We start from the raw sequence: 72,089 nt of genomic DNA on the forward strand, positions 1-72,089 counted from the left end.
TGTCGTATCTACTGACCGGGACGGAAGCCTGTTCTGCAAGTATGCAGCAGAAACGCAAGCTTCTCCCCAGTAACGCTTGTCCAAACCAGCATCCAACAGCATCGTTGTAGCCATCTCCTGTAGCGATCTGTTCTTCCTTTCGGCCACTCCGTTTTGCTGAGGCGTATACGCAGTCGTATACTGTGCCTTAATACCTTCTTCAGCAAAGAATCGTCGCAACTCTTCGTTGGCGTATTCACCACCGCCGTCAGATCTGATCACTTGTGGTTTCTGCCCAAACAAGTTCTCCACGTACCTCACATATTGCTTTATCTTACCAGCAGCCTCCGATTTCTTCTCCAGTAGATAAAGGACCGTGTATCGACTGAAATCGTCGATCATCGTCATAAGAAATCGTTTTCCACCAGGTGTCGTCGTTCGCATTGGACCACAGAGATCTGTGTGGACCAACTCCAAAACACGCTTTGATTTTCTTTCCGCTACTTTCGGAATCGGATTCCGTGACAACTTACCCTCCAAACATGGCTCGCAAGTTTGCCTGATGCCGCAATCCGTGACCTTCACGCCTACGCCCAATTTGCCATCGACAATCTTCGACAATACTGCCGGGTCTCTGTGTCCGAAACGCTTATGCCACTGATGTTGACAATTATGATTGTGCATCTTACCTTCCACTTTCCTTGCGACTTCCGCCAGCTTCAGCTTGTACAGGGATCCAGTCTGCTCTCCGGCAACAACCACCTTACCGCTGACGTCGCAAATGGAACAGCCATCCTTTCGGAATTTCACCACAAATCCTTTCGCGGTTAACTTGTCCACAGACACAAGTCCACTGGTGAGGGAGGGAACATACAACACATCGCGCAACTTTACTTCAATTGTATTTCCATCTCCACCTACACACAACACTACACCTTCACCGCATCCAGCTGTGGCAGCAACTTTGCCGTCGGCCAAAATCACATTTGGACCAGCCTTGTCTTCGAACGTCGTGAAAAACTTTTTGTCACTTGTCATGTGGCAGCTCGCTCCACTGTCGATGAACCAACATTCACGCTGTCCATCATCCGCCACCATGAAGCACACACCGGCACTGCAGGTTTCGTTTTTCACTTTCTTCGCAATCGATTTTCCTTCTGGCTTCTTCTCGTCTTCACCGCTTTTCTGCTTCGCCAGATAAAGCCGGCAATTCCGACGCACATGGCCAGGCTTTTTACAGAAATAGCATACTCGTTCTGAAACACCGCCCACACTTTGCATTGCACTTTTCATCGCTTTCATATCAAACGAATCACCGGATCGTTCCTTCCGCCTCTCGAATTCATCCAGTAGCTTCGATTTTACCAGTTGCATGGTGATATCGGCATCGGCACGACTCTCTAGGGCCGTCACCAATGTTCCGTAGGAGTCGGGCAAGCTGCGCAGGATCATCGCGATCCGCAGCGACTCTTCCAGCGGTTGCCCCGCATTCGACAAACGGTCGAATAAATCTTCCAAAACTACCAAATGGCACTCGAGATCACCATCTTCTGCGAGGTTCACACTGCAAAGCTTTTTCAATAAAGACACACGCGACGTAACCGTGTTCTTTTCGTGGTATGCTTTCAACTCATCCCAGAAAGCTTTCGCACTGTCCGCGTTTTTCACTAAACCGAACTGATTGTCCTCGATACATAAACCGATGGTGGCACGAGCTTTCCGGTCGTCTTTCGTCCACTGATCGGTAACCGGCTCCGGCTTCACATCGCCCACCACATACCAGAGCTCCTCCCTGGTCAGAAGCATCTCCATCCGGAACTTCCAGATCTGCCAGTTGTGGTTGCTCAACCTGGCAAACGCGAATTTGTTCTGCTCCGCCATTTTGTTTTCCGAACTGAATCACCACAGCAGGAAACAAAAATTCAATCACACGCGGCGCGAACACCCGAAACAGGAAAACAGTTTCTCACACTTTCTTCCTAAACTATCCGGAAATAATATTTCGGATTTCCTCTGGGACCATTACCTGTTGGGCAGAGGTGGACACGGCACAACGGAAGCGAAACACCGAAGAAATGGAACCGGACAAGGAATGAAACACTTGTGTGAATGAAACGAGATAAGCTTTAATACACTTCTGTTCGGGTTGAATAGTAACGAATGAAAAAATCAACTGTACTTTGCACTGTTGCTTTGCCTTCTCCTTCTCAATGATGCGCTTTTGGCGCGCTCGTTCGACGGTGCAGTGGGTAGCATTCAGGGTTGCCACCTTGGTTACCACTCACCGAATACTGCACGGAGAGGAAACAGCATTGCATATTCCATCAAATAAACCCTAATCGCGCCTGCTCATGAGATGCGAAGTTTTCTGGATGCGAAGCTAATGTCAAAGTCGAAACTATGGGACGGCGGCTGTGATTACTGTGATTACACACTTAAGGTCGGTTTGCTACTGACAAGAAAAGGAATTGCCTATCTCGATGCGTGGAAAATTTCTCCCAAGAAATGGTCAAGAAAATAACATTTTTCTGATCTCATTACGCAGTTGAGAAGAAATGTCACTTCAAAGGGAGCTCTCTGTAGGAAATTTCTTGCCCCTTTCAATCAAAGAATTTATTTACTTTTCTGGAGCGAAACAGCATACTTAGCTTTAGTCATTATTGACGAACTTCAATGAAATGTTCTACAGCTTGTGAAATTGATATTTCTGATGTCAAAATTTGATTGAAAACAGTTTTATTTTCATCAATTCTAATGTGCATTACTCTAATTTGGCAATGAATATTAATAAGCAATGTGAATTCTCATTTATTTTGCTGCTAGTTGAGTAAGAAATTAAGAGAGTTTTTATACTTTGTTCTGTGCAATTTTCTCTAACTGTGTAAATAACCCGCATAAATGCGAACAACACCTAAACCAGAGTCTATGAATGGAGAGTTGCGCGAAGAGTGAAACCAAATCTACCTATCGAACTGTCAAACCGTCTACCTATCGAGCAGACCAGCAAAACAGATAGGGGCTATTTTCGAAGCTGAAGAAGAACAACCATTCAAAGAAGTCTCTTCGCGCAACTCTCTATTCATAGACTCTGACCTAAACCACACCAGAAACGGTATATGTTCCATTCAAAACCATAATAACTATGGTTTGGTCAACCATAATTGAACAGTAGTGGGATAAAGTTTCGACCACAGTGATTATTGTTTTTCGAAATGGTATTGCGATTTTTTTTACCACTTAGACTTTGATGATCTGAATTTCGTCTTTCTCAGATTTCGCCTTCGATTTCGCTGCCCCTTTTCGATCACCGCCGCCCATGCAATTATCCTGATGTTCATGACAGTTCACTCCGGTCGGCTCAGTGTTTACCATTTTCTCTTTGTTCTCGACTCACCAGCTGGTCTAATTTACATAACAAAACCAGCTGGTCTTCCGATGTTTACAGTCATCGTCATTGTTCTAACCTCCAGCTGGTGCGTCGAAACCAGCTGGTAGTGTCAAAAATCAAGGATGAAAGGTAAATGGTGTTTGAGAATGTACCATCAGTACATTATTGGCAGCTTCTCAATTTCGTCATGAAAGTCTAATCATTCGTGAAAATTACAATACCATATCAGTAACGGATTATTAAGAATGTTTACCGTTACAAAATGCGATATTTCTCATACATTTTCGATTGGTCTACATTAGTGAAAACATAATTCCTATGGTTCAAAATTTTCGACTGTAGTATATCACGTATCATTTGAATGTTGTTTAACTGCCACTGAGAACAGTTTGTGGTATGTTCCGAATATATTTGGATGGTACAATTTTTTAACTACATAATAATGATTCCAAATTTTATTTAATTAAATTTTATTTTATTTAGAATACATCATACAGTTTATGTTCACAATTTACTACATTCAGGTATGATAATGAACATTGGCATAGGTTAGGAATACAGGAACTGAAGAACAAACTTTGTAGTGAGTACCTGCTGCTCCCTGCTGGTTCACTGCTCCAAGTCATGCTTCCTTGAAAAAACAAGAAACATTGTTGAAAATGGATCTTCCAGCCAAAGCTGGCACACAAACTTACCTTGATTTACTGCTGCGCGTTGGAAGTTCTGTCCCAGATGCCGATAGATTTTTCCTTGTTGCATTATCCATTTTTTCGCGACATTCTCCGTCATCACAGCCTCGCCCCTGTTCCTGCCGAGAAATAACATAATCATCTATCAAAAAAAGGTCTGAAAAACTTCGAACTACTTACGTTTATGAGAATAATTACGGTAACTGTACCCTGAATGACCAAGATGGTGTTTGAACTGTTTTGATAATGGTAAATTTCTATGCGGGAAGTTCGCAGCTCCAAACTGAGCTGCGATCGCATTCTGGATTTTACCAAAAAATACAATAAGCCTCTGCACTGTTTTGATTTTGTATGGGATTTTGACTTTTACTGGCCTTGTTGTTCACAAATTTCACGGAAGAATGCAAGGGAGAGATACATTCTTGTGCAGAGCCCCATACTGATTTTGCGGTGGGATGTTGAAGCTTGATCACGAATTGGGTTGAACTCAAAAAATAGTTATTTTTTTTATCTGTGTAATATTCCACAAGTCCAACGCAGCCAAATATGCTTTAGTTTTTTTCGACCTTGTTGTCAAACACCCACTTTGGAGTGCGATTGGTTCACCCTAGTTTTTGTCAGAATCTGGGAGAGATTCCTGGACTGTCGAGCTGTCAAAATATTTTTATGAGACTGAAAACGGAACCATTTTCGGTGCAGGAAGGTAATCCGAAAGTACGATAAGTAAAATTGCACAAAATCTAGGATTTACGGACTGGAATAGTGTTAAGTAAAACGCGTAGCAGAGTTATTCAAACAAGGTACATATTCGTGTGCTTTGCGCGATTCACTTAACTTATGGCTAAGGTGCTGATCATCGAACCTTTCTATGGCGGCTCGCACAAACAGTTGCTCGATACATTTCTCCAGCGTAAGTAGAACACGGTGTCCCCCAGAACGTTACTATAAAAAAAAAATGTCAAGCTAAACTGAGCACAAGGCTCGATTCTTTAGGGTATTCTGCATTTCCTAGTTATCTGGATTTTACCCCTAGAAGGAATTTCAATATATCTTGATTTGAAGTTTTTAGTTAGCTAAAAAAATAAAAAATACCCCACATCAGAATTATTGAAAACCATCGAAAAGCCAAAAAAGTTGCCCAGGCTGTTTTAAACTACATTATACCTATATAATTGTTACCGTTGGTATAATTAGAACAATGATTGATAGCAAATTAGCTGTAGCAAGAAAAGAGTACAAGTGCGACCGAGCCAGGTCACCGCAAGAAGATTAATAGTTATTAATGAAGTTATGTTTGATTTACTATCCTAATCTAAAATAACATTATTCCATCTAAATGGAGATAGGTCAAAGTAATAGCTATTCAATAGCCTGGGCAACTTTTTTGTACAATTTTTGTCAGCTCGAGCAAGTTTGGTTAGTTACGGTAAATTACAACGGTGAAACGACGTAAACCCGGTGAAACAATTTTCGGTACTATTGAGTAATTCTAATGCAGGTAGATTGTTTTTAAATGTTTACCTAAAAATTGCAAATTTAGGGTTTCTTAAGGTTTTACTACGGTTTTTTAGCCCAGTGATGCAGAATAATTTCATGATTCGATCACTATGCTTAGTTTTGATAGAGATTTTGTTCATAATAACGATCTGGCGCGAAAATAGTAATATATTCTGCCAAACAGATTCTGATGATGACTTCTCTTCGCAGAGTTCCATCCGGCCGAGTATGATTTGTTCACGCTAACCGCCAAGAAGTGGCACTGGCGTTCTCGAATCGGGGCTCTCTATTTCTCCGAGACCATTCCCAGGGACCACCAGTACAAAACGCTCTTCACCAGCTCGGTACTGAATTTGGCCGAACTGATCGGACTTCGGCCGGATTTGGCCATCTGCCGGAAGATAGTGTATTTCCATGAGAATCAACTTAACTACCCGGTGCGGGAGATTAAGGAACGAGACTGCCAGTACGGCTTGAACCAGATAATGACCTGTCTCAGTGCGGACCAAATTGTGTTCAATTCGCAGTACAATAAGATATCGTTTTTGGACAACATCAAAAGCTTCCTGAACATTGCACCGGATTTGAAGCTGAAGAACCTGCGGGAAAAGCTGGAGCCACGCTGCGAGGTTCTGTACTTTCCGATACCGTTTCATTCGATTCCGAAGAGGATTTTCACTAAGAATGAGTAAGTATGGAGGTGTTGATTTCTTTTAGGGAAAAGGGATATGTATGCAGGGCTGATAGTAGTTTTTTTTTAAGACTTGGAAAGGTCTCTAAAGCTACTTTTCTCACCAATCTCAGGGCTGGTAGCGTCTGATTGGCCTAAAAATATGAACTTTGTATACCTCATGCCTGAAAAAACAAAAACAAACAGAAATCAAAAGGTGGCGAAACAAGGAAACAAACACAAGTTAGGGTGCAGGAATACTTCAGACTACTCGTAAAATTAGGTATTTTTCCACAGCTCGTATTTTTTTTATTATCATTGTTTTTTTCATATTTATTCCAGGAATTTTATCAGAACCTAATTCAGTATTTGATCAAAAATTTCTTCATTTCTCACTACGATAACTTCTGGAGTTCAATTAGTGACTATTTTATAGAATTCCTTCAAGAATATCGTTCAATATACCTTCAAGAAGTCAACCTACTTTTTTCTAAAGATAACCTCAGAAATAACTTCAGAGATTTTACCAGGAACTCCTCCAAAAAGATACATAAACATATTTCTCAAGAGTGTCAAGTCCTTCAAAATCGCCATCCAGGAATTTCTCTGAGGATACTCCAGGTATTACTAAGAATGCTTCAGGAAATCTTCCCGAGGGATATTGATATTGATATTGAGTTGTTCGGTAATCTAATAGGGTCGGTGTTCCCTTAGTGGACAGTCCCCTATAGCCTCACTAGTGGCTTTTTACGGCCGTTTTGCTATAAATCTTTTCAAATTATTTTTTTGACATGAAGGTCAGGAGCTATTTATCTACCATTAGTACCATTGATACACAGCTTGATTTTGTTAAAAAAAATGATCGAAATAATTAGTTTGGCTTCAAATTTGAGCTCCCTTGCGCCTGTAGTAAACCTATTGTTCCTATAGTAGCACTACTGAGATGAACTATTTTTTATTATACGAAATAATTAATGAATTAAAAACTTTTTTTACATCAAACGAAAGCTTTTGATCCACACTTTGAAGGAAAAATATAAAAGCTTTGTAAAAATACGGTTTTGATTAGTATTTTGCCAACGCCGTGATGCTAGTGCTACTATAGGAACCGAAATTAGAAATAGTGCTACTATAGGCACATGTATTCCTATAGTGGCACAAGCGATAATAAATATAAATATATGAGTTTTCGTAGTTTTCATATTTTTTCCACAAAACCAAGATAAAAAGCTTTCAGATGATGTAAAAATAATGACGCTAGCGTTGTTTTTCGATTTTATACGAATATTTGTTCTTAACTATGCGGCTATTGGTACATCGACCCTACGCATGGTTTTTAAAATTATTTACTCATTATGCGTGGTACGTGGCTCGGTGGCTTAGTTGGTAAAGCATTCGTCTAACATACAAGAGTCGTGGGTTCGAATCTCACCTGGGCACGTGAATTTTTTTTTCATAGTTTTACTAATAATGTAGCCATTTTTATCACGCGTATTACGTGTCAATTAATTTAAAAAATCCCAACAAAGTCCTAAAAGCATTTATTTAGGATTTTCCAGATATGTTTCCAAAAAATGGTCAAAGAAATTAGATACATTCCTGAAAACTCCGGTTGGGATTTTTTTAAAAGAAAACATAAAGTAATCTCTGTTGAACCTTCTGTAGAAATTCCTGGCAAACTCCTGCTAGGATCTCTGAAAAAACTTTTTGACTCTTGAAGAATCTTGTCTAGGACAGTTACGGTCAATCCCAGCCGAACTTCTAATTGATTCTTTGTGCATCTCCACTGACTTCGGTCAATCACGGAATAGCAACCATAAATATGTGTAGTCAGTCTAAGCTAAGCTTGAGGAATCTTGTCTGGAAATGATCGGAAGTATCACTGAAACAATTATTGTATTATTTGCTGGTGTAAAACTTGAAAATAAATTTTAAAGAAACCATAGATATTTTTCTTGATAAATTACTTGAAAATGCATGTAAGAACTATAGGAGTAATAACTGAATTAAATTCTGGAGGAATTCCAAGATTTCTAGTGGAATTTATTTAGGAATTCCTGGAAAATTTCCTAATAGATTTCGTGGAGTGATTCTTGGTGGAATATTCGGAGTAAGTCCAGAGAGAAATCGTGGAGTTTTGAAGAAGTGCATATGAAAATGACTACAAGAAAACTGAAAAAGCTGCATAGGAGCTGTTCGAGACAGCGAAGTGGTTACAAACCTTTTCCTAACGTCCCTAAATTTAACACTGTACACATATCCTGTAAAGCGCACGACCAATATCCATTTTATTTCTCTTTCCTCATTCCTTCCTTCCAACGCGAAATCAACACGTACACACCAACACCTGAATTAACCACAAGCGTACAGTCAGACATAATGCGTGTGTACAACGTCAACAGAACGCAACTTGTGATTGGAGGACCAATCGCGTGGGTTTTGTTTTGTATCTTTTTTTTTCTTTGCTACAGAGAATATAAAAGTAAATGTATTGACACGAAGCGGTTCATTCTGTTTCGGATTACCGTTTTGCGCGGACGTTTTTTTTTTTCAATTCGCGTGTTTTTTCGAAGTTTGATTCTTGTTCGTGTGCGAAGTGCACTTTTTCGCGATTTCGCGTTCCCGAGACTGCCTCCCTGCCTACAGCATTTGCGATGGGTCGCAACCGCAAGTAGAAGGCGGATTCCGCCTCGATCCCTGCCCCGCTGGCCGACAACTGGCAAACAAGCGCCCTGAAGCGAGCCCGCAATGCTTACAACAGCAGATTGCTGGCAGACAACCAGTTTGCCTACCTGCCAGTGGACCAAGTCCCCTAGAAGGCGAAGGGCCCCCCCTGTTCGCGGCGACGACGGACATCTCGGCGCTGCGGTCGGAACTAGCGGCCCTCAACATCAAGCCGCTGTTCAAGCTGTGCCACACCGGTACGAAGGTCATGTGCAACTCCCGCAATGACCACGAGAAGGCCGGCAAGCTGCTGAAGGCAAAGGGGTTGTAGTTCTCTACCCACGATGCCTCCGGTAGCAAGCCGTTGAAAGTGTTAATTTAAGGGCTTCCGGAATACACCCCGGAGGCTATCATCCCCCATATGTTCCCCATCCGGCGAGTGCAAAGAGGAAGGCACCGGGACAACCTGTACCTGGCCCATCTGGAAAAAGGTTCCACTACCATTGCGGGCCTGACGAAGATGAGAGCGCTCTTCAACATCGTCGTTGAATGGGAGCGCTACCGCCCGAAGAAACGAAACATGACGCAGTGCGGCAACTGCCTCGCGTTCGGTCAAGGGACGAGGAACTGACACATGCGGTTCCAAGCCCCGCTGTGCAAATGTGCCGGTGCGCACGCAACGACGTCATACCAACCAATGGAAGAGGGCATCGAACCGAAGTGTGCCAACTGCGGTTCCAACCACGAAGGCAGCAGCCGTAATTGACCCAAACGAGCGGAGTTCCTGGCGATCCGCCAAGAAGCAGGGACGACAGCGCCGGCTACCCCCACCGCTGACTGAGGAGCACTTTCCGACTCCCCGCTACCAGGTGCCCAATCTGCCACCGCATCCACCAACCCACCGGCACGCATCGCGCCAGTCGGCCCCTCCGTTCAGCATCGCTTTGCGGCCGCCGCCGCTGCTCCACCAGACCCGGTGCCCCGGCACTCCTCCCTCCGACGACGGCTCCCTGCAAATGTTGGAATATACCAGGAATTTGTTCCAACGGCTGCGAGCCTGCCATTCCAAGTCGGAACAGATCGACGCCGCCAACTCGGTGGTATTTGCTTTCCTCTCCAAATATGGCCCATGAGGCCATCACCAAGATTGCAAACTGGAATGCTTGTTCCCTCCGGAACAAAGCTATCGAGTTTGTCGACTTTCTCGAGGATAAAAGCATCGATAACGCCATCATCACGGAGACGCACCTCAAGCCTGAGTTGAGCGTCTTCATTCCCAACCATCGACTTGTGCAGCTAGATCGGACAGGCTCTGAATTAGGGGGAGTCGCCATCGCTTTGCGCCACAGCATGAACTGCCGCCTGCTGCCGAGCCTGCAGCTCAAACTCATCGAGTTCATAAGAGTAGAAGTGCAAGCTTCTGACGGCCCGATCACCATCATCGCTGCATACTACCCAACGAAAGCGAACCTCAACGACGGGTCGGCAACGGCCCTATGGCAGAACATCACCAAGCTAACTTGGCAGCGCGGGGGGTACATCATCGCTGGTGACCTCAACGCGAAGAACGAAGCCTGGGGGAACCCCCGAAGAAACAGAAACAAAGTCATCCTGCAGCAAGGCTTGGAGGAAGGCAACTACAACATCTTGGGCCCAGATACTCCCACCCGGTTGAGCAGATCCGGGGCCCATGCCATCATCGACCCACAGACAAACAGACGTAACACTTTTTTTTACCGAAATATAAACCGCTGAGCGTTCGGTAATGCTTCCGGTAAAGTTAAGAATAACCGAACAATCCGTAATTTGAGTCAAAACGCAGCTGTCAAAATATTACAAATCGTTCGTGAATGGTTACCGAAGGATTCGTGAAACTAATTACCGAACGCATTGTTCATATCTGCAGGCAGTCAGAATTGGATAGAATGATAAAAACAAAACAAAATAATGATGGAAATTCAGTCTGGTGATAAAATAACCTAATTTATTCCGAGATAGTTTGTTTATTCGGTTTAACATGTTAATTTTTTTATCAATATAATTTCACTGTTAGCCAACTGAAAAGCACTAATTTCACTATTAGTCAACCTTAAATCAAACTGCAAATTCACCGCCATATTCACTTTATGCCCTGCGGGATGTTGCAGTTATTCGCCCCTTCTAGTGAACAACACTGGTGCCGATTTCGTCTTGGAAGGGTTCAGTCTAGAAAAATAGATAGAATTTAGATAATTCTGCGGTAACACTTATTCGATTTATTTACCTCGAACGATGCCCGACAGTGTATTTTTCTTTCTCACAGTTCTTGCTTGCTCAAATAAACATGGCGGTCTGAAAATCTCAAATTACCATTTGTTCTGTAAAGCACTGTAGCACTAGGTACCGAAATACGGTAAACTTTTACTGGCTACGGTGAATCTAAATGATTTACAAGTTATTCGGTAAATGAAATGACGACTTCGGTGAAAACGAACAAATATGCTTTGAATTTTCCTAATTGTTTATGGGTTTTCGGTAAAGCTTGTTTGGAATACCGAAACATCAGTTGAATATTTATTTACAGTACGTTTTCGGTAATAAAATTTACCGAACAACGAAATAATATCTAATTGTGTAGAACAATTCTCGATCAAATTCATAGTCACGAGGACATGTACGCCCAATACTAAAATCGGTGTGTTTGACCGACGCGCCAACAGATGGCGGTAGTGAGCAAACGTCAAACACGAACAAAAACGATGCGAGCGCTGCGGGTGGCGGATTGGCCACCTACCATATTTTCGAATCAACCGTTAAAAAGGTAGTCGATGGACAACGATGGGAGTGTGCCGTCTGTTTGTCTGTGATCGACCTGTTCATCATCAACATGGTAAGCATCTCCCAAAAGGAACTCAGCTCGGATCACTATCCGGTGGTGGCGGAAGTTGGGTTCTTGGTCTCACGACTCGGCGCAACTATCATCGTGTCAACTGGGACCAGTTTTGGCAGTGTGTCGACTACGAGGTGCGACCCGAGTCAACTGATGACGTCGATCGGCAGCTGCAAGCCAACGAAAAGGCGATTTTTCAAGCCAGAGAATGACACGTGCCGACAACCAGTCAGGTGAGCAACAACATACCAATCGATAGGCTTACTAAAGATTTGAACTGGCTTCGTAACACTATCCGTAGGCAGTACCAGCGAACTGGGCTGTCTGCCCTAAAATCCAATGACAATCGGATGAACAAAATTATCAAGGCCAGAATGTTGGACCTCAGAAACCAAAATTTTGCAAATAAGATTCGCGCTCTCCCAGACTGTGCTCAGCAGTTCTAAAAGCTCACGAAAATTTAAAAAAAAACCAAGCCTAGACCCATTCCACCGCTGGTTCCACTAAATAACAATAGCCCCGTAGATCGCTTGATAACGCCTGCTGAGAAGGCAGCCGAAATAGGTCTACATTTCGTCAGCTCACATAATCTTGGACGCAACATCATCAGTCCGCATGAAGCTGCCGTTAATGAGCATGCAAACAATCATCATCAGATTCCCAACGACTTCTCGGAGAAGTTGTAGATCACAGCTGACGAATTCTCGACCTATTTAAAATCCTCCAAAAACATGAAGGCCCCAGGTTTCGATAACATCATGAAGTTATCACTCAAGCACATGAGTGTCTAGTTCTATGATCACCTTGTGGTGATCTTCAACCAGTGTCTCCGGCTTAGCTACTTTCCATCGTCCTGGAAGTCAGCTAAAGTCGTCCCCATCAAGAAACCTGGCAAAGATCCTTCCTCCCTCAAAAGCTATCGCCCCATTAGCAGACTGTCCAACAAGTTGCGCGCCGGTGGCCCATGCGCCGAGTTGTGCGCCAGCCAAAAAGTAAATAAAGAAATGTCAAATTATCTCACCGAGAAAGTGGATCACTTTTAGGGCTCGAGTCCTAAACTGGAGAGCGATCATAATTGTTTTATCAATACAAAACAAGTGGAATAAAATTGTTCGTACCTTCTTGTGTTCAAGTTGCAAGCGACTGAAATCGTTTTGACCGACCTACAATTCGGCGCATAATCGATCGGCGCGCAACTTATTTGGTGGTCTGCGGTTTTGAGAAAAGATTCGCAAGTGCCCAACTAGTACCAGACCATGGCGCGTAACACTCGAAGTAAAGAGGAAGTGATCGAAATGCTAAAAATTCTCGAGAAGCTCAATATGCAGAGCGTTGTAGTCGTAATTTTACGAGCCAGTGAATCAAATTATCATCAAAATAGACGAAAAACAAACAACAAAGCAAGCTCGCTCACAACCGTTTGTCACAACTGTTGCGGATAAGGACACACTTAAAAGCAGAATTGTCATGATAATCACAGAGCGCAATATTGTTGCAACCTTTTCAACTCGCGATTAATAAGTAATTTTAAACACAAAACCAAATTTGTTTTATGGATGCTGTTTGATAATGTGTCAATGTTTACCAACACGGTGAAAGTTCTCGAAAATTGCAATGCGAAGCCCAGAAAATCGCCGCGCACGTGGTGATCGATCTTTGTCATATTCTGTTCAGGTGATGACAAACTCATGTTGCGGAATAAAATTGTTGCAACAAGAATAGGAGGTGACAATGTCTTTGCTGCTGCGTGTTGGTGACAATTTATTCACTGTTACGAGCAGAGAATCGTTTGAGTTGTCCGATGGTTTTGGTCTTGAATGTGGATTGCGATCGGTCGCTGGCTGCTCCGGTGGTTTGTGAGTTTGGCGTTAGCGTGAAGCCAACAGGAGCTTATGGTTTTTTGCAGTGTTTCTTGGGAAAATCCCTGAAAGAATTGCTTCTACAACTCTGGTATAAACCTTTGAGGAAAAACTTCAGTAGGAGTCTTTAGAAGATCTGCTAGAGTAACAACTGGAGTAATTAGTGGGAAAATCTCGGAAGAAATATCGCCATACATTCTTCAAAAGTTCATTTAAGTTCCCACACCAGTCAATACTCCAGCTATTATTCCAGTATTTCATCCGATCATTGCTACACAAATTCGATTGATTGTTTTTTTTACTTTAGAACTTACACGAGTGTCATCAGAGGTTATTTTGAAGTTTTCCAATAGAATTATTAATAGTAGAACGCTAATGGCGTTGTTGTCACAAAACTTATTTTAATTATTATTACCTTAAATTGTGGTTATTCATAGTTTGTTCAATACTAACTCGTTGTTTTGATTTTTAAAATCAATCTGACACATGGTACTTACGCTGTCAATTCGTGCCAAACTAGATGTTGGTAACACTAACAGCAGCGACATTAGCATTCTTAGGTAAATGCTTCTATTAGTTTTCTTATAGATACCCCCCGGAGGAGTCCTTAAAGACATTTTTGGTTGAAATCTTGAACGATAATTTTGTAGGAAATCCCTGAAGGCATCTCTTGAGAAATAACTGGTTAGATTTTTGAAGATTTTCTAAACGAGAACCTTGGAGGCCGTTCTGGGGAAATTGAAAGATTTGGTTAAAACATATCGGAATAAAGAATCTTCGTAGAAATCCCTGATGAGATCTATGATTTAATTTATATGGTTTATTAGAAAAAAATCAGATTGCATTCTTGAAGGTATTCAAACCAAACTTTTGAAGAAAGTTTGGAAATTCTAAGAGAAATGTCTGGTCTATAAGGAGTCAATCCTTTATTTCCCGTTTGATTTCGTTTTGTTTTCATGGTTTCGGTTTGGTCTCTTTTTCAGCCAAGAGGTCTTTAATGTTCCTATAATCAAGACACTCAGATGCTACCAGTTCTGTACATGTTTCCATTAGTAATAATGCTAACATTTATTTTTTTGAAGCAAACCGCTGCATTTGATATGGCCACACCGATGGGAACACGATAAAAATCCCCAATTCCTGACCAACACGCTACTGGAGTTGAACAAACGGCAGGTGGACTTCCGTGTATCGATTCTTGGCGAACGAGCTCAGTCCATACCGGAATGCTTCGAAAACATCGGAGAACTGCTCAAGGAGAAGCTTATCAACTTTGGATTTTTGAGCAAGGACGAGTACTATCGCACCTTACTGGATGGAGATGTCGTGATTTCAACTGCTGGCCATGAGTTTTATGGGGTTGCAATGTAAGTATTCATCCTAAATCGAGTCTCTTCTATTTAATTGTCTCATCTTTTAATTCTTTTAGGCTGGAAGCAGCTTATTGTGGTTGTCTGCCGGTGGCACCTAACAAACTAGTCTATCCGGAAATTTATCCGGACACCAGCTTGTATAACACTTCGAATCAGTTGATCAAAATGTTGTACAACTGGTGCAAAAACAGACACCTCTTCGAGCGCGATCGAGCCATCTTCTATGAGAATTTCGACTTTGACAAGTACTCTGCGGTGAGCATAGTTCCCAAGTTCATATCGATGATCAGAGCGCACCTCGGAACCCCTGGCGTTGTCAACGGGGTCTAGACCAGGTGCGCTCCGTAGCTCAATTCTAATAACGCGTTTGTTCTAGCTCTAGAAGTTTTGAATTCTTCCAATATCTATGTATATTGGTAATAGGCCAAATATATGTCAGCGCGATAGTCGCCAAACGTAAAATCGCTCGTCAACGTGCAATCTCGCGCCAATTACCTATCCACTACTAGTAAAGGTCTACAAAGGCACAAAAATGTTCGTTCTAATCATTAGTGTTACGAAATTGATGTCGGATGGAATTTTGTTTTAAAAACGTTTTAAGTTTCTGATCGTTTTCTAATAGTAATTATACAAACATTATAACTGAGCTTAACCATTTTAAATCGAGGAAAACTGTTTGGCATGATTGTTTTCAGCTTTTATTGATTGATAATTTTCAATCTTGGATAAAAAATTGCATTGTATATTACAATGCAGTAGTCAGAATTCTACAAATAAAATGAAATATCGGGAATCAACATATTCATAGATAATAAAATATTGTAGCCAACGTTGTACATCTATGTGAAACTTTCCTGTCCGAAAAATCTTCCCCAATGTCTTAATGTTTTTTTTTTTATTAAGGTGTCATAAAACGCAGTAGGATTTTTTTCAAGTACCGTCGTGCGGGGTGGTCCATAAGGGTGACTTTGGGCCGAGATTTTTACAGTAATCCAAAGCCTGAATAATGAAAACAATGTGTCAAGTTTCTAGAATACGTTGCAAATAGCCAATAGATGGTCATAGACTGGTTTTCTAGCGTTCCTACTAGCCATGAGATGCACCGAAAGAGGCGGTCAAAGTCACCCCCTAGGCCCAATGTCACCCCGCACGGCGGTAGGTAATACTTTTTGCACTTCAATTTTTATAGTAGATTTGTAGTGTTTCCAAAAAATGTTAAAAATGAAAAGCGTTCCGTATTGCTGGAGTATGACTAGCGTGAAGGTTTTCACAACAGCGCAACGACTGAAGTGTTAAGGCCAGGGATGACAAATCAGTTTATCAAAAATCTGAAGATTTTGAAAATTTGTCTGGAAAAGTCTGGATTTCCTATGTCTTATATGGAGAAACTTACAAATTAATTACATACCCTTACAAATTCATTACAAATTTTATCTGGATCTTCCAGATTTTTGTAAAATGGGGCCTCAAAAATCTGGAATATTCCAGACACATCTGGCAGGTTGGCAACGCTGGTTAAGGCAGTGATCTCAAATTTCCTCAGTGTCTGGCATGAAGGTTTGATCGTAAAATTAAAAAAACTTTAATTTTCCAACATACATTGTTAGAATAATTCAAAGTTATCTGTCAAATCGTACTCTTCAGGGTAATTATCAGAACTCCAGATCTGAAAGACTGGTGTTCCCCAAGGCAGCATTTTGGGACCAATTTTATACAATATTTTCACATCTGACTTACCTGAGTTACCTTAGGGATGTAAAAATCTTTGTTTGCGGATGACACAGGCCTCTCCACCAAACGACGAAGCCTGCGTGTCACCTGTAGTCGATTGCAAAAAAGTTTGGATATTTTTTCTTCATACTTGCAAAAATGGAAGATTTCTCCTAATGCCTCCAAAACTCAACTAATAATATTCCCACATAAACCAAAAACTCTTTATTTGAAACCTTCAAGTAGACATGTTGTCACGATGAGAGGGGTTCCAATAAATTGGTCAGATGAAGTTAAGTATCTAGATCTTATGCTAGATAAGAATTTAACTTTCAAAAATCACATTAAGGGCATTCAAGCCAAATGTAACAAATATGTAAAATGTCTCTATCCCCTTATTAATAGAAAATCAAAACTTTGTCTTAAGAACAAGCTTTTGATATTCAAACAAATTTTCAGGCCAGCAATGTTGTATGCTGTACCAATATGGACTAGCTGTTGTAATACCAGGAAGAAAGCTTTGCAGAGAATTCAAAATAAAATTTTGAAAATGATTCTGAAGCTTCCTCCCTGGTATAGTACCAATGTCCAATGTTGAAACATTAGAACAAATGTCAAATAAAATAATCAATAATTTCAGGCAAAAATCGTTACAATCTTTTTTTTTTATCTTTATCAACGAGATTTTTAGCCCTAGGCTAGTTCATCTCGAGACCAACGGCTTTACTTCCCTTCCGAAGGAAGTCGTCACTACAACTTTTTTGTCAGTGACTATCTCGGGGATGGGATTCGATCCCAGGTCCTCGGCGTGAGAGGCGTGTGTTCTAACCACTACACCAGGTCCGTCCCCTATCTCGTTACAATCTACTATTGCCACGATTAATGCGTTATATGTTTAGGTTAAGTTAGGTTAAGTATATTCAAAACGTTTTTTTTCTCTTATAAGCAGTTGAAATCAACTCACCTGTAAAAAATCTGAACTGCTACGGCAAATGAAATGTAATATGTTATTAACAAAATGTTAATGAAATCTTAAATTTGTTTTACCAAATTAGGATGATAGTGTTGTCTAATAACACAGAACACCTAGATATAAGAAATGAATGTAATGTTTAAATAGATACTAATAAAGAAAAAATAAATCTGGATTGTTACTCAAAATGGTTATATCATAAGAAATTATGTTCGATACCGTTACCCATCTTGCTTTTGCTTCAACAAACGTTAGCCGAAGCGATGGAGAGTGGAAGGAGCAAGTTTCTAACTTTGAACAGCTTTGAACTAATTTTGATGTGTATTCAAGAAACTCGAACACAAAGTGTGGGAGGAAGGGTCTGATATAACTAGTCTGAAATGGTGATAGGAACGGCACAAGAGATAACTTTTGTATTGAAAGACGTTTCTTATTGGCATTTTCGTCTTGTGTATGTTGATCTGTCTTTTCTGTTGAAAGATTCTCTCAATCGGAACGGGTATTCAAATGAGGGTCAGTTCAACATTGCATTGCTGCTCCGGGAAATCCAAACAGGATCAAAGCTAGAGTTAATTTTGCTCCGGTGCTCCTTTTCGTTGGGCATTGGCTATTATTGTTGGTCTCACTTTGCTTCTATGGCAAATCGAACATACTCGGCAAATAAAACAATCTTGTGTATGCCAAAGACGACATCCATTTGAGATAAAATGTGCATCTGCCACCTTAATTTTGTAATGAATTTGCCTAAGAGAAAGTCTGTTTCTTTCTCCTTTCATCAGAATAGTTTCAAAGATTGAAAATATGATTTTGGCGTAGATCTGTCCATGAAGAACGTTGACACAATTTTTGAGTTTACGGTCGTATATTCCCTACCGTATACGAAACTGAAAATCATCAATGGGCTTTCGAGGCAAATGACTCTGTAGTTAAAAACTCTTCAATAAATAATAGTAATAATCGATGGGATTATTTAGTGCATAAATAAAATATTGTTCTGTTGTATTTTTGTGCGGCTGCAATTTGAAGTGCCGGATTCTATGATTGGCACCGTTGATTCACTTTGGTGGAAGGGGGGTTTCTATGGCGTTGAAAGACTGTTAATTCCAGAATACAGTTAATAATAATCTGACAGGTTTAGTGACATAGAAGACACTTTAACTTTCTTTTTCCCATGGTAGCTCCTGAACTGATTTCCAAAAATTTTGCCAGTTTGCAACATTGTTTGTTGGTTAAGCGCTTTGAATAAAAAACGCTTGTTTCGTAAAGAAACAGTCTATTAAAGTCGTGGGAAAGAAAAGATTAAACAAAATAATAGTAAAACTAAGTATTTTCATCAAAAATTTGCTTTATTGTAATATATTTTTAAATCATAGCTTGAACACACTCCGGCGTTGTTTGTCGCAATGTAAATGTTCTTCGTAAAATCAATCAATTTAGTTTGTTAGAATTATTTTATGGGCCGTTTCATCTGATTACAATACATTAGGTCTAAAATCTGCCGTGTTCATTAGACTGATGCAAATTTTGAAGTTTTTGCTCCCCTATGCTTGAACGATGTCAATTATGATGAAAATTATCCTCCCAAAATTTGAAGAGATTTGGATGAAATTTGGTTGTGCACACGCTATTTGAAGTTTATATGGAAATTACTATGGAAAAGCCAAACCTTTTTTGTTCAGTCCTCTATCTGCTCGTCATAATAATATATGAAAAAGCGACACACTCTTCCCATGTAAAATCTTCCCAGCTACAACTTTGCCGAAGACATTTTGATGGGACGGAAGGATAATTTGTTATTCTTGATTCCAAAGTCTCAACCATGCTGAAATGATCATTCAATTACTTTCAGAGCAACACTGCTTTTTTGCTGTAGAACATAGTAGCCTGGATTACTTTGATCTATTCTTCCCGCCAGGAGCACCACTGTTGCCTGCCGAACAGTTGGTGAAGCATGCTACATGCAAACCAACTTTATAATGATGAATAACAATTTATCCTGACGTTCAATTAAAAAGTGGTCATCGGCAAAGTTGTAGTTGGCGTGTGCACAGTCAAATTTCTTCCGAATCACTTCAAACTTTGGGAGGATGCTATTTTTCATAAATAGAATCGTTTAAGCATAGGGGAGCGAAAATTTCAAAATTTTCATCACTCTAGTGTTCATAATTTAAGTTCATAAACCACCATTTTTTGTACAGATTTTCTTAAAAAAAAAAAATTTTCTAATGATTTATGATTTTTTGATAAATTTTGTTCTTTTATGATGACCTTTTTCAATTAATACAATTAATTAACATATTAAAACAAAACTACATACACACTTAAATTATTTTACGGATACCTGTGAAATATCAACAGCTGAACGGTTTGGTAAAATAAATTAACGGAGTACGGTAAATTTTCACAGTATTCGGTAAAAATTCACCGGAATCCGTAAAAATCAACGAAATTACGGTGTTTTATTTCACCGAACTGTTCAGCTGTTGAGATTACGGTAAAATTCACCGATTTTCGGTAACATGAACTTAGTGTGTGTAACACTTTGATTCTTCATAAAAACTATTTTGTAACACTTAATATAAGGTGTGTTTCCGATCGATCTAATAATACATTTGGCATAGATTTTAACATCAAATCCGCTACGAATGCCGCTCTGCTCTTCATAATAATTGAAACTAATCGATATTTAGCTAAAAAATCAATTAAATACAAGTACATATGTTTCAAGTACAACAGATATCGAAGTATAATTGCAAGTATCAAGGACATTTGATTTCATCTCTTCTTCTCTACGGCATTACGATTCAACTGGCATAAAGCCTACATTTATTTCTATTAGCTCTATGAGTACTTCCACAGTTATTAACTTAGGGGCTGTTTATAAACCAAGTGGTCATTGTTTTGGGCTTTATAACTCCTCCATACCCCCAAAATTTAAAAATTGGTGTGGACCGTGATAATTGACTAGGTTGGGTTTATCGGCACTTTCTTCGATCGAATCCGTTTAAGTTTTGATCGGAACATAGTTGTAAAATAGATGTGCTGTGAATAATTTTGGTTGAATAAAATATTAAAAAAATGTCAAATAAAAACAATATTTTTTTTAAAATCGTTGCAATTTTCTAGTTTTGTATTGTTTGGCAATCTTTAAAAGCCTTGTACAATTTGTTTAAGCTAAGGTAAGTTCATTATTTTTTTTATCTAACAAGAAAGTGATTTCGATTCGTTTATAAAACTATCTGAACTTGGGCGGCAAATAAAACGTATTTTTTATGGTCAGTATTGTAATAGCTTCACTAAGTTTTACCGAAATAGGATGATAGTGTTGTCTAACACAGAAGACCTAGGTATAAAAAGTTTTTTAAGTTCTTTCGAACACAAAATTGTGCATTTTATAAAAAGCATGTGTTTTGAATGTCATAACGACCTATTGATTTGCGATGTTCGTCACTAGAAACAAAGTTATTTGCGTAATTCACAGAATTCGGCTTGGTAAGTAAATTTTGAAAAAAATCGATTTTTTGTCAGGTATGTTCTCTTTGTCAAGAATTTCAAAACCAAAGTGCTCAAGATTAAAATTAATGTGCTATACCTAGAAACTCATTTTATTGTGATTTGGCCTACAAAAACCCCTCATAACAAAACAAAACCAAACTATCGAACATAGTACAAATTCAATTATTTTATTCGTTGCTGAGCTCGGTAACCGCTATTCAATAAAAAGTACGACTTTTCCTGTAACACAATTTTGCAGCTAGTTACAAATTTATATATTTACTAAGCTATACATTTTTATGAGCTGAATCCAAATCTGCGGCATAAGGCTTTCAGGAATCAGACTGTTGTTCATGTAGTTCTTCGGGGAATGGCTTTTAAGTTTCAAACACACTGCTAGCGTTTTACTGGCGAATCCGTTATTTTGATGCATTTTTGTCGTAGTAATATCTGGAAATAAGTAATTGAAACAGCACTTTATTAATGATATCGCCAGTTTCAATGGAAGAAATGTGTATTTTTTTCTATGATTCAATTCTAGTAGTATGAAGCGTGGATTTGATCAGTGTAGTGTAAGTGGTGTGAATGTGACTGGTTTAAAATGTTCGATGACAATTCAGTGACTTCAAAATTAAAAGTTTTGAATTTTCCAGCAAACTCTTCCACAACAGCTTTCACAGATAATTCGTTTCAAAAGGAAATTTCATCGTACACTTTACAGGCATTCACAGTATTGCTTCAAGAGAAGTCTCAATTTTGGGAGATTTAATTGGCATGTTATACTCACATTCTGAACGTATGAAACATTTCTTTCAAATAAGCAAACGAATCATTAAATGCCCTGACGGGTAGGACCAGTGAATCCCGGTTTGGCATAAAGAGGCTGAATAAATTGTACCACGTCGACCTATAGAATTGTCAGTGAAAAAAGCAGTCGATTAAGCTGTTGCTGTTGATTTTGAGAGTATAAAGATACTGTGGATATAATGTTTTCATAATACATATGTAGGTTTTCGATAAGTGAAATGAAATTGGTTAGGTCTGATTGTTCCATAACGCCAGAAATTTTGTGACTTAATCTTTTGGGGATAGCTACTGACTTGATTCGATCACCCAAAGCTAGTATTCTGTTAGACATGTTATTAAATGTAAGTGGAGTTGAAATGAATGTGGTGAACGTTTGACATGTTCAATATAGTGCACCTCTATATTTTTTGGCAATGTCGAGTAATGCTGTGCATGCATGTATGATTATGAAAAATATTAGTTAACGTAAAATATACTACATATTACAATAGGGCGGTTCAAAATTTAAAAAACATTCCAATCTCCCATATACTTCTTACCATCCTTACTATGAACATAGTGTTCAAACAATAATAAAGAATTTTGCTGAAGAGGCTTATTTAATCCGACGGATAGGAGAAGAGATATTCACATTGGCGTAAATAGGGAGGGGCCAGGGGGGGCCTGGCCCCCCCGAAACGTGGATTTGGCTCCCCCTATTTTTTTTGGAAAGTAGATGATGAGATAATAGTTAAACTGCATGTTGAATATATATTTTCGAAATTTCTGAATGATCATTGTTTGACACACAACAGCAATACGTAGTTTAAAAACGTCTTATGTCTACTACCAAACCCTTTTTTGTCATTTATTTTCTCGATGATGAAATTGGGGAGCTGTAGTAGGCCTTGACAAGGCAAGAAGCTGTTTTTTCTGCGTCTGACAGTTTTTCCTCGTTTCAGGAGAAAAAAATTCAAGGATTTCAAGAAAAGTCAAATTTGGATCGTTCAATTCTCGATGGAAAGTGGCTGTGCAAGTTTGAGGCGCTTGAGGTTTCCGTGACGTCCGTTGTGTGATTTCCAGAAGATTTATTCAAGATTTCTGAAAGCTACGTTACTGAGACGATTTTCTGCGGAATTCTAATTGGCGGATTTGCTGTCAACGTCGATTACATCTAATCAACCTGCAAACTGGAATAAAGTGGTGAGTTCGTTTCATGCTTGTGAAAACACACATTTATATCGTGGCAATGTTTCATTTATTTGTTAAAAAACTATGGATGGTTCGTCACTTCAAGTGTCGGCATAAGCCTTTGTTCCAGTTTTATAAAACAAAATTGATCTACACGTACATATTCTTTTATTTATTTGTCGCAATTACTAAAAAATAACCTTTGGATAGTTCGACATTAAAATTGTCGACGCACTGATAGATATTTTATTTTAGTTCGAGGCTACATGAATCGCATCACTTACCAAGGTGAATCCTGATCATGTAGCTTTTGATCCCTCCCACTAACAAAACTCCTTCCTGTGAAAACCATGGAGATGCAGAGGTGATCTCGGTCTCTAGTAGCAATGGATCTCACACCAACATTCCTTCCCTTTCCCCCGATGACCGTAAGGACGTGGCCGGCGCCGTTATTGACATTAATGAGCTTGGAGTCCTCGAAATTGTACATTGAAGATGGTATGCTACTCCCAAGCTACATCTGTTGGTTCCCTGTACAATTTTGATTATTCCAGTCAATCACGGAGTAGCAACTACGAATTGTACGGTCATCAATGCTTATGCTTATGCTTATGCTTATGCTTTATTTTCTCGATGATGAAATTGACCGAAACACGTTTCACAATAGGCAGATTTCGTTTGATATATTTGTAGTCGTATAGTTAATCATAAAACCAAATGATTAGGGTTTTAAGTATGATTCCAATCTTATTACAAGCTTCGAGATTTTAAGATCAATTATAGTAATTTAAGTTAAGTATACTGTTCTTCTTAAGAAAAATAAACATTTCTGTGAAATGGTCAAACAATTTTGTACAGCAAGCTTTATTTGAAAAGCCATTACATCTCAACTGCGTACTGCGATCAAAGGAAAATGCTTTTCATTTCTGGAATCAAAATTTCCCACGCATCGAGATAGACGATTACTTTTTTTTCAGGTGCATAGTCCCCATTAGACAACATTTTCCGCTGATTTGCTGTTGAATAGAAAAGTAATCGCCGATTTGATGCATGTCTGAAATGGTCAAGAAAATCATTTTTCTTTGATCGCAGTAGGCAGTTGAGAAGAAATGGCTTTTCAAATGGAGCTCGCTATAGAAAAATTATTGACCCTTTCGATCTTGGAATTTATTTACTTTTCTTTTTTGTTAAAAGCAGCTAACGTAGCTATAGGGTTCAACTGTGAGCTGATTATCATTAATATGCACTTGCAACCTATCAGTTGGCTTCAACGATACCTTGGATATCACCCTTAGAATTGTTGTTTGTTGCTATTATTCAAAGCGTGCTCTCCCTCAAACATGCTTTTATTGGAAAGCTTGCTTCAATGATAAAATGAGCCTGCGGTTAAATTTCTAGAATATCTAGAATTTTGTTGTTTAATCAATGATCTTTAATGATAATAAGAATCGTTCTTACCGGAAAATACAGTGTATAAGAATTTTATATTCTGTCCAAAGATTTGTTCCAAATGTCCGGTGTCTTATCATTATCGATATTTCTGCATTTATGTAAACTACCGTCGTTGGGGGTGACAATGGGTCAAAAATGGATATGTGCGATTTATTTTTTGAAAAACTATCGCAATTTAACTCCAATAAACTTCAAATTTGGTGTGTATGTACTTTGATGGTACATTAACAACTGTTCAAAAAATTAAAGACAAATATTTATTCACAGCGGCACCACAAGTGAATGAAAAATGACCCAATCTCACCCCATAGAGGGGGTGACATTGGGTCACTGTAATTAAAATAACTTGTTTTTGAGAATATGATTTCAAAACCATTCACAACTGAAAAATATTGATAAAAAACTATGCAAACAAGACAAAAAGATATCTAAGACGTTTCACAAGTATGATAAACCCACTTAAAAGAAAAATTATACAGAAAATTGAAGAGCTATGAGAAAAAATATGTAAACCCAACATTTATCGTCAAGTTTACATAAATTTTCTTGGTTTTTCCCTCAAATTGTCTTCAAAGTCTCATCCCCATTGCTATAAAGCCCATTCAGTTTCCCCAAAGGTGTACTGAAGCAGTGATTATTTTAAACCTTCGCAAATAATTAAATTTCGGTGCGACATTCCACGATCAATAAATTTCAGGCAGATGTTGACGTCATAATCCTAGTATTTCAGCGATCTAACTCATTTGTACTTCCGCGAGATGTTTCTATTATATGAAAACACTCATAAATAATCAAATTTAGAAAAAAAAACACCCTTTTGATAAAAATTTACGATGTTGCTGCGCACGAAACACAGTTGCTGGTTTGAGAAGTTGTCAAAATGCGTTATATTGTTATTCAATGCACGGAATACTCAAGTAGACTTGTTTGATGTTTCAGGGATGCTGTATATAGAAAGAATAAAAACATCTTAATGAAAAAAGAGAGCACCCGGCACCGTAAAATGTCAAAAAAGTGGATTTGGAATTTCATTAACTATCGTTCTTGCTTGACCCAATCTCACCCCCATTTTCAATATTTTGGACATCGTACCGAAAAAAATGATTTTTTTGTGGGAAAATCAAACAGATTCCGGAAAATACCTGTGATGTGTAATGAAAAGACTTTCAACATTCTACTAATACAACGATAGAGGCTAGAGTACATGCGTGATACTTTGTACAGGAGAAATTTAATGTTGTAAATTTTATCTAGTTTCAACATGTAAGTTTATTGATGTAGTAAACAAAATCTACTATTTCTAAAAATGTATATCGTTATGAATTATGTGTTATAATATGTTCCATATCATATGAATTATTAATTTTAATAATATCAGCATTATTAGCTGAAATTTTTCACAAAACATATTTTTCCGTTTTGACCCAATCTCACCCCCTAGACCCATTGTCACCCCCATCGACGGTATCTGTTATTTAAAAAAGTGACGATTTTAAGAAAAATAGATAAAACTTGCTTCTATGCTAACGAGATATTGATAATGTAGAGGTTTGTGAAGATTTGGAATCATTTTTAAAACTAAGTTTAAACACCATAATTTGGGGTTAAAACTCTCATAGTTTTCTCTGTATTTTAAAGCAAGTTTGAGATAATTTCAAAGGGGTTTTTCAAAGTCTCAAAAGTTTTTGAAAAAAAAACTGCATGTAAAATCATAAAATTGACTCTCTTATTTCTCTTAATTCCTAGTTTGATTCAGTTTTTTTTTGTTGTACCAAGTCCGATAAAACTTGCGTAAAGTGAGCGTCCTTCAACATCTATTTCAGTTTTCATATATTGAGTTTTTCGGAATCTAATTCAGATGGTTTTTAAATTAACTAACTCATTATGCATGAATAAATTATTAATTAAATTATGAAAAAAAATGTACGTGCTCAGATGGGACTCGAATCCTAGACGAGTACTTTACCAGCTAAGCTATCGAGCCACTTGGTGACCCAATAATTGGTTGGTTGGTTTGACTTTATTAACGAGATTTTTAGCCCTGGGCTAGTTCATCTCGGGACCAACGGCTTTACTTCCCTTCCGAAGGAAGTCGTCACTATAACTTTTTACGTCATAAGTGACTATGTCGGGGATGGGATTCGATCCCAGGTCCTCGGCGTGAGAGGGACCCAATAATTCAGAATGTTACAATTTTTGAATTCAAACTCACGGTTTGCGTAAACTGTTGAGAAATCATTGATAAACAATCAATATACTATTGAAAAAAACAATTATTATTTTTTAAACTGATTTTGAAAAATTAATTCCATTTGCAACATTGTTTGTTCAACTACTTTTCATAAAAAGAACACTTTTTACAACTCAAAACAGAATTAATGTGGGTGAACGTGGATTCCTTTATTTTAAATCATTGAATTTCATTTGAGTTCTATGTCACATCATCTGATTGTGTACAAAAACGTTATCTTGCTAAAATATACCAAATTTATTAAATTCTACTAATGTACACTACACATAATGATCAAACGATTTTGGACATTTTTTGAGGTTATGTTCTACCTTTGTATAAATTTGTGCTGCTGTAATCGATTTACACATTTTCGAAACAAGTATCGGGAACCTCCAATGCTAAGGGCCCTTGGCCCCCCCGAAGACTGATGGCTATTTACGCCCATGGATATTCATGACCTTGTTTGATATTTTTTAACTTCATATGGGAATATAGCCCTGCAAACATCTACAAAAATCTCAAATCAAATTAGCTCAAAAAGGATTTGTTTCTCCAGCAACATCCTTCATTAGAGTTTAAAGAATGATAACACTATGGAATGAAAAGTTTGTACTTACATTACAGAACTAACCTGTTTGAAGCATTTTTCAAAATTTCTCCATAGTAATTTCCACATAAACCAACATTACCACCGAGTAAGCTGAAAATTTCACAGAACTAAACTTTTATGGTGAGGATAGAAAGAAAGATATGGGAGATCGAATTTTCAAACATTTTCAGATTTTGAATCGCACTAATATTCAATAAGATAACACTACTCAATGAACTACCGTTTTGTCTCAAATTCCGAACAGACTCATATTTCGAACACTCGGTTTTTGTATGGCGATGTGGCTGAAATGTTTCGCTGAAATATATCATCACATTAAAAGGAAATGGCAGTCAATTGCAATTCAATTTTAACGTCTTCCAATCTATTGTATAACTCTGGAGTAGTGATGATTCTATAGTTTGAGACCAGTAGAACTAGCTCAGATAAATTTATTTGCTACATTATTCATTTGACTACGATTTATTCGTGCTGTTCGGAATTTGAATCAAGGTGTTCGGAATATGAGACAGAATGAACACAGTGTTCGGCATTTGAATCCAAATGGTGTTCCATACTTTAACGTGAAAACAATACTAAATAAGCTAAAATAAACAATTTTATTGGCACACCCAATAGCTAACAGTTGGACTTAGCGAACAAATTGAAATTTTCACAAATATCAGCTAATTTATGCCTATCAGATGCATTTGAAGTCACTGTTGGCCTTAAGTGTTCGGAATATGAGTCAAAACAGTACCTTACAGCAGTTTCATGCATAATGAACAACTGAGACGAGACTCGTGGAGACGGTCTTCTGTTCCTGCGATTGCTGAGTTTTTTTCTTATTCCTCTCAGTGTGTACCGTTTTGTCTCAAATTCCGAACAGACTCATATTCCGAACACTCCGTTTTTGTATGGCGATTTGGTTGAAATGTTTCGCTGAAATATGTCATCAAACTGCAAGGAAATGGCAGTCAATTGCAATCCAATTTAAACTCTTCTAATCTAATCTATACCTCTGGAGTAGTGATGATCCTCTAGTTCGAGACCAGTTAAACTAGCTCAGATAAATTTATTTGCGAAATTATTCATTTGAATGCGATTTATTCGTGCTGTTCGGAATATGAGTCAAGGTGTTCGGAATATGAGACAGAATGAACTGAGTGTTCGGCATTTGAATCAAAATGTTGTTCCATACTTTTGCGTAAAAACAATACTAAACAAGTTAAAATAAACAATTTTATCGGCAATCCCAAATGCTAACAATTAGACTTTGCGAAGAAATTGAAATTTTCACAAATATCAGCTAATTTATGCCTATCAGATGCATTTGAAGTCACTGTTGGCCTTAAGTGTTCGGAATATGAGTCAAAACGGTACATCAGTTTTGCGCAAACCGTTCAAGCTCTCACATGACCATCACAGCAAAAAATCATTGCGTTTGCATCACACTGAAGCATAAACGGCATTTTGAGTGAAATTTCATGTCAGCAAACGTAGCAGACATTAGAAACACAAGACTAGTTTTGTATTTAAATTTATCAGCAACTTTGGAAAAACTGCTCCGCTGACTGTGGTTTTTGATAATAGTTCATTTTGAATACAATATCTTTCACTTTTTCAGCCATAGAAACGATGGGCTGCATTTGATGTTTCGTGACAGCGGATTCTGGGCTGCATATGACGTCGATATTTTTCCTCTTCGCGAGTCTCTCTCAGATGAACAACATTTTTCTTTTTTCTATCTTTATTAACGAGATTTTTAGCCCTGGGCTAGTTAATCTCGGGACCAACGGCTTTACTTCCCTTCCGAAGGAAGTCGTCACTGAAATATTTTTAGTGACTATCTCGGGGATGGGATTCGATCCCAGGTCCTCGGCGTTAGAGGCGTGTGTTCTAACCACTACACCAGGTCCGTCCCCCTATGAACAACATTGGCATCTAAGAGTTTATTTATAAAAAATAACAACAAATTGTGAATTTGAAGATAACTAATAGTTTTGATTGCAAGAGTCTTGCCAAAACAATAAGAAGTTCCATGTACAATTTTTGGCAAACTCCGTTTCGGATTTATGACGAAACCTTCGCATGATAAGAAAGGTGGCCTCCAGCCTTTCCCTGACCACGTCTTTAGCTGTTATCCTATTCGCCAACACTGCGCATTAAGTGGAATATTGTAATTATTGTGCATCATTATCGAAAAGAATCCTGAGATGGTTCTGAAGAGAATCCTGAAAAGACTCCGAAGAGAATCCTGAGAGGATTCTGCAGAGTATCTTGAAGGGATTCTGTAGAGAATCCTGATAGGATTCAGTGAAGAATTTTAAAGCGAATCGTAAAGAGAATGCTGGGAACATTTTGCAGAGAGTCCTGAGAAGATTCTTTGGAAAATTATGAGAGCATGCTGAAGAGAATCCTAAAAGGATTCTGAAAAACGTCAGAGAGAATCCTTAGAGGATTCGAAAGATAATTTTGAGAAGATTGATGGGATTTTGATGGGAATCATGACAGGATTTTAAATAGAAATATCAGAGGATATCAACGAGAATGCCGAGATGATTCTAAAGAAGATTCTAAAGAGAATTCTGAGACCAGTGTTGATAGACTCACACTCAAATCTCAATCAATACACTCTCCCGTGAGAGCAAACTCATCAGAGATCTGCTTCGCAAATCTCATGCTTGAAATTTTGGTGCAAAAATCATTCAATCAACTCGAACCATAAAAAATGATTCGGTCGCAAAACTCGTCAAAAACTCGTGAAACCCGAATGTTGTAGTTTACGTTAGAAAGGATTACTATAATTTCACCAGACTAACAAGGAATTATTGCCAATGAGCCAACTCATCCATGATTTTTTAACTGCTGAGTTGCGTGATTGACAACTCCGCTTGAAAAATCTCAAGCGTGAGTTATGAGAAATTGAGTTTTTCACAACACTGTCTGAGACTATTCTGAAGAGAATCCAGAGAGGATTCTGAAAAGAATTCTGAGAGAATTCTGATGAGAATCCTGTGACTATTTGAAGACATCCTGTAAGGATTGTAGAAAGAAACGTGGGAGGACGCTGAAGAGAATCCTGAGAGGATTTCGAAAAGATTCTGAAGAGAAACCTAGGAGGATTATGCAGAGAATCCTGAGATGACTTAAGAGAATCCTAAGAAGATTCTGTAGTATCTGAAGAGGATTCTCAAGAGAATTATCAGAGCATGTTGTAGAATTATTATTTAAATTAATTTGAGTGGCTTTTCGCCTTTGGCGAGTTCACAATTTAAAATGTTCGAGAAAAATTTGAGAAGATTCCGAAGAATTCTTGAAGAATTGCATAGAGAATTTTCAGGATTGCTGAGTGTAATCTAAAGATAATCCAGAGAGATTTCCGAAGATAATCCTGATAAGTCTTGATAGTCAAACAAGTGTAAGTGTTCGCAGTTCATTGTGAAGTGTTTTTGATATTTTGTTTTATTTTATTTGTGAAAATACAGAGCAGGTAGTGTCCGTATATGCCATGCAGTTTTCTCTGTCAGTCTGTTCCATACTAGACCATAGTAGAACAGTCCACCGTACGATGTAATCATTCACCATCAACAATACAGGAGCTTTTAATATCCACCACCAGAGGGATGGTCGGGATGTAGTTGATATCCTGGAACAGGCGGCGAAATGATAACGAGCACGACAATTGACCAATGCCGAGAGGACAGGGATCCAAGTATAAAAGGATCACTAATCGAGCAACCATAGACCGATGAAGGTTTTATTAAGCTCAAGCTTACGTTATACAGACCTGGCGAAAAGTGCTACAGAGTAGAGATGGGCAAAACGGCTCATTTCAGTGAACGGATCCGATCCGGATCACTCATTTTAGTGAGCCGGATCTTTGGAACCGTTCAGTGGCTCAGCAGCTCTCAAAAGAAGAGCAAACTGAACCGAGAAAACCGAAAAAGATCGGTTTACTCCTTGTTGTACAACATGTGTCGTTCCTTGCGTATCTTTCTCTCTCATTCTTCCCCAGAAACTCTCGATGCACTCGGCCAATTTCCCCTACCCGACCCAAAAGAAAGAAGCACTCTCTATCTCATATCTTCATGTGTCCAAATGGGCGGGGTAAATTTGTCTGTCTATGCTGAGAGCGCAGAAAGCACGGTGCAGCAGAAAACTTGGCGTGGCGCGCAAAGCAAGGCAAGTGTCAAGTGTTATAATGAAGTCAAGAAATAAACAAAGGAGAATAGACCAAAATAATCATTTCGTTCGGCGCGGTTAATGGCTGGGAATGGTGTACCATTGGTACCTCGCGTACCTGCAGGAATAAAATAGACCCCTTTGTGCGGTCCTTAGCCTCTTGCCCAGCAACTCCTATCCCTACCTCCTCGTGGTACTGGCCGGGGTACGAGTAACCTTGGGGAAGATCGGGTAACCAACCCCCGGTGGGAACTTTGGTCGTATGCTGACAGGGAAGGGGGGGTTTGCTTTTGCTTCTGCTTCTGCAAACCTTGAGCGTCTGTACTCCATGTTAGGAGCGGCTCACTACAGCGTCTGTTCCCCATGTCAGGGGCGGCTGATCATCGTCCGAGTGCCAGAGAAGGACTCTAAGCTAAACTGCGCACTATGGTCCTCCGAACATTTAGGGGGAATGGTCCTCCGGAAATCTAGGGGGTTGGTGTCAGGCCCTGCAAGCCAATCGTAAAACACATCAGCACAGGAACGTCAACGAGAGAATACGGACCGGAATAATCGGCAAAGACCACAGCGACGAAAATGGACTAGCGATTGGAAATTCGGTACGTGGAACTGAAAATCTCTCAACTTCATTGGAAGTACTCGCATACTCTCCGATGTACTGAAGACCCGCGGTTTCGACATCGTAGCACTGCAGGAGGTGTGCTGGACAGGAGCATTGGTGCGAACGTTTAGAGGTAATCATACCATCTACCAGAGCTGCGGCAACACACGCGAGCTGGGAACAGCTTTCATAGTGATGGGTAATATGCAAAGGCGCGTGCCCAAGCCACGACGTCAAGATCATCATAGGAGATTTGAACGCTCAGGTTGGCCAGGAGGAGGAGTTCAGACCGACGATTGGAAAGTTCAGCGCCCACCGGCTGACGAACGAGAACGGCCTACGACTGATAGATTTTGCCGCCTCCAAGAACATGGCTATTCGTAGCACCTATTTCCAGCACAGCCTCCCGTATCGGTACACCTGGAGATCACCTCTGCAGACAGAATCGCAAATCGACCACGTTTTGATCGATGGACGGCACTTCTTCGACATAATCGACGTCAGAACCTATCGTGGCGCTAACATTGGCTCCGACCACTACCTGGTGATGGTGAAACTGCGCCCAAAACTATCCGTCATCAATGATGTACGGTACCGACGCCCGCCCCGGTACAATCTCGAGCGGCTGAAACAACCGGATGTCGCCAATGCATACGCGCAGCATGTTGAGGCAGCGTTGCCGGATGAGGGCGAGCTCGATAGGGCCCCTCTTGAGGACTGCTGGAGGACAGTCAAAGCAGCTATTAACGACGCTGCCGAAAGCGTTGTCGGATATGTGGAACGGAGCTCAAGAAACGATTGGTTCGACGAGGAGTGCCAGGAGGTTATAGAGGAGAAGAATGCAGCGCGGGCTGCAATGCTGCAGCATGGAACGCGGCAAAACGTGGAACGATACAGACTGAAGCGGAAACAGCAAACCCGCCTATTCCGGGACAAAAAGCGCCGCCTGGAAGAGGTGGAATGCCAAGAGATGGAGTTGCTGTACCGTTCTCAAGAAACGCGGAAGTTCTATGAGAAGCTCAACACATCCCGCAAAGGCTTCGTGCCGCGAGCTGAGATGTGCCGGGATAAGGATGAGAGCATCTTGACGGACGGACGCGAGGTGATCGAAAGGGTGAAGCAGCACTATGATGAACACCTGAATGGCGCAGAGAACACAGGCACAGAAGGTCAGGACAGCGAAGGCGATGGCTACGTCAGCACAGCGGACAGCGGAAACCACCCTACTAACAATTCAGAGCCACAAACAAGCATGCATGTTTAATTATTGTTCAATAAAAGTAATGACAGCTGAATAAAAATTTTGCTCTATAAGGAGCTGAGAAGGTGCTTTTTCAACACAAACTTAAATCAATGTTCAACGTTATGCATTAGAATGAACAAAAGTTGAATCGCCGCTTATTAAACGTTTCCAAAGATTCTCATTCGATTAGTCAAGATTGTTTTACTAATAAGCTGAACAAGACATGTTTCCCCCAATTAAAAAGCCGATATTCCACTAAACACATGTATATGTATAAAAGGATATTCAGAAGACGAACTAACGTTTTACTTACGTCGCACTTCAGCTATTTCCACATGTTTAACGTAAGCATGAATGAGAGCTGAAGAAGTATCTTCTAAAATCCTAATTCAGCTTCAGTATATTATAAGAATAGTTGATCCAATAGAGGCCAAAATGACGATTAACAAACACATTGTTCAGCAATAAATAAGCCTTGTAAAAGCGATCACACTATAGCTAAATTTCATAAAATGGACAAAATATCCGAAATTCATGTTGAGTTCCGAACGCATTTCAAAGCATATAACTTATGCTTTCTCTTTAAATAGCTGTTCAGAAAATAAATATGGTTGCTAAGCTTTTTCACCTGCTCGGGATGTTGTTCCGTACAAGAAAAGTGGAAATTTCTGTGACAGAATTGATTAAATAGATTTCTATAGCTACATTTGAATTGTCATTTCTTCACAACTGAATAGTGCGATCTAAGAAAAATGATTTATTTGGTCATTTCTGAAAAACATCAAATGATTTAAATATATTCATACAGAAGACTATTCCTTTAATGCATAATAGGTTTATGAAAAATACAAATCAATAATATAATTAATTAATACAAATATAATTTATAAAATAAATGAATTTCAATGTAAGGTAATGAATCCTTCAAATTGAAGTTTTGAACAAACTAAACTTATTATGAAGTTAGCTTAAGGTGAAGATGCATCGAAGCCAAACCTCAAATTTTCAAGAACACAAATCTAAAGAACTGAATTTCCGTTCAAGCTGAAAACTTAATCGATTGGTCACCACCAGCGTGTGACCAATTGTTTAGGTTTTCAGCTCGAACCGCTGCGCAGTCTGGTTCTCTAGATTTGTGCTCTTGAAAATTTGAGGTTTGGCTTCGATTCATATTCATCTTAATCATTTCAAACTGATTTCACTTTGTGTAAATAAACATTATTTTTGACCATCATCGACATAAATTTTCTCACTGTGCGCTAAAAATAGCCGACTGAACTCAGCTTGGATCAGCACTGAACAGCGGCTGAATAATATGCCTGTTCAGTTGTTGATTAGCGTACCATGTGTTGATTAGACGATGTCGAATAGAAGCTCAAACATGATCAATATTCAGCTATGAGTGGTTTATATTTTGCACTGGACGGTACAATCATCAATTCTAGGATGGCGCAGATGGCAAGGCACACCGCTGACGATTGGAAGGTCTCGAGTTCTATTCCAGTATCTAGGCGATTTTTAAATATAATTGTTATATCATGATAATTGTGTACACTACATTTGAAGCTCCTAATAAAATATTTTTTTTGTTTTTTATTTGTTTTTAAACTCTTTTGGACCAGTCGTATAAAAGCTGAACTAAATGCTTGTAAAACGTTTTAAAAGCTGAAAAATAAAGTTGGAATTCAACGACATGCTTTAAAGTTTCTCCAAATTTGTGTGAACAACGCCTGAACAAAGGTTGGCCATGAAAATTATTAAAATGTTATTAAACATGATGCTGAATAAAACTGCCATTATGGTGTTTGTTAAATGAGTAAATGTTAGTTGGGCAACCAGCTCCCACGATGGGGGAAGTTAAGGATGCCATTCAACAGCTCAAGAACGACAAGGCCGCTGGCAAGGATGGTATCGGAGCCGAACTCATCAAGATGGGCCCGGACAGGTTGGCCGCTTGCCTGCATCGGCTGATAGTCAAAAATTTACACCCGGTTTCTGGGTGTTTTTCGAGACTGAGTGCATATTGTTTTCCTCTAAGGTTCACAACTACATCTACACTAGGGCACCCATACCATTGGGCGTGATAACCACTATTGTCCGATGTGGGGTATTTAGAGGTGCGGGCGAAGATCAAATTAGTATTTGTGATAACATCAGTTTTGAAGTGGTAATTGTGCAATGCCAACTTCGGCGAGCCGAAAGTTCACGAAGTTACACGAAGATGACGTCATGTTGGCAATCTTCGAACAAAATTTTTGGCGAACTTGTCGTCACCATCAGCTGTTCGTTTTGTTTACATCTTTTTCGTGACTAATACAAGCAAACACATACTAAGAGTCGGATCTGTTATATATGACATTGACTATTGTCGAAACTAGTGTGACGTGAGTTTTTATGTATGACAGTGCAATGCCTTGCAAGAACTGTAAGGATTAAGCATGCTGACCTGAGAGGTTATGTTTCAGGGAGTCTCAAAAAGGCTCCCTTCTGAGCTATTAATTGTAATACATATTAAAAAATCTTTCATCGGCCAAAATATGGAAAACATCGATTTTTGGATTTTTACCATTTCTCCGTATATGGGCTTACATGGGAATATTAGAGTTACACGGACTATGATAAATATCAACAGTTTAATCACCAATTTAACATATCTTGAACACGAATGAATTATCAGACGTTTCAAATAAAGCAGAAAGTCCACCTGCACTCACAAAATATTACAGACTTTACTTATTGAGATAACCTTATATAAATTAAGAGTAAACATACGACAACTCTTAAATCCAATCAATGACTGAATAATTGAAATCATTGGAATACGTTAATGCTTTGTTAAGATAATAGAAATTGTTAATATTTTTTTCCAATTACATAGGCGGCATCCACAATTTACGTAACGCTCTAGGGGGAGGGGGGAATAGGCTCAAGCGTTACAGCTCATACAAAAATTTGAAATTTTTCATACAAAAAGCGTTATGGAGAGGGGGAGGGGGTCCAATTTTTTTTTCAATTTTGGCGTTACGTAATTAATGGACGCTGCCATACAGCCATAAAAATACACTCCTTCTGGTCTGTTGAAATGTTTGAAATAGTTTAAACGATATGCTGATTGATTGTAGAAGTGTTTTTGAAACACTAAGTTAGAACTCGCCGTCTCTTTCCAAATTGGAAAGTTTTACCAGAATACAAAGCGTTCGTATGAATAGCTCGCTATTCAAAAGTTATATTTTTGTTATATAAAATGTGGATACCACCATGGGCTGATCATATTGTTTGAGTGTACGTAGAATACGATGCTCAATTTGATACATCTTAATAAATAATTCATTAAGATTATTATTCATTATTGTTAATTAATCTTTGAGCCGTTGAAATTAATCAAAATTAGTGTAATTCTATTATTCTCATTTACCCAGATATGAGGAAAGGGCAAAATCAACATTTATTAGTTATGTCGCAAGCCTTTTTTTTTAATTACAAAGGCTAACTTTTAATGAAAAAATATCATGCAAGTTCGATAATATGTGTGTTTTAACACGCAGTGGCTTGGGAGGACTCTGAAGAGAATTCGAAAAAGAGTTTCCAGAGAGGATTCTGAATCCTGAAAGAATTCTTAAGGGAACCCTGAAAGGATTTTTAACAAAATCTAGAGAAGATTCTGAAGACAACCTTGAGATGATTCTGGAGGACTCTGAAAATAATTCTGAAAGGATATTGAAGAGATTTCTGAGACCATTCTATTGAGAATCCAGAGAAGATTCCTAAGAGCATTCCGAAGTGATCTGAAGGAAATCCTGAGAGGATTGTAAAGTGAACACTTGGAGAACTCTGAAAAGTCTCAGGGGACGCTGAAGAGAATTCTAAGAGCATTCTGAAGAAAATCCTGAGAGGATTCTGAAAAGAATCGCGAGTTGATTTAAAGACAATCCTGAGAGGATTGTAGAGAGAACTGCTCAGAGGATTTTGAAGAGAATTCTAAGAGGATTCTTAAGATAATCCAGAGTAAATTTATAGGAGAGACCTGAGATAATTTTGTAGAGCGATTGTAGAGCGATTCTGAAGATAATCTTCAGAGGAACTGTAGACAATAGACAATAGAGATGATTTGAAGGCAGTTATGAGAGGATTGAAGAACCCTGGGAGGACGCTGAGAGGATTCTTATGAGAATTGGCTTGTTTAGGGGTATGCACTTTCTTACATATATGGATGCTACATTGAAAACTGAGCCAGAACATAAAATTTCAAAATGTTCCGTGCCCTGAATCTGTTTTTTGAAAGCGTTTGAAATTAGTTTGGAAATCACTTTTGAATCATTCCTCGACAAATTTTCCTACGGGACGAGCTGTCATTATGTGAATTGAATTGTCATTGAGTCTACAGGTTTGAATCCTTTTCAATCATTTATAAAATCAAAATTAAGACTATGGCGCAATAAAATTGCGTTATTCCTAGAAATATTTACTCTTCCCATCACAAAACTAACATTTTCAGCGCTAACCAACCTAATTCTGAAAGCATTCTATAAAGAATCCAAAGAGGATCCTGAAGCGATTCCCGACAGGATTTGAAGGCAATCCAGAGGGAACCCTTGGAGGACTTAAAAAATCTTTAGAAGGTTCTAAATAGAATCCAGAGAGGATACAAAGATAACCTTGCATGGATTTTTAAGACAATTCAATTGTACAACAATTGTAGGCAATCCTGAATCCTAGTTGCACGTAAAAAAATGAGGGTTTAAATACCGTTCAATAAAGGCCGTAAGAACTTAAGGAAGGATTCCGTTCCAAAAAATAATTCCTCCCAAGGATTTTTCTGACGTCGCATTCGACTTTCTCAAAAATAAAATTGTGTGGTAGAAGTTGTACAAAACAAAACGTAAGTATCGCTCCATGGTGTAAGAAGTAGCATCAAAGATATTACCAAGATGAGAGAATTTTCAATAAATTAGTCAGATGAAGCTAAGTATCTAGGGCTCAAGCCTAGAGCCTGTCAAAAATCACATTGAGGACATTCAAGCTGAGAGTAACAAACGTATGAAATATCTTTATGCTTTTATTAACAGCAAATCGAAATTTGACGTTAATAAGTTAATAATTTGACGATTTTTGACTGCCTAGTTAATTTGGTTGGAAGGTTTTTTCTACCGTACGATTAAAAAGGTACCTGACTCCAGGACAAAAGGTACCCGGAGTACCTGGACAAAAAAATCAACATCCCTAGAAACATTAAACTCATTCAGAACAGAATCAAGTTAACATGATGGGTCAAAGATCATTGAAAGAAAATCGATTCACAGGTCATTGAGAAGCACTTGAACAGTAGTTCCCACTTTTTTCGTATCACGGTATTTTAAGACTTAATGATAACGTTTAGATTTGGTAGTAAATAGTCAATCGAAAAACATACATCATATTCCACCTTATTTATTATAACTATTATATAAGTATTTATGATGTCAAGAACCTATGACTATAACATTTTCAATACCAGCTTGCCCCACTGTACCTTATACTGAATTAATACACTTTCATGTATTTGAAACATGTTGAAAATTGACCAAGAACAGGAGGTGTATTGTAAACTACATTACAACTCATATATCCGGATTGTCGATCGGTGTCATAATTTTTGTAAATGCATTTGGAAGTGCAAATGTTCCCCTGCATATAATCGTTAAAATTGAAGGTTAAAGATATAACTAAAAGAGAACAAAAACGCCTCTAAAAGATTTATTAGGAGAGACTTTGGGCGGTATGAATAAAATGTAGTAAAGTTGAGTTTACTACATTCTCGGTAGTAAATGCTATATGTGGAACACGAGTGGAACATGATTGTGTCATTATACTTCACTACACCTTTCGAACATTTAGTTAACTCTTTCTTACTCGATATTCCGTATCTCGATATCGAGTTAGAGAACCATACTGCCCAGTAGGCACTGAGTAAATGGAATACCAAGTGTGTATTTCATTGCAGTATGGGAGGAAACTAAAATTTCGAAAAATACCAGGAACTCAAAAGTGCTTATTTGAGGCTGATTTTTTGTACAACTCATATCATATACTAGGTGAATAGTCAGATAATAATTCTGATAGAAATTTCATTGCTATTACATTACGAGGCACATTAGTAATCTCAATGTGACTGTTATGCGGTTATAATTACCAATGTGACAAAACAACTTGGTATTTTTTTTTCGAATTTTCTAGAACAATCTCACAGATTTCATTTAGTTGATCGAAAGTATTTATCATTAGATGACTCTCCATGGTATTAACACCATTTTGTCAAAAATGTCGAATGTGACTGTTATGCAGTTATGGGCAGCACAGTAAAAGTTGGTTTTCATGGCTAACTTGATGGTCCCTTGGATCGCAGTTGTGTTTGTGTTCTGTAACTCGATACCTCCCTAACTCGATGGCTCCTTCAATATCGATTTATGGAGAGTTGACTGTACTACAAACAACGCGTTGGTATGAATAAAAGTAGCATTTATTACATAGCTACTGGTAGTTAGCTTCAGAGGTTGCTACTCATGCTTTGAGATTGTTGAACTGAATGGAATAATTGAAATGAGAGTAAAAATCATGGAAATTAATGTAGGCTTTGATATTTCGAAAGAGAATAGCCAGCCATGATATATGGCACACATTTTTGTAATCGGGAAATTTGCATTCTCATGAAGTTAATTCGTTACGAAAACGTGAAAATTCGGATGCTATAATTTTGAGATATCCGTAAAAAATCTGAGATTTCAATTAGAGTTTTGAGATTCCGGTAAGATTACCATAGGAATTTTGAATTTAGGCAATTTAGGTATTTTTAAAGTAATACTGAACTTTTTGTGAGAATTGTGACATCCAAGATTTCCTTTGGTATTTCAGATTTCTTTTAGGAAATTCTGGGATTCCCATAAATACTAGATTTGTTATATATAATAGTTTTGGGACTATGTAAGGCTTTCTGGGATTCTTGTGGCAATATTAAAAATCCGCAATTTGATTCGATTACTGATCTTTTGAAATTATGTTGGTATCTTTAAGAAGGTACTTCTGAGATTTTCAGATTTTAAATCAGAATCTCAGGACTGAAATCCCAAAAAATCTAATAATATCATAATTTTATATTGCTGTAATCTCAAGATCTTTTTATAGGATACAGATTTTTAGCTAAAATTCCAAAATTCTCAGAAAAATCTTTGTTATCATCATCATAAAATTCATATGCACATAACTTTTCGTCAGGAATGTTTCTCGGCTGATCCTAAAATAGATTTGAAGAAAACGACGATGGGAATCCTAACTGCCTTGTTCTTAACGCTATGCATAAAATAATGTCTACGATTAAGTGACAATGTAACAACTCTAGCTCTGAATGTCTTACTCTAACAGACGGATTGCACTTACATTCAGCAGGATAGACGAACATTCCAAAAGCGATCCGTGATGTGCTTATAACTTTCTAAGTAAAAATTTTGTCCAATGTTCAGCCTGTCTGGGAGTATAAATGGCATTATACTTCTTTGGTTTCTCTTTCTGGATTGTATTTATCAGTTTTCGATAAGTCAGTTGACAGACCAGTTACATGGAAAAGAAGTTTAAGAAACAGAAAATAATACTTGTACAATTTCGCCTTCGTCAAAGATAGTGCTGATAAGCGGTGCTTTTAACCTTTATGAGCTGCTGTGTATGAAGGCGTGAATGAGATGAAGGCATGCTTTCGGATTTTTGAAGTAATATTTTCGTGTTTTACCAACTATGTCTTGATTTTATGTGATACTATTCAGTGTAAATTGACTACAGTGTTATGTTAAATGAACTCTGAGAAATATAAACAATTTTGGATCTACGTGATATTTACCCTGTTAGTTTCTAAAAGGTGGTGAAGATTTGGCTATTGATGGCAATGAGATAAAATGAGATTAAAAACGAGAACAATGAGACGATGAGTTATGTACAGGTAAATACACAAGGAATGTCCTTTTGATGAATGTAAATTAATTTGCCATCCTCTTGGCGTTATATTTTGAGATGCTTGAAGTTAGAAATAACATTCATACAGTTACATACTTTAAAGGCCTGCCCCGAGAACCAGTCGTATCATCTCCAAATCTTACAAGTGTTGTCTTTCGAGGCAGTGATGATGGCATCTCCACAGTAATTGAACGAACAGGAAAACACTTCTCCATCGTGTCCTGCTAAAGTTTGGGTGCATATGCCGGTAACCGAATTCCAGATCCGGGCCGTTTTATCAGCTGATGCCGTGAGTAACAACCCTCCCGGAGGACTGAATGCAACCTTGGACACTTCATCGGTATGCCCAGCCATGATGGTGACCAGTTCAAAATTTCCGGTCACATCCCACACTTTAGCTGTGCAGTCAGCACTTCCAGTAGCTAGTCTAGATCCAGTGCAGTTGAAAGCAACATCCAAGACTTCGTCCTTATGATTTGCTACTGCTTGACAACTCTCAAGGTTTCGAACGTCCCATATTTTGGCAGTTTTATCGAGAGAACTGGTGGCGATTAGAGAGCATTGAAAGTTCCATATGGCATTACTTAACTCCGCTTCGTGGGCTCTGACCACGATAGCATGTCTGAAAAAACGAAAAATACTCAACTGTTACAACATAAATCCACGTGTTTCACTTCTATAGGCTTACTCTTTCATCCGCAGATCCCAGATGATCGCTGTTTCGTCAAACGATGCCGTCAACAACAGGTTTCCGTCCTTATTGAACCGAGCCGAAATCACTTCAGCTTTGTGATCACCCAGCATTTGAATCTCCTGGCCGGTTTCTGCGTGGAATACACGGGCCGTTTTGTCCATGCTACAGGTGACCACTTGTTCGCCTAGGTTGGGATTGAACTCTGCTGCCACAATTTCCGCCGTGTGACCCCACAACGTGTTCAAACAGTTTCCCGAAGTAGGGTGCCATATTTTGGCCGTTTTATCAAAAGATCCGGTGAGAATGCGATCACTATATAAAATGGAACATTGATAAGATTTCGAGAGTTGAAAACGATCAAAACAATCTTACCATTTAGGGTAGTTATAGGCGACTGAAAAAACAACATTTTCATGTCCTTTGAGTACATTTTCTTCATCTCCACTTTCCACGTTCCATATCCGACAAGTTCGATCGTACGACCCAGTTATGCATCTACAAGGAATGGAAATATTCGGTTATGCAACAAATCACGAACTAATGATATTGACATGTGGTACTAACTACTGTCTCTTACTGTCCTCCATAGTACACAATTATGATATGATGCAGATTAGCTTCACTAATGACCGTAGAATCAATAGTCAAACTATCGCAGCTTACTGCTAGGCTATACCGAAATTTTGCAAAATCGCAAACGTACATGGCTGACAACATTTTATTATGGAAGTTTTACCCTTTTTACGATTGTGTTTACCCGATTCTCTGAAAAGCCCATTTTTAAGACAAGTTGGTGGCAAAATTGCATAATATCGTTGTATATACAGGAAAAGTAAGATTTCAATGCAAATTTCCATTCATTAATTTACTCTAAATCTAAATATATAACACTGAATCAACAATTTCACGTCACAATGGTGGCACAGACAAACAAACTTAACAGTTAGAACAATTATCAATTCAAATCATAGGGTAATATTGATTATTTTTTTGATATTTTTTCAAAATTTCATTTTAAAATGCATACACGCTAAGCTTCATCCGCTTAAAAATGAGTGCCGAGTGCACAAAATCGGCCTCTCTCCATGCAGCACAGATTCTGGGCTGTACACAGTTTTGTGCAAACGGTGGTAAACAAACCGAATGAGTGAAAGGCGCACAGAGGAGGAACGCTTGGAATGCGGAATTCGCTTCCATTTTTGTTTTGCTTCTGAAAACATGAAAAAAAAAACATTCAAATTTTAAAGTTTTCAGAGATTTTTTCATTTGAATAGCCGAAGCGGAAACAAATGGGGAAATAAACTTCGTAGGCCGCAATTATCGCTCGGAAGTTCTCACAATCTAACTTGTCGCCTTTCTTGTTAATGGGGCAAATTACCTCTTCCTTTTACTCCTGAGCTGATGAATGGCATCCTTGACCTCCCTCAAAGTGGAGGCTGGTTGGTTTCTATAGTTCGCAGTACTGACGAAAATATTTGCTCCATTATCTCGACCTTCATTGCCTGCGCTCTCAGCGCCATTCAGCTGTTTGTCGAAGTGCTGCTTCCATCTTTCGATTAGCTCATGTTCGTCCTTCACGATACTACCATCCTTATCTCTGCACATGTCGGTTCGCCGCAAAGCCAGACAACCAGATTGTACGTATAACAAAATCACCTTTTTTCGTTATGCGATGCTTATACCGTCGAACGGTTCTACTTTTGATTCCGGGGGCTACTTTGGACACTCACTTTTTGTATTTATTTGCAGCGTAAATATTAATCCGATCAGTTTTGTGTCTTCATCACTTTTATTAACCAATGTATGCTCTACCACTAAGAATGCTTTTTTTGGAACAACATCAACAATAACAGGATAAGTAAGAAAACATTTCAAAAAATTCCGAATAAATATCCACAAGGTATAAAACATTGGCTATGCAAACATTGTATGAATTTTTCCCATGTCGTGGAAAGTTATTGGGAGCATCATATAACTATCAAATCGTCATGTTTCATAAAAAAACTTGTGATTTGTTTTGCTTAACAATTGTTGTTTTATTAAAATAATTGATCGAAGGTCTTATTTTTACGACTTTTGTTTTATTATAATGTTTTGGTTTGTATATTTTACAACATAAAAAATTAGAATAGATATTCGGAAACGTGAATAGACATAGAACAAACATATTTCAATACGTCCCAATGACAAGTTCATAACATAATCTCTAAAAAAATATTTTTCGTCGTATTTCAAATTAATTTGCAGCACAAAACAATTGCATTCTTCAATTGTTAAAATAAACTACATTCATGCCAGCTCTAAACTGCTCAGAAGCTAAAAGCAGTGTTGATAAACTCACACTCAAAATCTCAATCAATACGCTCTCCCGTGAGAGCAAACTCATTAGAGATCTGCTTCGCAAATCTCACGCTTGAGATTTTGATGAAAAATCAACTCAATCAACTCAAAACGTAAAAAATGATTCAGTCGCAAAACCCGGCAAAAACTCGTGAAACCCGAATGTTGTTGTTTATTCTATTCTATTCTATTCTAAGTACTTGCACAGCCAATATTGAAAAGCATCCTGGAAATACTGAAATTTCTTCCAGTACTTTCTTGTCAGCATTAATATTTGCAGCATATCAATGATTTGATACAAATATTAAAATGGCCAGGCCCACTGTGCAGACTTGGGGTTTGAAGGTAATTCAAATATTTCCGACGATCAGATTATTCACGAATGAATAACATGGTAGACAGGAAATTTTGAAATATTGTGAGGGAAGAAACGGGGACAACCGTACCAACCGTTCCATTTAGGGAGATAGGCAAAATCGTTGGGAGTGGCGTTGCTAAGATAGTTAATGCGCACCCCATTGTTGTTTGTCCTTTTCCTAGGATGGGACACAGGTATTTCTCCCGTATGTCCTGGCTCTGAAGCCTGGGCTTAAGCGCCCTTACTCGCTCTCTGAAACGAAAACAAAAGTTACTCTGATCCCCATCCCGTAAAACATCAATTTATGTATGTAAATTGATAGTGAATAACAACGAACACACGCGAAAGCGCCACAAATCTTTAAAGTGGCATTTTGGACTACGTTCCCCTATTTGTTTTGATATGTAAACTTGAAATAATAACAATAATAATCAGAACAATCTCACTCAGTTGATCGAAGGCCACGGTGGAGGTGTCATCGCCATGAAAGCTTCCATCTACTGCGCTTCCATCCCCTTTCGCTCATGCCAGAAAACGCTCACGATCGATCACACGTCAGGTGCACATTTATTCCACTTTTGCCGATTCACATTTTTTGCACTAATGTAGCTTTTTAACTACCGATTTTTATTTCATCAAATTTGATTACGCAAAGAATTGTTTCAAAGCACAAGCTGAATTCCAAAAAAAATCAAAACGCGGAACCGAGGTAAACGTGACAGAAAATTCAAAACGCAGCCGCCCGCGCGCACGGCTTGCTGCGATCCTCCATGTCATAAATAATAGTATGTATTATTATGAAAGTAACTTTTTGAATAAATGTCGATTGATTTTGATGTTGTTTGATTTTGATTACACTGTGCGACAAAATAAAAATTTTGGATGGATCAGGGACGCGTCTATATGGGTCTTGAATTGCAAGACAAGTGTAGAAATAGGCCCTTTTCAAATGATTTGCAGCAACTTTGGATTATTTTTTGACCATGTTTGAAAATTTTGCATTTTTGTGAAACCCGAATGTTGTTGTTTACGTTAGAAAGGATTAACATAATTTTACCATACTAACAAGAAATTATTGCCGTGTGTGAGTAAACTGTGGAAATACGAGACAATGAGTTAAAAAGGTGAGCCAACTCATCCATGATTTTTTGACTGCTGAGTTGCATGATTTACAACTCACGCATGAAAAATCTCAAGCGTGAGTTGTGAGAAATTGAGTTTTTCACAACACTGGCTAAAAGCATATTACAAAAGCAAACTTTTACTTATGGACATTCTTTACTTCATAGATTGCGTTTTTAATGAAAACTAATGCTTAGTTACAGGTATTAATGTGATCCTTCTGCATATCGTTCATATAACAGTAAGAATAAATAGAAAAAGACAGTTTTAACTCATCAATCACCGCAGTACCTAGTAGTTACATCATTCGTTTATGTCAACTTAAAAATCAAGTATTCGTAACTGATAGTTCCATTTAAGAGGAAATTGGAAGTTTAAGTCTCATACTAGAAACTAAAAATAGAGAATAGCATGTTTCGCTGAAATTTGTTATATATGTGTCATTGTTTCGAGCTTTGCTTTGCGATCATTCTAAATTATGTTTATCATTGAAAAAAACGTTCAATAACATCACAATGGACGATAATCTATAGAATTAGTTTGAAATTCATAAAGAAAAATCATTTCATTATCAAATTGTGAAAAAGTCCAAAGTAGCCTCTTTTTTATCTTGAGGGACACGCTTGTTTCGTTATTCAAGCATGTTTGTTATTCCTTGATGGATTTGCCTCATATTTTGCATATTTGTTGCGTACATATACAACTTAAATATACGCAAGAATTATCAATATATATCCATAATTCTAAGAGTTACAAATCCTCAAAGTTGAAGAATGTGGAAACAATGTCAAAAGAAGCCCCGTTTGACGGTATGTGCAAATATTCCGTATGAGATGTTGTAAAAAGGCCGTACAAAGTACGTACAAAAGTGGAGGCGATATACGTGTATATTTTATATGATCAAATATTGCATACAATGCGAGTGTATAGCTTTTATTGCGAATCAATATGTAATCTTATGCGACTAAATTTATGATAAAGCATTCGATATTTCTCGAAAACTTATGAAAACTACTTACTCTCACCACTCCTTTGTATGGAGAAACAAAGTTACTAAGGCTGGGTATCGACATCCCCCCTTGCGGAATAATCGAGCGGCCCATTTTTCCGCGCGGCAAAATGACAGCCCCATTGGATTAGCACGGCAGGCGTTATGAAACGTTACGGACAACTGGATACAGCTCAAGTAATTTGAACAGCTGAAGTATTCCCTGGCCAGTACTTGTCCTATCCTTTTGCACGGTACTTACGAAGTGGATACTACCCATAAACCACGAATCAAAACAAAACACTGCTTGAGTCGATTTTACACCGGTACAAAAACGTCGTAAGTAATTGAATGAAACAGCTTATCATTTTGTCATAAATTTTTCGTGGGAAATAATAGAAGCTACATAGTTTTGCAAAGACTTGCAAAGAAAAACGTGTTGTTTTCGTCATTTTTCCAATATATGAACTATGCACCTAAAAAGAAAAGTAATCGCCTATCTCGATGCGCGTGAAATTTCTTGCAAGAAATGGGTCAAGAAAAGTATGTTTCTTTGATAGCAGTACGCAGCTGAAAAGCAATGTCATTTCAAATGAAACTCACTGAACAAATTTCCTTGGCCATCGAATTCGTCAAACACAACTCAATTGAGTTCTGGAAGCCTCGATAAATATTTTCATTGTGTCCTGAGTATTACAGTCATCTCTCCCTTACTCGATATTGAAGAGACCATCGAGTTAGGGAGGTATCGAGTTACAGAACACACAACCAGTGCAACTGTGATCCAAGGGACCATCGAGTTAGCCATGAAAACCAACTTTTACTATGGTTCTCTAACTCGATATCGAGATATGGAATATCGAGTAAGGGAGAGTTAACTGTAATCCAATACAATCTTAGAAACTATTCAAACGGTATCCTGGACATGAATCTCACAGTAAATTCGATATAGTTGTTACAGTATTAGGGCGCTTGAAACCTCCTTCCATTTGGCTGTCTTGGTAGTGTCATTCTCAAAACACACCCAAGTCGTTCCCATAGGGGACGTTAGCCACAAGGAAGGACGTTTCAAGTAATACTGTTTCATATGGTATGCCCTCTTCAACATCTAATCCAATTTCTCTCGCCGTTCCCTTACGGTACCTATCCATCTAGTATTCATTGCTTTCTTCTCCATGCTTCCTCTTACTTCGAGCAAAATAGACCGATATGCCGATAAACAAATTCAAAAATATATAATTATCACGGTCGATACCTTTGTATGTTGTTATCAACTCTAACTCTCGCTCTAAGCAATACTCTAACATAATCATAACCAAGAATAGGATTCTAATACAATCATAGGCAGAATTATTACATGATCTTTAACAAGAATACACAGAAATACAAACAATATTCTCATGTGTTCTGGGCACAGGAAATCTTGAACAGGATTTTCGTATGATTATCGCAGAATTCTTTAAAAATTATGATTGGCATATACTTATAAAGTGCTACACAGAATTTTCAAATATCTGAAATCTCACAAAATCCTAATCATGATTCTCAAAGAATTTTGTAGAAACATTTTTCATGAGTTAAAAAATACACTGTCCAAAATTCATTTTCTCTTACCGTAATTTTGGAATAAGAATCATTATATGTGAGGAAAACTGTATTTATAAAAAATTTAATATCGAAAAAAATGTATCTGAAAATTATGAAGACCTCTGTTTTTTATGAATCAGAATTGTATTGAAAGGAACATACGATTATTTGGTTTAAAATATTGGACGAACAGTCCTAGGAAAAAAAAAATCCAAAAATAAAGCAACAGAGCAATTCTCGCTGAAACCAGGCCGCCATCGGCACCCATCGTTAGAATTCCAATTTTATGTCACTGATCACTTTTTGAATTTTGTTAGAAAAATCGTTTTTTCACCATTAGTGCTCGTCTTGAATTCTGAGATCACCATCAGAAAGCTGAGATAAAACTGAGTAAGATAGGCTACAAAAAATAGGTGAGCAATGGTATTTACCCTATGAAATGAACGATTTTCTAAATCATGTTCTAAGATTTTGACATATATGGCGAGTGCAATCAACACAGACATCATTTTTTGTACAACAAACAAACAAGTTTTCAATTTCACAGCACCCTGAGGAAAGGTCGCTTTTCATACACAATACGAGCGAGATGATGCTGGAGATGGCTGAATGCACGACCGCTCTTGAGTTAAGGCACATATAATCTTTTCGAGACCCATGAAACGCCATTTTATGTCCAAATAGTGAAAGCTTAGGCCGGCGTTCGTGCTAAGACATTCATTGGACCATATTTTTTAAACAGAAAAAGTCGATGGAAATCAATTTATTTGCAGCAAAAAGAGCTCATTTTGCTTGGGAAAATAAAGGCAGCCTCCTAATTAATTATGCTTTAATGAAATAGTCCAAATAAATAGCAAAGGATCATATTAATTTTTATTTACGTTTTTATACGTTAATCAAAGAGATTGAATATTTTCAAAAGTGATTAAATTTCCACATACACCCGATACTGTTTTTGCACGGATTTTTTTTACACGGCCGTGCAAAAAAAGTTTCCATACATTTTTTCCGCCAAAACCTTATTTTTGCATGAAACGTCGAGAAATGGTGTTACTTTTTTGAAACACGGTTTTTGAAATTTTGAACTGAAAACTTTGTTTGCACGGTACGCATTCCCCGTGCGAAAACAGAATCGGGTGTACCAATGTAAAAGATGGTGCACCCTGTATAAGGAGTTGAGGTCTTCCTAGGAATCGAAATTCACTGCAAAATCAGATGACGAATGCATTTTATGTATCACAGTTTTACTTCTGTTTTACATCAAACAACTCAATCTGCTTTTGTATTTTTTTAGTGTACACTGTTCGGACGATACCAATAGTTCGGGAAGAAGAAACTTAAATGAGTTCCACCATGTTGTAGCAAGCCAGATAATATTCTTCTTCTTCTTGGCGTTACGCCCCAACTGGAACAGAGCCTGTTTCTCACTGCTCTGGACCCCCTAATCCGTACAGTATATTAAGGTATAACTATTGCATGATTTTACTGCACTTCTATTGTATAAGTGTAGCTATGTATTAGGTACCTATTCCACAAAATTCCCATTTCAATGTCAATGCTTGCGAGATGTTAACACCTTGCCGTGTGGTGCTATCGATGCTGAAACAAAAGCAGCGATAGCTTTTCGATAAAACGCTGTGTAATCGATATCCGATACTCACTTTTTGCCAGACTTATCGAAGGCCACGTTCGTCAGTGGAAGAATGTGCGTTTGGAGCGTTTTGAAAAGGTAGAACTTGGTTTTGACTGGTTCTTTCAGCTTTTTCTGTAGTTTTTCCAAAATTTCCGTTACTTGGGGGAAAACTTCTTGCGTTATCAGCGGTTCCGTTAGGGCGATTTTCTTCGTAAGCGTAGGTAGATCACAGCTATTATATGTAATGAAGGAATCTTGGTTTATCATTAGGGTAAAGGTGGTTGATAGTTTAACATTGTACCTTGGAGTTAAATCGAAGAGGTCAATCATTTTTGTTTCTTCAACATTCCTTTTCCGATAATTAAGTGCAATACCTGTTTTTGAGAAAAAAGATTTTTACAGCATTACTTAATCACTTTTATTTAATTAACCCTTACCTGGTGGGTAATATCTCAAGTATATTTTTATGAGCTTCATATCAGCGACTTTTTCAGAAGCTTTGAGAATCTCAGAAGAATTTAATAAATTTGGCAAAAATGTCTACACAGTGACTGGTCTTGTTGAAGGCCTCACAAGGAATGTGAAGAAATTTTCCCTCCTTTGTTGAATCGATAGCAATGGTAATGAATTTCGATAGACTGATCCTGAACTATGTAAGTCTGTGTTCATGGATATGGTTGCTGTGGAAATGCACGTTGTTTGTTTGGGAAATGAAGACGCCACACCTGTTGAAAGGAATGTGTGTCAGAAGTAGGAATTCTTGCAAACAAATATCAACAGGTGATCTGCTGATAATGTGCTACAAATACAAATCGTTTTAGTATACACTGCCCATACAAAATAACAACAAAGCAAAAAAAACTGTAACAGGGATCATTCAAAATAAACTAACCTTTGTGCAGACATGGAATTAAAGATGGGTCAAATTCAAACTGTGCAGATACTCATTTTTTGTTGTTAGTATCATTTTAAATATTCCATTCATTTCTTATAGCTAGGGTTTTTGTGCTAGAAAACACTAACATCTTAATTCCCTCCCCTTGGTTATGCGACCTTGCCGCGATGGGAGGGCATAATCCATTAGCCCATATGATGGAAACCAAAGGCGTAACCTGTAGTGGTGGTATCACATTTTGGCATTTTTTGCTTGAAGCCGCGTCATAATTCATATGGCATAGACGCAATAATATCTCGGATGTGATCCAACGGACATTCTGCGTCATTGATAATCAAATAATTAATCTATTCGAAGTGGACATTAATACTATTGATGACGTTCAGTTTGCCTTTTGCTAACCAGAATGATCCGTAGCCACTCTTACTATTAGCTAGCTAGATACATCGTTATCATATACGACGTAGGGAATACTTAGGAACTCTTAGGAAAATGACTAGTAGATTCACTGAGTAGAAATAAGTGGCGACAATCTTATTTTAATATGGTTTTTACATTGCCATAATAAGAAATACCTCTTTTGTAACAGCGGTATAAATAATCTAATTCCAGCTTCATTTTCGCAAAATTTACAAGTAGAAAGTAGGCGTTGTGAAGCATTGCATTTGCCACCGAAAAGTGAATCTTGTAGGAGACTGTAATAGAAGCCTAAGGTAACTTTACTCTTCAATATTCACTATAAAAATGACTATGGAAAGTAAGACGCTGAGATCGATCATTAGGGTACACTTGCAAGTTTCGAAAAATTGTTGAACAGACAAGGAAAGCGACTTTTTTCTTTAAGTATATATGAACGTAATGGCCAATAAATACTTTTAACAACAAAAAATGAAATTAACTAGAACTACTACTAAACAGCCTAATTTTTTTAAGACTTGACGGCACTTGACATTTAAGACTCTAATCTTACGTAAAAGACAGGAGTAATCAGAATAGCACTTGAATGACAAATTATTCAAAACCATTTCGACTAGACAGTATTAGTAATGCACTACTATTTCAAACAAATTCTAATGGAGCTGCTGATTTTCATAATGCTTCCTTTTCTCAGAAGCAAGGGAATATGGGTACTTTTCAAAAACTACCACGTCACAATACTAATAAAAAAACAGTGTTCATGTGGGCGCCATTGCCTAGTCCGTCTGAGTATTGGTCCTGGTAGAGGGGAAACTTGGCAAAAGCCAGACCGAGGGTTCAGCCTTGACAAGTTAAGCTGTCAGGCAGCTCCAACTGAATACCATACAAAAAAAAAAAAAAAAAAAAAAAAAGAAAACACTAACATCTTAATTAAAAAAAAAATCTTTTATTAACATTTTGTTAACAACATACATTTCATTTGCCGTAGAAGTTCAGAATTTTTACAGGTGCGTTTAAAGAAAAAATGCTTTCAATTTACTTAATCTAACTTGACTTAAATATATAGCGCATTTATCGTAGCAATAGAAGATTGCAACGATTTTTGTCTAAAATTAATAATTATTTTATTTGACATTTGTTTGAATGTTTCCACATTGTATATTCTATGTAACTCACTAGTACTATACCAGAGAGGAAGCTTCAGAATAATTTTCAAAATTTTATTTTGAATTCTCTGCAGAGCTTTTTTCCTGGTATTACAACAGCTAGTCCATATTGGTACAGCATACAACATGGCTGGCCTGAAAATTTGTTTGAATATCAAAAGCTTGTTCTTAAGACAAAGTTTTGATTTTCTATTAATAAGGGGATAGAGACATTTTACATATTTGTTACATTTGGCTTGAATGCCCTCAATGTGATTTTTGAAAGTTAAATTTTTATCTAGCATGAGCCCTAGATACTCAACTTCATTTGATCAATTTATTGGAACCCCTCTCATCGTAACAACATGTCTACTTGAAGATTTCAGTTTAAGAGCTTTTGGTTTATGTGGGAATATTATTAGTTGAGTTTTGGAAGCATTAGGAAAAATCACCCATTTTTGCAAGTAGGGTAAGCGTTCCCTTAGTTGTGGGTGTTCCTATAGTTGCGGTAGTGCCGTTTGCACTGATTTTATTACATTAACCACAGAACCGACACTGTCAATCGACGTATTGGCTTGTTGATACACGGAATAGTTGAAAAGAGCGTTCAAATTGCTTCAAAATTGATGAAACAGCACTAAAATTGCTAAAAGTTTACTTGCTTGTACCAATAGTTGCGGTAAAGTGTTCCTATAGTAGAGGGTCCCATAAGAAAACAACGGATACCGCAACTATAGGAACACAAATTAAAAATATACCGCAACTAAAGGAACAGTGTACCAATAGTGGAGGTATTATTTTTCACTGACATGCCGTGGATTACTGCGATGAAATCATTTTTCTCATTAAGCCAACGGTCGTTACTTCCCATTACAACATTAACATGTACATTAATTGCGCATCTTGAATTTGGGCGTTTAAATGAAGATCAATCGTGCTTAGTACCTCCACTATTGGTACATCTACCCTATGAAGAAAAAATATCCAAACTTCTTTGCAATTTCCTACAGATGACACGCATGCTTTGTCCTTTGGCGGAGAGGGCTGATTCATCAGCAAACAAGGATTTTTGACATCCCTGAGGTAATTCAGGTAAGTCAGATGTGAAAATATTGTATAATATTGGTCCCAAAATGCTGCCTTGAGGAACACCAGCTCTTACAAAAATTCTTTCAGACCTGGAGTTCTGATAATCCACCTGAAGTGTACGATTTGACAGATAACTTTGAATTATTCTAACAATGTATATTGGAAAATTAAAGTTTTTTAATTTTACGATCAAACTTTTATGCCAAACACTGTCGAATGCTTTTTCTATACCTAGAAGAGCAAGACCAGTGAAATAGCCTTCAGATTTGTTGGAACGGATCAAATTTATTACACGTAAAAGTTGATGAGTGGTCGAATGTCCATGGCGGAATCCGAAAAGTTCATTGGCAAAAATTGAATTTTCGTTGATGTGGGCCATCATTCTGTTCAAAATGACCTTTTCTAAAAATTTATTGATGGAGGAAAGCAAACTGATTGGACGATAACTAGAAGCTTCTGAAGGATTTTTGTATGGTTTTAAAATTGGTACAACCTTAGCATTTTTTCATTTGTCAGGAAAATAAGCCAACTGCAAGCATTTGTTAAATATATCAACCAAAAATGAAAAGGTACTCTCTGGAAGTTTTTTGATGACAATGTAGAAAATTTCATCAACACCAGGGGCTTTCAAATTTTGTATTTTTTTTTAAATAATAGTTTTCACTTCTTCCAAATCAGTACCCAAGGAATCTGAGTAACTTGATTTTCTATTGGACTAGTAAGTCCTAAATTAAAATTGTGCGCGCTTTCAAACTGCATAGCAAGCTTTTGAGCTTTTTCGCAATTAGTTAGTAATAATTTGTTTTCCTCTTTCAATGCCGGTATTGGCTTCTGAGGTTTTTTCAAGATTTTAGATAATTTCCAAAGGGGCTTGGAGCCAGGGTTCAATTGAAAAAAAAAATATTTTCAATTTTTTTGTTTCTTGACTCCTTTCTGCAAGTCTTGCCATATAATTTTCATAGCAGGATCGCGAGTGCGTTCAAATTGCCTTCTCCTCACGTTTTTGAGACGGATCAAGAGTTTAAGATCATCATCTATAATCACGGATTCAAATTTCAAGATTGGAGTCAATATATGTTGCATATATATATTTCAGTCGGCTCAAAAATAATTAAAAGTTGAAATGATTGGATTGAGAATCGCTTCATCGGATATTTGAAATGTAGCAGGGACATGATCAGAATCAAAATCAGCATGAGTAACTAATTGGCTACAAAGATGACTAGAGTCGGTTAAGACCAAATCAATCGTAGATGGATTTCTAGAAGAAGAAAAACACGTAGGGCTATCAGGGTATTGAATTAAGAAATAACCTGAAGAACACTCATCAAATAAAATTCTGCCGTTGGAATTACTTTGAGAATTATTCCATGACCGATGTTTGGCATTAAAGTCAACAATGACAAAAAATTTTGACTTATTGCGAGTCAATTTTCGCAAGTCAGTTTGGAGCAAAAACTTGCTGTCCAGAGAATTGAAAAGGCAAACAGGCAGCTATTAAAGTATATTTACCAAGCTGTGTTTCAACAGAAACACCTTAAGTTTCAAAAACTTTATTTTCAAATGACGAAAACAGTTGATGGTGTATACGCCCATGAATGATGATTGCAACTCCCTCACATGCCCCATCAAGTCGATCATTACAATAAACAAAAAAGATAGGATCTTTTTTGAGTTTGGGTCCAGGTTTCAAATAGGTTCCAGTAATAACTGCTATATGCACTTTATTGGCTGTAAGAAAATTGAACAGCTCATCCTCTTTACCATTCAAAGAACGAGCATTCCAATTTAAAATATTTAAATAATTATTTATTGGATCCATTAGAAAAACGTAATCCAATAACAATTTGATTAGTAAATTTTACACCAACATGGACCGCTTCAGTCATAGTGGTGTTCAGTTAGAAAAATAAAATCAGAGGGAGACATATCACTTGAAGTGAGTACAATATTTGATGATTTTCCGTTAGGTAGACGTAGAGGCGGAGTAGGGGGTACTCGTAGTAAGAAAAGGGGAGGAGTTCAAATTACCTGCTACGATATCGGCAAAGGATTTTCTTTGGGTAGATACATTCGAAATTAAAAAATTCGATCGGCTACCCGACGGATTAAAATTAGTTTGTGAATGAGCATGATTATAATCTTCCTGATGGGAATGATTCTTAATCAAGTAATCGTTAGCTGAAAAATGAGCATTGTTCGATACTCTACCAGAGAAATTCCGGAAACGACCGTTATCGTAACGGACATTACTGTTCATCTGCCTGGCACGAGCCTCGACGACTTGCCTACGCGAAGGACAAGTCCAAAAATTAGACTTATGATTGCCCCCGCAATTTGCGCATATGAACTTATCGTTATGACCATTTTTGCATGCGTATATCGTGTGGCAGGTACGAAGATACTTTATGCCCTGGGAAGTCGAGAAAATTTCCAACCCGAAAAGATCCTCGACCGGTGGGATTCGAACCCACGACCCTCAGCTTGGTCTTGCTGATTAGCTGCGCGTTTACCGCTACGGCTAACTGGGCCCCGCACAATTGACCATACCTGCATATAAATATCGTGTGGCAAGGCATTGAATAGAGTATTTTTGTCCTGAGAAGTTAAGAAAATTTCCAATACAAAAAGATCTTCGACAGGTGGCATTTAAACCATCGACCATCAGCTTGTTGAATAGCTGCGCGCTTACCGCTACGGTTATCTGGTTCCTTTACTCTTGAAAAATTACTGCAATGAACTTCATCCCGTAAGCTACTGAGCTAAAAGCAAGTACTGATGTAGCAATAAATACCTGAAGCAAATTACCACCGTCATTTGGTCCAGATCTCATCCCATCAGCGCGAGCCTATCTTTAACAGTAGGTAGGTGGCCTCTAATAGTAGCAGTAGGTTGTGACGAGTGACATGCTGTGCTGTGCGGCACATTTCCTGTGTTGTGCATCACTTGTGGCTCGTGAGAAAATGAACATCTTTCCGTTTGCCGGTGTCTATGATGATGGGGTGTAGGGCCGACACGTAGGGCACGCGCAACGAGAGGTGAAGTGCCGCTCCTACGCAAGAGATTATGATCTCCTCGCTGCCAAAACATATCCTTCACGCTATGGATCGCGATGTCAATCGAAGCGCATCGTGCAGTGAAATGATGTTTGAGTTGCGTCTGCTAAGAGGGCGGTAATTGCTGCTAATACTGGGGTGGTTCTATATGTCCATCCCTATACACTACGGGAATAATTGATATGAAAAATTTCATTTTGAACGATTTCACATTTTACGGTTTGCCCAACAACTTCAATCATGAATCTTTCCGTTCTACATCCGTAAACTAAAAGCACGAAAGGTGTAGCTGTTAGCTAGAGAGTAAGGTCCATCATAGGCTCATATGTAATTCCGGATAAATATATTTTTTTGTTTCATTGTCCTGACTGAGAATACATTTCTATTAATAAAATAACGGTAGAACCCTAGCAGAACTTTACTCCTAGATCAACTGCATTCATATGGAAACATTTTTCAACCTTCAGTTACACAAATGTTTGTTACTATATATGTAACTCTGAAGCAAATTAAAAAAAAAAAACAATACGATTTTTAAAGTAAGATCGCATTAGGTACTGTGGAAATGCTCATAGAACACTAAGATCTGAGACAGGCTCTGTCTCGATAAGGAAGTAATGCCACGAAAAAAAGGAAAAACAATTTATATGTATGTTCAAAATAGAAAGATCATGGAATAATAAATTTACGGAAAATAAAAAAAATTGGCTTTCTGGAGATAAACCCTCTTTCAGATAGCTTTCTGCTGAAAATCCTCGTGTTAAAATATAATACCGGTACGTATGGGCTATATGTATACAATTCGCCCTCATGCAATAATTGATGAATTGCTTGTTGAATCGTATTCGTTCTGGAGAAGGGTGATTTGTGGGTGATGGCAATCGAATGTCAATTAGGGGTTGGGTTACTTTTAAGTTTTACATTCAATTTCCCTCAATAGAATGTAGTTTCTTTTCATTGGAATACTGGATAAGTAGATAAAATCCATTGTTTTATTCGGATAGATTTTAATTAATACTTACTTACTTATTTGGCTTTACATCAATTATCTTGATAAAGCCTCGCCAACAATAATTCGCAAATTCACTCGGTTCATGCCCGCTTCTCTCCATCCTCGACTGTGACCCACGCCCTCCAGGTCCTGGTGCACCTGGTCAATCCACCTAGCTCGCTGCGCCCCACGCCTTCTTGTTCCGACCGGATTCTTAGCGAACACCATATTTACAGGGTTGTTGTCCGGCATTCTTGCAACATGCTCTGTCCAGCGTATCCTTCCAGCTTTAGCTACCTTCACGATACTGGGTTCGCCGTAGAGTTGAGCGAGCTCGTGGTTCATCCTTCGCCGCCACACGCCGTTCTCATGTTCGCCGCCGAAGATCGTCCTTAGCACTCGGCGTTCGAAAACCCCAAGAGCTTGCAAGTCCTCCTCGAGAATAGTCCACGCCTCATGCCCATAGAGGACTACCGGTCTTATGAGCGTTTTGGACATCGTACATTTGGTGCGGGGGTGAATCTTTCTTGACCGCAGTTTCTTCTGGAGCCCATAGTAGGCTTTCATTTGATATTATTGTATATTTATTTATCCATTTTCATTTTTTGATCTTGAATTTTGTTCAAATTTTTTTCATTCCTCAAGTTTTGGCATTTTTCACAAATTACAATGAAGTCATGGTCATCACAAGCCCCTACCTCATGCTTACACGGATCAAACGATGACAAAGACCGCCAGCCAAGGGTTGCGTACTTAGCTGGTAGTGCAGCTTGGGCACTGTTGTCCTCATGACAACAACAAGAGCGAGAGCGTGCATCTCGAGCGCCTGTTAACCACGAGATGCGCCTCAAACAGCGTCTGTTCTGGTATCCAGCGGCTAGTACCTAGCCTGGTACCTAGAATATCAGGACGTTAAATGAACCCAGACGAGCGAGCCTTTTGGCTTCTGAACTGCAGAAGGTTGGAGTAGGCGTGGCCACCATGAGGCTCTGCACTGTTTACATGCACATGAATTTACACTCAAAAAAATCCAAACGTCATTGCTACGTGAAAAATCACGTAGACCATTCGAAATTCATTTTACCTCCACTTCACCTGACTGAGGTAATGCTTACTAAGCCATACATAACCACCAAATGGAGACTTGATGATTATCACTGGGGTTACCTATCACATTTACATGAAAATCACGTAGGCACCCAAGTTCATTTTGACATTTACATATCGCAACACTGAATGTAGTGTTGAGCTCGAATGCTAAGATGGCGTCCGCTAGACTTTCGAAGAACGTGAGGAGTTGCTGAACTTCAAACCTCATTTAAGATTGATTTAAAGGTATGTACTCGTTGAACACCGAAGAATCCTGTTTTAATTCATATTTTATACCTGATTTCATTCATATTATAGCATGTAAAGGTAACAGCAGAATCGACCAAAAAATATGGTACCAACATTGGATATCTCGCTGGATTTTTTATTCGAAAAGCTTAGTTTGAATAAAATAAATATCTCAATCTTTAAAGTTGGTTTACATTTTTCGAATTGGGAAATAGTTTACTTCAGAAGTTTATTGAAAATAAGGTGGGCTTCCATTTCAATAAATTTGAAGGGAAAACAATGTAGGACATATTGAAACGCTTCCTGAAAGCTACGGGAAAATTCACGTAGCTCGTACGTGTAACGTTGGTGGATCAAACGGAGTTCAATAGTTCATGCGTTCATTCTGTGCCACCAATGATTCACGTAGGTGCTACGTGAAAAGTGCGATGGAAAAAAATCACGTATGTTTCCACGTATCAATGACGTTTGGATTATTTTGAGTGTACATGAGATTTTGACCAAGGTGTGTGCATTTTACTCTGTAACCAGAGTAAGGTGTAATCACTTGGCGAAAGCGGCTTGGAGGCCATCTTTAACATGCTGGCCGTTTTGTTTGCAAACATTACTACCTTGCCTGGATGATGCTGCCACTGAAACTAGCTGTGCTGCCATCAGTGCGGACGAAATTATCAAAAAAGAAAGAAAGGAGTAAAGCACACAAGGAGCAGGGGCGACCAGATTGTTATAATTCTTAACAACACTGTTTCTCCAACCAATCATGAGTCAATTTCTCGACTACCTGTTGTAGGGAATAAATGTAAAAGTGTATGAAGGGAATAAATTTGTGTAAATTGTATGAGGAAAGAATATATAAATGTGTAGAGAATAGATACACTAAGATATTCTCGTGAGAAATTATTCAGAATGTATGAAGAGTAACTAATTTACACTACTGAGTATTTGTTAACCGAAGTGTAACCAAAAAGGGCTTTTGTAATAGCAAGGGTTAAAATGCGCACAAGGCCCGTAAAGGGTTTGAATGCGCCAAAAAACATAAAAACAAATCAGTTTTGAAACGGATTTACGCGAGAACAGACGCTTCGAATAATAAGTAGGTGCGTGTTTATTAGTTCTAGTTATAATTAGATGCGTGTTTACTATTCCGGGAGTTTGTAGCAAGCCAAATTCACGACAATGACGTGGTTGGTAGGGAACTTGAATCGTTCCCGTAGGATTTATTGAAAAAAATATTCGTAATATGCTCGGCCACGAGATTGTGTAAAAAAAAAAAAAAAAAAACAGGTGCACATCGAATCGTCCTGCACACGGTCATGTGATGTCACATTATGTTAACTGCAATCTGCTAAAGCAGGGATGAAGTTTGGCTCCGGTGCTTTATGTGTGTGTGTGTGCTGTATAATAGTATTTAAAAAGTGGAAGTTATGCATATGGTACGAAGAATGAGAAACACAGGAAAAATGAGAAATAATTGCGTGAAAGAAAGTTATGTGACGCAATCGAGAATTAGAAGTGTTCATGCGTGACGTCATCGTAGATTAGTTCATAGTGGTTATCACGCCCAATGGTATGAGTGCCCTAGTGTAGATGTAGTTGTGAACCTTAGAGGAAAACAATATGCACTCAGCCTAGAAAAACACCCAGAAACCGGGTGTAAATATTTCAAATTGGGTAATATTTCCATATGCATTTTGATGAGTCTGGAAAGTGTGTGCAAGTTTCTTTGAGGAAAACAAAACAAACTGTGTATGACGAGCGTAAGCTAGTCTACGTGTGTTCAAATGTCACTAAGCTCTATATCATACTCTCACATTTTGGAGTAAAGGTAAGGTGCCCAATTTGTTTTGTTTCCTCTCGCTGATCACACACGGAAAAATCAGACAACCCAAAAATATAGTTAAAAAAAAAACTTAAACTTTACAATTAGGACATTTTAGACGCATTTAGTTTTCAACCGCGGTGGGGTTGTTTTGCCTCTTTCGCAATAGCATTGATGTAAAGAACAGATAGAAATGTGTCGACTCAATGATACAATTCCGTGGAATAAGTCAAATATTGGTTTTATTACATTTAAGTTGTTTTAACCCACTAGGGACTCTTCAAAAGCTATCGCTGGGTAAAAAAATAACTTTGTACTGAGTTGGAATTTATCGCTGTTGTCAAATAAAAAACTATCGATAATCCGAGTGGCGTTTATAGGAGTTTGACAGCCAAAACTTCGGCGCACTTTTATTAAAGATAGTTCATTTCTTATATGAACTTCGGTCTAAAGTTAAGCCGAATTGGGGTTATCTTACGAAATGACCGGTACATTTAGTCAATTACACTTCTTTCTTGTTCAGAGATTGTTACCGGTAATAATTTTACATGAAGTAGCTCCGTTTAATTAAAGTTATAGTTGACAAGTGTAAGTTGAATCTGATTGAACCTTTCAAGCAGAACATCACAAATGGGACATGGCCTGTTTTGCTCTTATGTTCTAAAATCACTTCCGCGATGAAGGTGTTTTCCAGATCGATCATTTTTTGGACTCTGTCGGTAATTGGATCAAAGTCTTTTAGGGTAATGAAGGTCTAATCTTGTATAATCTTGGTTTGACTGAAAAACCTTCCAAATTTCAGAAAAAAATGAATTTTTCGATCTACAAGAGTATTGTTAACAATGATATGTTGCTTATTTCGAATAGTTTCGACAAATCCTTTATATAGACAATGTTCTAAATCATCATTGCTGAAGAGTTCGGTTTAGATAAAAAACTACACATTGCACGATGACTCTGGATACATGTATCATTGTGTTTCTAAAGTATGGTTGGGAGCAATAAGAACACATATGTGTACCCAATACTAGAACATTAACGACTGAGCAATTGGATACAGTTGTACAGACATAGGTCCTGTATATTCAACCAATTATGAATGTTGAGTTACTCGTAATATCGTAAATGAAATTGTAAAAACCGTGTAACAAGACTCGGGTGTGGATAGCATTTAGTTAATAGAATTTGACTAGTACAGTGAGTTGGTCGATGGGTCGGAGAAGCCATTGGACCTAGTTGGGTCAAACGAAATTTGAAATCCAACTTTGGAGTGAGTTGGTCGATGGGCAGAGAAGCCATCGAACCTAGTTGGGTCGAACGAAATTTGAAATCCAACTCTGGAGTGAGTTGGTCGATGGGTCGGAGAAGCCATCGGACCTAGTTGGGTCAAACGAAATTTGAAATCCAACTTTGGAGTGAGTTGGTCGATGGGCAGAGAAGCCATCGAACCTAGTTGGGTCGAACGAAATTTGAAATCCAACTTTGGAGTGAGTTGGTCGATGGGCAGAGAAGCCATTGAACCTAGTTGGGTCGAACGAAATTTGAAATCCAACTCTGGAGTGAGTTGGTCGATGGGTCGGAGAAGCCATCGGACCTAGTTGGGTCAAAAGAAATTTGAAATCCAACTCTGGAGTGAGTTGGTCGATGGGTCGGAGAAGCCATCGGACCTAGTTGGGTCAAACGAAATTTGAAACTCAACTCTGGAGTGAGTTGGTCGATGGGTCGGAGAAGCCATCGGACCCAGTTGGGTCGAACGAAATTTGAAATCCAACTCTGGAGTGAGTTGGTCGATGGGTCGGAGAAGCCATCGGACCCAGTTGGGTCAAAAGAAATTTGAAATCCAACTCTGGAGTGAGTTGGTCGATGGGTCGGAGAAGCCATCGGACCTAGTTGGGTCAAACGAAATTTGAAACTCAACTCTGGAGTGAGTTGGTCGATGGGTCGGAGAAGCCATCGGACCCAGTTGGGTCGAACGAAATTTGAAATCCAACTCTGGAGTGAGTTGGTCGATGGGTCGGAGAAGCCATCGGACCCAGTTGGGTCAAAAGAAATTTGAAATCCAACTTTGGAGTGAGTTGGTCGATGGGCAGAGAAGCCATCGAACCTAGTTGGGTCGAACGAAATTTGAAATCCAACTCTGGAGTGAGTTGGTCGATGGGTCGGAGAAGCCATCGGACCTAGTTGGGTCAAACGAAATTTGAAATCCAACTTTGGAGTGAGTTGGTCGATGGGCAGAGAAGCCATCGAACCTAGTTGGGTCGAACGAAATTTGAAATCCAACTTCGGAGTGAGTTGGTCGATGGGCAGAGAAGCCATCGAACCTAGTTGGGTCGAACGAAATTTGAAATCCAACTCTGGAGTGAGTTGGTCGATGGGTCGGAGAAGCCATCGGACCTAGTTGGGTCAAACGAAATTTGAAATCCAACTTTGGAGTGAGTTGGTCGATGGGCAGAGAAGCCATCGAACCTAGTTGGGTCGAACGAAATTTGAAATCCAACTTTGGAGTGAGTTGGTCGATGGGCAGAGAAGCCATTGAACCTAGTTGGGTCGAACGAAATTTGAAATCCAACTCTGGAGTGAGTTGGTCGATGGGTCGGAGAAGCCATCGGACCTAGTTGGGTCAAAAGAAATTTGAAATCCAACTCTGGAGTGAGTTGGTCGATGGGTCGGAGAAGCCATCGGACCTAGTTGGGTCAAACGAAATTTGAAACTCAACTCTGGAGTGAGTTGGTCGATGGGTCGGAGAAGCCATCGGACCCAGTTGGGTCGAACGAAATTTGAAATCCAACTCTGGAGTGAGTTGGTCGATGGGTCGGAGAAGCCATCGGACCCAGTTGGGTCAAAAGAAATTTGAAATCCAACTCTGGAGTGAGTTGGTCGATGGGTCGGAGAAGCCATCGGACCTAGTTGGGTCAAACGAAATTTGAAACTCAACTCTGGAGTGAGTTGGTCGATGGGTCGGAGAAGCCATCGGACCCAGTTGGGTCGAACGAAATTTGAAATCCAACTCTGGAGTGAGTTGGTCGATGGGTCGGAGAAGCCATCGGACCCAGTTGGGTCAAAAGAAATTTGAAATCCAACTTTGGAGTGAGTTGGTCGATGGGCAGAGAAGCCATCGAACCTAGTTGGGTCGAACGAAATTTGAAATCCAACTCTGGAGTGAGTTGGTCGATGGGTCGGAGAAGCCATCGGACCTAGTTGGGTCAAACGAAATTTGAAATCCAACTTTGGAGTGAGTTGGTCGATGGGCAGAGAAGCCATCGAACCTAGTTGGGTCGAACGAAATTTGAAATCCAACTTTGGAGTGAGTTGGTCGATGGGCAGAGAAGCCATTGAACCTAGTTGGGTCGAACGAAATTTGAAATCCAACTCTGGAGTGAGTTGGTCGATGGGTCGGAGAAGCCATCGGACCTAGTTGGGTCAAAAGAAATTTGAAATCCAACTCTGGAGTGAGTTGGTCGATGGGTCGGAGAAGCCATCGGACCTAGTTGGGTCAAACGAAATTTGAAACTCAACTCTGGAGTGAGTTGGTCGATGGGTCGGAGAAGCCATCGGACCCAGTTGGGTCGAACGAAATTTGAAATCCAACTCTGGAGTGAGTTGGTCGATGGGTCGGAGAAGCCATCGGACCCAGTTGGGTCAAAAGAAATTTGAAATCCAACTCTGGAGTGAGTTGGTCGATGGGTCGGAGAAGCCATCGGACCTAGTTGGGTCAAACGAAATTTGAAACTCAACTCTGGAGTGAGTTGGTCGATGGGTCGGAGAAGCCATCGGACCCAGTTGGGTCGAACGAAATTTGAAATCCAACTCTGGAGTGAGTTGGTCGATGGGTCGGAGAAGCCATCGGACCCAGTTGGGTCAAAAGAAATTTGAAATCCAACTCTGGAGTGAGTTGGTCGATGGGTCGGAGAAGCCATCGGACCTAGTTGGGTCAAACGAAATTTGAAACTCAACTCTGGAGTGAGTTGGTCGATGGGTCGGAGAAGCCATCGGACCCAGTTGGGTCAAAAGAAATTTGAAATCCAACTCTGGAGTGAGTTGGTCGATGGGTCGGAGAAGCCATCGGACCTAGTTGGGTCAAAAGAAATTTGAAATCTAACTCTGGAGTGAGTTGGTCGATGGGTCGGAGAAGCCATCGGACCCAGTTGGGTCGAACGAAATTTGAAACCCAACTCTAGAGTGAGTTGATCGATGGGTCGGAGAAGCCATCGGATTTAGTTCAGTTGAGATGCGTTAGATTACAAGCTCAATCTAGAATAGTGTAAGTAAGATAAAAGTGTGTTAGAATATGAGGAATGTTACCAACGAAAAATGTTGTTGAACATTTTCTGCTTTTGCTGCTAAAGGGTAAGCTCAATCCAGAATAGCATGACTAGAATCAGAGTGAGCTATTTGAAGTGCGATAGAACATGCAAAATGAGACGATTTGAAGACATTGTTGAACATTTTCTGATTTTGCTGCTAATGGGATGCTTCGAGCCTGGTAAGCTCAATCCAGAATAGCGTGAATAGAATCAGAGTGAGCTATTTGTAGTGCGATAGAACATATAAACAGAAATGATTTGAGGAACTTTTTGAACATTTTCTGATTTTGCTGCTAATGGGATGCTTCGAGCCTGGTAAGCCCAATCCAGAATAGCATGACTAGAATCAGAGTGAGCTATTTGTAGTGCGATAGAACATGTAAAATGAGATGATTTGAAGACATTGTTGAACATTTTCTGATTTTGCTGCTAATGGGATGCTTCGAGCCTGGTAAGCTCAATCCAGAATAGCGTGAATAGAATCAGAGTGAGCTATTTGTAGTGCGATAGAACATATAACCAGAAATGATTTGAGGAACTTTTCGAACATTTTCTGATTTTGCTGCTAAAGGGATGCTTCGAGCCTGGTAAGCTCAATCCAGAATAGCGTGACTAGAATCAGAGTGAGCTATTTGTAGTACGATAGAACATGTAAAATGAGATGATTTGAAGACATTGTTGAACATTTTCTGATTTTGCTGCTAATGGGATGCTTCGAGCCTGGTAAGCTCAATCCAGAATAGCGTGAATAGAATCAGAGTGAGCTATTTGTAGTGCGATAGAACATATAAACAGAAATGATTTGAGGAACTTTTTGAACATTTTCTGATTTTGCTGCTCATGGGATGCTTTGAGCCTGGAAAGCTCAATCCAGAATAGCGTGAATAGAATCAGAGTGAGCTATTTGTAGTGCGATAGAACATATAAACAGAAATGATTTGAGGAACTTTTCGAAAATTTTCTGATTTTGCTGCTAAAGGGATGCTTCGAGCCTGGTAAGCTCAATCCAGAATAGCGTGACTAGAATCAGAGTGAGCTATTTGTAGTACGATAGAACATGTAAATGAGATGATTTGAAGACATTGTTGCACATATTCTGATTTTGCTGCTAAAGGGATGCTTCGAGCCTGGTAAGCTCAATCCAGAATAGCGTGACTAGAATCAGAGTGAGCTATTTGTAGTACGATAGAACATGTAAAATGAGATGATTTGAAGACATTGTTGAACATTTTCTGATTTTGCTACTAATGGAATGCTTCGAGCCTGGTAAGCTCAATCCAGAATAGAATCCAGAATAGAATCAGAGTGAGCTATTTGTAGTGCGATAGAACATATAAACAGAAATGATTTGAGGAACTTTTCGAACATTTTCTGATTTTGCTGCTAAAGGGATGCTTCGAGCCTGGTAAGCTCAATCCAGAATAGCGTGACTAGAATCAGAGTGAGCTATTTGTAGTGCGATAGAACATGTAAAATGAGATGATTTGAAGACATTGTTGAACATTTTCTGATTTTGCTGCTAATGGGATGCTTCGAGCCTGGTAAGCTCAATCCAGAATAGCGTGAATAGAATCAGAGTGAGCTATTTGTAGTGCGATAGAACATATAACCAGAAATGATTTGAGGAACTTTTCGAACATTTTCTGATTTTGCTGCTAATGGGATGCTTCGAGCCTGGTAAGCTCAATCCAGAATAGCGTGACTAGAATCAGAGTGAGCTATTTGTAGTACGATAGAACATGTAAAATGAGATGATTTGAAGACATTGTTGAACATTTTCTGATTTTGCTGCAAATGGGATGCTTCGAGCCTGGTAAGCTCAATCCAGAATAGCGTGAATAGAATCAGAGTGAGCTATTTGTAGTGCGATAGAACATGTAAAATGAGATGATTTGAAGACATTGTTGAACATTTTCTGATTTTGCTGCTAATGGGATGCTTCGAGCCTGGTAAGCTCAATCCAGAATAGCGTGAATAGAATCAGAGTGAGCTATTTGTAGTGCGATAGAACATATAACCAGAAATGATTTGAGGAACTTTTCGAACATTTTCTGATTTTGCTGCTAATGGGATGCTTCGAGCCTGGTAAGCTCAATCCAGAATAGCGTGACTAGAATCAGAGTGAGCTATTTGTAGTGCGATAGAACATGTAAAATGAGATGATTTGAAGACATTGTTGAACATTTTCTGATTTTTGCTGCTAATGGGATGCTTCGAGCCTGGTAAGCTCAATCCAGAATAGCATGAATAGAATCAGAGTGAGCTATTTGTAGTGCGATAGAACATATAACCAGAAATGATTTGAGGAACTTTTCGAACATTTTCTGATTTTGCTGCTAAAGGGATGCTTCGAGCCTGGTAAGCTCAATCCAGAATAGCGTGACTAGAATCAGAGTGAGCTATTTGTAGTGCGATAGAACATGTAAAATGAGATGATTTGAAGACATTGTTGAACATTTTCTGATTTTGCTACTAATGGAATGCTTCGAGCCTGGTAAGCTCAATCCAGAATAGAATCCAGAATAGAATCAGAGTGAGCTATTTGTAGTGCGATAGAACATGTAAAATGAGATGATTTGAAGACATTGTTGAACATTTTCTGATTTTGCTGCTAATGGGATGCTTCGAGCCTGGTAAACTCAATCCAGAATAGCATGAATAGAATCAGAGTGAGCTATTTGTAGTGCGATAGAACATATAACCAGAAATGATTTGAGGAACTTTTCGAACATTTTCTGATTTTGCTGCTAAAGGGATGCTTCGAGCCTGGTAAGCTCAATCCAGAATAGCGTGACTAGAATCAGAGTGAGCTATTTGTAGTGCGATAGAACATGTAAAATGAGATGATTTGAAGACATTGTTGAACATTTTCTGATTTTGCTGCTAATGGGATGCTTCGAGCCTGGTAAGCTCAATCCAGAATAGCGTGAATAGAATCAGAGTGAGCTATTTGTAGTGCGATAGAACATGTAAAATGAGATGATTTGAAGACATTGTTGAACATTTTCTGATTTGCTGCTAATGGGATGCTTCGAGCCTGGTAAACTCAATCCAGAATAGCATGAATAGAATCAGAGTGAGCTATTTGTAGTGCGATAGAACATGTAAAATGAGATGATTTGAAGACATTGTTGAACATTTTCTGATTTTGCTGCTAATGGGATGCTTCGAGCCTGGTAAGCTCAATCCAGAATAGCGTGAATAGAATCAGAGTGAGCTATTTGTAGTGCGATAGAACATATAAACAGAAAATGGTTTGAGGAACTTTTTGAACATTTTCTGATTTTGCTGCTAATGGGATGCTTTGAGCCTGGTAAGCTCAATCCAGAATAGCGTGAATAGAATCAGAGTGAGCTATTTGTAGTGCCATAGAACATATAAACAGAAATGATTTGAGGAACTTTTCGAACATTTTCTGATTTTGCTGCTAAAGGGATGCTTCGAGCCTGGTAAGCTCAATCCAGAATAGCATGAATAGAATCAGAGTGAGCTATTTGTAGTGCGATAGAACATGTAAAATGAGATGATTTGAAGACATTGTTGAACATTTTCTGATTTTGCTGCTAATGGGATGCTTCGAGCCTGGTAAGCTCAATCCAGAATAGCGTGAATAGAATCAGAGTGAGCTATTTGTAGTGCCATAGAACATATAAACAGAAATGATTTGAGGAACTTTTCGAACATTTTCTGATTTTGCTGCTAATGGGATGCTTCGAGCCTGGTAAACTCAATCCAGAATAGCATGAATAGAATCAGAGTGAGCTATTTGTAGTGCGATAGAACATGTAAAATGAGATGATTTGAAGACATTGTTGAACATTTTCTGATTTTGCTGCTAATGGGATGCTTCGAGCCTGGTAAGCTCAATCCAGAATAGCGTGAATAGAATCAGAGTGAGCTATTTGTAGTGCGATAGAACATATAAACAGAAATGGTTTGAGGAACTTTTTGAACATTTTCTGATTTTGCTGCTAATGGGATGCTTCGAGCCTGGTAAGCTCAATCCAGAATAGAATCCAGAATAGAATCAGAGTGAGCTATTTGTAGTGCGATAGAACATATAAACAGAAATGATTTGAGGAACTCTTCGAACATTTTCTGATTTTGCTGCTAAAGGGATGCTTCGAGCCTGGTAAGCTCAATCCAGAATAGCGTGACTAGAATCAGAGTGAGCTATTTGTAGTGCGATAGAACATGTAAAATGAGATGATTTGAAGACATTGTTGAACATTTTCTGATTTTGCTGCTAATGGGATGCTTCGAGCCTGGTAAGCTCAATCCAGAATAGCGTGACTAGAATCAGAGTGAGCTATTTGTAGTGCGATAGAACATGTAAAATGAGATGATTTGAAGACATTGTTGAACATTTTCTGATTTTGCTATTAATGGAATGCTTCGAGCCTGGTAAGCTCAATCCAGAATAGAATCCAGAATAGAATCAGAGTGAGCTATTTGTAGTGCGATAGAACATATAAACAGAAATGATTTGAGGAACTCTTCGAACATTTTCTGATTTTGCTGCTAAAGGGATGCTTCGAGCCTGGTAAGCTCAATCCAGAATAGCGTGACTAGAATCAGAGTGAGCTATTTGTAGTGCGATAGAACATGTAAAATGAGATGATTTGAAGACATTGTTGAACATTTTCTGATTTTGCTATTAATGGAATGCTTCGAGCCTGGTAAGCTCAATCCAGAATAGAATCCAGAATAGAATCAGAGTGAGCTATTTGTAGTGCGATAGAACATATAACCAGAAATGATTTGAGGAACTTTTCGAACATTTTCTGATTTTGCTGCTAAAGGGATGCTTCGAGCCTGGTAAGCTCAATCCAGAATAGCGTGACTAGAATCAGAGTGAGCTATTTGTAGTGCGATAGAACATGTAAAATGAGATGATTTGAAGACATTGTTGAACATTTTCTGATTTTGCTGCTAATGGGATGCTTCGAGCCTGGTAAGCTCAATCCAGAATAGCATGAATAGAATCAGAGTGAGCTATTTGTAGTGCGATAGAACATATAACCAGAAATGATTTGAGGAACTTTTCGAACATTTTCTGATTTTGCTGCTAAAGGGATGCTTCGAGCCTGGTAAGCTCAATCCAGAATAGCGTGACTAGAATCAGAGTGAGCTATTTGTAGTGCGATAGAACATGTAAAATGAGATGATTTGAAGACATTGTTGAACATTTTCTGATTTTGCTATTAATGGAATGCTTCGAGCCTGGTAAGCTCAATCCAGAATAGAATCCAGAATAGAATCAGAGTGAGCTATTTGTAGTGCGATAGAACATATAAACAGAAATGATTTGAGGAACTCTTCGAACATTTTCTGATTTTGCTGCTAAAGGGATGCTTCGAGCCTGGTAAGCTCAATCCAGAATAGCGTGACTAGAATCAGAGTGAGCTATTTGTAGTGCGATAGAACATGTAAAATGAGATGATTTGAAGACATTGTTGAACATTTTCTGATTTTGCTGTTAATGGAATGCTTCGAGCCTGGTAAGCTCAATCCAGAATAGCGTGAATAGAATCAGAGTGAGCTATTTGTAGTGCGATAGAACATATAAACAGAAATGGTTTGAGGAACTTTTTGAACATTTTCTGATTTTGCTGCTAATGGGATGCTTTGAGCCTGGTAAGCTCAATCCAGAATAGCGTGAATAGAATCAGAGTGAGCTATTTGTAGTGCCATAGAACATATAAACAGAAATGATTTGAGGAACTTTTCGAACATTTTCTGATTTTGCTGCTAAAGGGATGCTTCGAGCCTGGTAAGCTCAATCCAGAATAGCGTGAATAGAATCAGAGTGAGCTATTTGTAGTGCGATAGAACATATAAACAGAAATGGTTTGAGGAACTTTTTGAACATTTTCTGATTTTGCTGCTAATGGGATGCTTCGAGCCTGGTAAGCTCAATCCAGAATAGAATCCAGAATAGAATCAGAGTGAGCTATTTGTAGTGCGATAGAACATATAAACAGAAATGATTTGAGGAACTTTTCGAACATTTTCTGATTTTGCTGCTAAAGGGATGCTTCGAGCCTGGTAAGCTCAATCCAGAATAGCGTGACTAGAATCAGAGTGAGCTATTTGTAGTGCGATAGAACATGTAAAATGAGATGATTTGAAGACATTGTTGAACATTTTCTGATTTTGCTGCTAATGGGATGCTTCGAGCCTGGTAAGCTCAATCCAGAATAGCGTGACTAGAATCAGAGTGAGCTATTTGTAGTGCGATAGAACATGTAAAATGAGATGATTTGAAGACATTGTTGAACATTTTCTGATTTTGCTATTAATGGAATGCTTCGAGCCTGGTAAGCTCAATCCAGAATAGAATCCAGAATAGAATCAGAGTGAGCTATTTGTAGTGCGATAGAACATATAAACAGAAATGATTTGAGGAACTCTTCGAACATTTTCTGATTTTGCTGCTAAAGGGATGCTTCGAGCCTGGTAAGCTCAATCCAGAATAGCGTGACTAGAATCAGAGTGAGCTATTTGTAGTGCGATAGAACATGTAAAATGAGATGATTTGAAGACATTGTTGAACATTTTCTGATTTTGCTATTAATGGAATGCTTCGAGCCTGGTAAGCTCAATCCAGAATAGAATCCAGAATAGAATCAGAGTGAGCTATTTGTAGTGCGATAGAACATATAACCAGAAATGATTTGAGGAACTTTTCGAACATTTTCTGATTTTGCTGCTAAAGGGATGCTTCGAGCCTGGTAAGCTCAATCCAGAATAGCGTGACTAGAATCAGAGTGAGCTATTTGTAGTGCGATAGAACATGTAAAATGAGATGATTTGAAGACATTGTTGAACATTTTCTGATTTTGCTGCTAATGGGATGCTTCGAGCCTGGTAAGCTCAATCCAGAATAG

General features: G+C 38.5%; 2 protein-coding genes across 2 annotated transcripts; one reads left to right on the forward strand and one right to left on the reverse strand.

Annotated features, from left to right (window-relative positions):
- The first annotated feature begins 4,688 nt into the window (after positions 1-4,688).
- LOC5566445 (glycosyltransferase-like domain-containing protein 1-like) lies at positions 4,689-15,824 on the forward strand. The gene is made up of 4 exons (XM_001650766.2): positions 4,689-4,966; positions 5,764-6,241; positions 14,698-14,982; positions 15,045-15,824. The coding sequence occupies exons 1-4, from the start codon at positions 4,894-4,896 to the stop codon at positions 15,316-15,318; spliced, it is 1,110 nt and encodes a 369-aa protein (XP_001650816.1). The 5' UTR covers positions 4,689-4,893; the 3' UTR covers positions 15,319-15,824.
- Positions 15,825-21,335: 5,511 nt separating this feature from the next.
- LOC5566449 (dynein assembly factor with WDR repeat domains 1) lies at positions 21,336-50,768 on the reverse strand. The gene is made up of 8 exons (XM_001650767.2): positions 50,583-50,768; positions 50,447-50,519; positions 50,174-50,377; positions 42,490-42,612; positions 42,112-42,429; positions 41,520-42,045; positions 40,857-40,985; positions 21,336-21,616 (listed from the first exon to the last, which is right to left on the reverse strand). The coding sequence occupies exons 1-6, from the start codon at positions 50,620-50,622 to the stop codon at positions 41,550-41,552; spliced, it is 1,254 nt and encodes a 417-aa protein (XP_001650817.2). The 5' UTR covers positions 50,623-50,768; the 3' UTR covers positions 21,336-21,616; positions 40,857-40,985; positions 41,520-41,549.
- Positions 50,769-72,089: the final 21,321 nt, after the last annotated feature.

Source organism: Aedes aegypti, chromosome 2, assembly GCF_002204515.2.
Source record: "Aedes aegypti strain LVP_AGWG chromosome 2, AaegL5.0 Primary Assembly, whole genome shotgun sequence".
Taxonomy (NCBI): domain Eukaryota; kingdom Metazoa; phylum Arthropoda; class Insecta; order Diptera; family Culicidae; genus Aedes; species Aedes aegypti.

Bases quoted from the DNA above. Each gene is read 5' to 3' on its own strand.
- LOC5566445 (XM_001650766.2), top strand. From the start codon at position 4,894: ATGGCTAAGGTGCTGATCATCGAACCTTTCTATGGCGGCTCGCACAAA. The intron at 4,967-5,763 runs GTAAGTAGAACA...TTCTCTTCGCAG, and splicing joins GCTCGATACATTTCTCCAGC to AGTTCCATCCGGCCGAGTAT. The intron at 14,983-15,044 runs GTAAGTATTCAT...TAATTCTTTTAG, and splicing joins GAGTTTTATGGGGTTGCAAT to GCTGGAAGCAGCTTATTGTG.
- LOC5566449 (XM_001650767.2), bottom strand. From the start codon at position 50,622: ATGAAGCTCATAAAAATATACTTGAGATATTACCCACCAG. The intron at 50,378-50,446 runs GTACAATGTTAA...TACATATAATAG, and splicing joins CTCTTCGATTTAACTCCAAG to CTGTGATCTACCTACGCTTA. The intron at 42,046-42,111 runs GTAAGCCTATAG...TCGTTTTTTCAG, and splicing joins TGGGATCTGCGGATGAAAGA to ACATGCTATCGTGGTCAGAG.